This window comes from Strigops habroptila, chromosome 8 (genome assembly GCF_004027225.2).
Source record: "Strigops habroptila isolate Jane chromosome 8, bStrHab1.2.pri, whole genome shotgun sequence".
Taxonomy (NCBI): Eukaryota; Metazoa; Chordata; class Aves; order Psittaciformes; family Psittacidae; genus Strigops; species Strigops habroptila.
The window spans coordinates 56,111,952-56,167,363 of NC_044284.2; the positions used below are offsets into that span (position 1 = coordinate 56,111,952).

The window sequence follows — 55,412 nt, forward strand, 5'->3', positions numbered from 1 at the left end:
ATCAAAAGAAGTTGCTTTAAGTATCATAAGGGCTGTGCAGGATGATGAAAACAGTCAGTGCAACAACATTGCTTGTGCTTTAGACCTGTAAGTGGCAAAACAACCCTGGCCCAGACCCAGCAATAGGATCAATCTTCTGCAACTCCAGGCAAGGACGCAGGAGACATGGAGTGTGAAAGTCCACACATCCCTCCCTAGACATTGCCAGACACTGCAGCCTCTCATAGCAGCTTGCTCTGCTGTTTAAAGGCAAAAAGCTGCCACAGAAACAGAGCAGGTAGGGACCAGGGGCACCATCAAGACCTGAGATGCTTGCACAGTGGGGAAACTGTTTGTTAGGTTACAATTGCAGAGTAGAGTAGGTAATGGATTTTGTCTCATACAACAGAAGAAAACAGAATTCTCACAAATCCAGGGCAGGAGAGATGCAATGACAAGTAACGAATACTCAATTTTACAAAAGACCTTTATGCTTAGAAATTGTCGCATGCTACGGGAATTACCACTTCAATCATTTTACATCTAAGGCTGATAATCCTTATTACTTGTTGCCAGTTCATTATGTAAATCTGGGAGGGAATCATAAAATCTGTATGTAAACAAGAAAAAGCCCAGAGAATTTCTTTGTGAGGAGCTGTGGCGTAGAAGTGCTCTAACCACTGCAGGTTTTAAAAGTTCCTGCTGTTGTGCAGCTTCCCAGGGCTGAAAGCAGTTCTGTGGTTGGAAGGCTGACAGGCTGGGCGGTGCAGTGGTGGAAGCATATGTTTCTAGGCTGAGGGATTATGAAATACCTGAACTGAAGTTGCCACAGCTTCAAGACTTTGACATTTCCTGTCCTTGTGCAACCGTGGTAAAGATGAACATTCTTCCGAGTCAGACTGGCAGTTAAATCAATAACAAGATGGCTGAAAGCAAACATACAAGGCCTCTCCTCAGTTAAATCCTGGATTAAAATGGATTTAGAAATGAAGGGGATGCTAGCTGATTACAAATGCAGTTTATTACAGGCACCATGTTTTCATTAAAAACATATATACTAGTTGATAAACCCATAGAAAACATGAATAAAAATCTGTTCAGAAGAATCCTTCTTGCCTTAATACCCAGAATAAAAATTAGCTTCAAGGATTAACTTTCCTTTTATATAGTTTTAGCTTTGAAGAATTTATGCTAACTACCCTTTGCAGATTATCTTGCGTTTAAACCTGTGCTGGGGTAAGAGTTAGGGGCTTTAGAATTCTTGGTATGAAATGCAAAGTTAATGCCTTTTGATAAAAAGAATGGTCTAAACATACCCTGCAAAAGGATCTTTTTGATTTAAGCAGAAGAAATAACTTTAGTTGCATGCAAGCAACTGATTTATTCCAACATCCACTCTGCAGTAGAATCATAGAATCATAGAATCATAAGGGTTGGAAAGGACCTTAAGATCATCTAGTTCCAACCCCCCTGCCATGGGCAGGGACACCTTGCCCTAAACCATGTGGCTCAAGGCTCTGTCCAACCTGGCCTTGAACACCGCCAGGGATGGAGCATCCACAACCTCCCTGGGCAACCCATTCCAGTGCTTCACCACCCTCACTGTAAAGAACTTCTTCCTTATATCTAATCTAAACTTCCTCTGTTTAAGTTTGAACCCATTACCCCTTGTCCTACCACTACAGTCCCTAAGGAAGAGTCCCTCCCCAGCATCCTTGTAGACCCCCTTCAGATACTGGAAGGCTGCTATGAGGTCACCACGCAGCCTTCTCTTCTCCAGGCTGAACAGCCCCAACTTTCTCAGCCTGTCTTCATATGGGAGGTGCTCCAGCCCTCTTATCATCCTCGTGGCCCTCCTCTGGACTCGCTCCAACAGCTCCATGTCCTTTTTATGTTGAGGACACCAGAACTGTATGCAGTACTCCAAGTGGGGTCTCACAAGAGCAGAGTAGAGGGGCAGGATCACCTCCTTCGACCTGCTGGCCACGCTTCCTTTGATGCAGCCCAGGATACGGTTGGCTTTCTGGGCTGCAAGCGCACACTGCCGGCTCATGTTAAGCTTCTCGTCAACCAACACCCCCAAGTCCTTTTCTGCAGGGCTGCTCTGAATCTCTTCTCTGCCCAACCTGTAGCAGTGCCTGGGGTTGCCCCGACCCAGATGTAGGACCTTGCACTTGCCTTGGTTAAACTTCATAAGGTTGGCATCGGCCCACCTCACAAGCGTGTCAAGGTCCTTCTGGATGGCATCCCTTCCCTCCAGCGTATCAACCGAACCACACAGCTTGGTGTCGTCGGCAAACTTGCTGAGGGCGCACTCAATCCCACTGTCCATGTCACCGACAAAGATGTTGAACAGGACCGGTCCCAACACCGATCCCTGAGGGACACCACTCGTTACAGGTTTCCAACTGGACATCGAGCCATTTACCACAACTCTTTGCGTGCGGCCATCGAGCCAGTTTTTTATCCACCGAGTGGTCCATCTATCAAATTGATGTCTCTCCAATTTAGAGACAAGGATGTCATGTGGGACAGTGTCGAATGCTTTGCACAAGTCCAGGTAGATGACATCAACTGCTCTGCCGCTGTCCATCAGTTCCGTGGCTCCATCATAGAAGGCCACCAAATTGGTCAGGCAGGATTTCCCCTTAACACTTTTGCTATGCAAAAGCTGCAGAGAGGAATCTAGAATGAAAAAAGGCTTTGTGAAAATGCCTGTACATGTTTCTAACAGCATAGTCCTTACTCAGCAAGAGGGAACCAGCCCTACTACAAACACCACGAGTAGCAGAAACTTCATAAACCTATTCTTTGCAGCACCAGACCCCTAGAAAATACTTCATTTTAAATAAGGCATTTCAACAACTCTGCACGCAACACTAAATGTTCAGTTCGCTGCAATATTACACACACCCTGGCTGTATTCTTCCTGGAGGCACAGGCTCTGCTTTTGCTCCTTAGGGGCACTTCTGCCATGGTTCTCGCTCCTGAAGGACAGACAAACTTCTACCTTTTTAGCATCTTCCCCCTACCCTTCTGCCACATCAGTGGTAGCTGCCTGTCTAATCAAGACTTCACAGTGAGTGAGCAGATTGAGGGAGACAGACAAGGCCAAAATTCAAGGGGGGAAGAATGAATCAGTCCAAACCTGTGTTCCATCAGCAGGATGGAGCCATCCCAGGCACTGTCCCTCTGAGACACAGCTCGGCTATTCCATGGTAAAAGCTGTCCAATGCTCCTGAATTCTCTAGCCCAAGCCTGCTTTTTGGTGAGCTGACCTTGCTGAAGGGCTCTGCGAGATTGCCTGTTTGTTTGGGGATTTCGCTTTGCAGAAGGCTGTATCCTGCACACTGTTTCCTTTATGATCCATGCAGCAAACCAGCAGTGAAGGCTGCTCCCTCAGGAGCCTCCCCACAGTTCCCTCAGGCAGCAGCTGAAAAAGTGTCAAAGCTTTGGGTTATTTTAAATAAAGTATCTCGCTTTTTTTTTCTTTAAAGTGCTGAATTTAATAGTTCAAACAGTTCTGGTAACTCTTCAAAAAGCTTTGGCTACAGAGCCTGTTATTGGTGTGGGTGAGTATACATACATAGGCTTTTTTGTGTATATACACTTCTATATGTATGTGTGTGTGTGACAGATCACTCGCTTTCAGTAGACATGTAGCAAAGGCACTATGTGTAAGATCCCTACTCTTTCTTAGTAATACAAAGAATTACTTGCATCAGTGATGAGGCCAGCATCACAGAACCTAGGAAACCTGACCTGCACCCTGGAATCCAGAGCTGGAAGAATGAAAGCCAAAGCAAACCTTTCACAGTGAGAACAATCAGCCACTGGAGTAATCTCCACAGGGAAGCGGTGGATTCCCCAACGTTGGAGACTTTTAAGAATCAGCTGGACAGTGAGCTGGACCATCTTGTCTCCATCGGACCTGGAAATCTATGCTACTATTACATACCAAAACTGTAACTGGCTGCTTCTAAAAAAACCTTGCAGCTGCCCAGCAGAGGCTGTGTGACCTTGATAGTGATGACAGCAGCACTGGGTACTGCACCCAAGTGAAGATGACCTTGAACACGACCCATATATTGTATCTTCTGAAGTCAACATTGCTTCACCTCCCTAGAATGATCTACTGAACTCTGCCAACTGTTGGAGATGACATTCCTGTCTGCACCTATGGACAGCAGAGGTAGTCTTCAGCCATCTCACACCACCACCTTTACCAAAGCGCCCAGAAAAGCACCACAGTCACAAATGAAACACCAGCTCATCCTAAAGCAGCCCATAAAGAGAGCATGGGGTGTGTGTTACTGCTGTTTTGTATTCTTCCTGTAAAATAGTCGAGAAGAGGTAAAGCAAGTAGAAGTCAATGCAATGCACAATTCTGAATAAACATTTTGCCTATGTTTAGCCAGCAATAAAAGTAAGTAGGTCCAAAGATCTAAAAAAACCCCAAAATTATGGAACACAGCCCAGTCCTGCAAAAACATTGCTGAATTTGGAGCAAATACCATGCAGGATTTTACCACAGAGCAATGCAGGTATTTATTAGCTCCCTTGCTGTTCATAAATCCTGGAGACAGGGATTGACTGGGCATGTTTTTGAAATAAAGTATTTGTATTCTTTTTCAGACACCCAAAGCAAGCCTAGATAGCATCTGCAAAAAATACTCTTATGATGACAAATCATTCCATTAAAATACTTGCCAATACACGCTTTGCACAGGATCCATCACAAAAAGGTATTTGCAGAACATAATGAGAAAAGCAGCAAGTTCGTTTCTAGGCTGTTCGGGTTTTCCAATCGCCATCATCAGTGACGTTTCCAACCATTAACCATTTTCCTGCATAGCAGTAAACAGCATGACTCACCTCCTTATCTTCTCCTCTTCCTCCCAGAGGAGGAACCGCGTGGAACGCATTGTTTCGGTCATTTCATATACATTGGCTTTGCTGCTGTGTTCTTATGCTTGAGAGGGCAAAGAAATGGATCTTGCAGGTGGAACCGAAGGCTGAGGGTGTTGTATTTAAACTCCTGGGAGTGTTTTTGCATTCTGGGACTGACCTCTAGGAAAGCCTTGTTTCACACAGAGGAGCATGACTTGATGCTTCTGCTGGGCCAGAGGCATGCAAGCTGTCAAAGCTATCACCCCAGTACTCTTGGACACAGGCCACAAATCAAGTGAAAATACTAAGGCACTCAATGCAGAATTTAATGCCAAAACCAGCGTGAAATGGAAGGAAATTATTGATATGATCCTATTCTATGCTACTGGATTTTATAAAAGGCAAAGCTTCCTAAGGCAAGTTTTGAATGTTGTCTCACTGCAGTATAAACAACCTGAGGCACTGTCAGAACAGGACAGTCTTTAAACTAACTATCCATGACAGAAGGCATTAATTGTAGATCGCAACAGAACTGCCTATCAGTAACAAATCAAGCATGCTCCTATGCCACTGGTTTAGTTGAGCAATCCGAAGTGGGTGTTTCCCACTTACTATCATGTTTGTGACTTCATCAAAATCTCTTCTGACCATCAAGACCTGTGACCAGGTTCAGCTTCAGCCCACTGTTCTTCATCCAATGTGTTATCTCATCTAGTGTTATTTACAGGAGCTAAGTGTTGATGTAGTTACATCTCATTAGACCTCAGCATAAGCCACTGGCTTTTCAACCCATATCCTCCCTCCAGTTTAATGAGACACCATACATACATGGATTCCATGTATCAGATCTGATGATAAAAGTGATGCTCATTTTAGTGCTTTTCCCTTCCTGGCCAATACCACTTCCAGATGATGTGATACCACATGGGGCACAATGGCAATTGCTGCAGACATACAGGAAACAGGGATAAAGAATTACAGTTTATAAGTTTTACAATAAAGGTCCTACCAAGTGCAGAAACCTATTTTCTGCTGTATAAGTTAGTAGTTTGCCTTTGGTTAATTTCTCTGGCTTTGCTGAGGACTGAAAGAGTTGATATCAGTAATTGTTGGCCAATGCTTCATATACACAGTGGGTTTCTCTAGCATTAGTCAGACAATTCAATGTTTGAAAGCAGAAGGAAGTGCTCCTTCTGCAAATGAGGTGTTGACTATACCCATCTGAAGTAGTACTTATGTTTCCTGAATCATAGGCCATGCTGAAAATCCTTGATTTGTGATTCCATCAGAGTATCTGCTATTTTCTGGTAGGTGAATATACTGAATTGCTGAAGCTGTTTGAGAACATGCACCAACTGGGCTTCCCTTAATTGACTGTATTTGGGACTCAGACTGATGAAGCAATTTACCATTCTTGAGAGCTGCTTCAGGCAGAATGCTGAAGCTTTAGGAGAAGCTATGGAAAAACAATGCCAGTATGGAAAAACAAGCCCAGACTGACACCGAGGTTTTGATCCCTGCCATGGAAGAGCATCAAAATGAAGTACGTTGATGAACAAAGTGCAATGGTGGGCAATTCAAAATGTAACATAGAAAACCAGATACAGCAACAATGTACCAGACCTTCCATTCATCCTTTAGCAAGCAAGGTGTTATTTTCCTTTCATGACTTCAGAATAGGACAGTCCATAAATCTTTGTTGTTGCATAACGAATGTGAATATTTCCTATTGTTTGGGAGCTAAAAAGAATGAAAGCATGGACTGCTTGATCATGGCTGATTACAGAGTCCTCAGCTGAAGCTGGAGATCAGGTCCACGATATGACTGGTGTTTGTGCTTGACCAAAGATGACCACGAAAATCTTAGCATTTTCATTGCTGCGAAGAACCAGGGAAGTTGGCTGCAATATTGCACAGTATGTCCTTTGTGCAGTGTATCTAACATCAGGCAAAACTTGGTTGTGGGTGAAATTTCAAAGAGCATTTCAGTGGCCTTGAGGGATGAATCTACAGTCAGAGGGATTGTTCACTTTCTGCAAAGCACAATTTATGCTGATTTTCATAGCATTGCTTGCTTAAAAGATGCTAAGACTGCCCAAACAGTTGAAAAGGACACAACTGGAAGAAGAGGCGTTGTATGCATGAACTAGAACAAGAATCTTTTTTATTCTATACAAAGAATGACTGAATTTTTACATTCGAGTTTAGATGTGCAGTATGTAAATAGCGTAACTGTTTATACTGAACTTTACCTGCATTGAGAAATTTATCTGAACTGAATTTCTCTGAGAAAGTCACTTTAAAAAAATGCATTCTTCATCTATAATTTTTAACTTGGGAAGACTTTTATAAAGGGTGTCTATTTTTAAGACAATGTAAGTTCTCCATGTTGAGGAATAGGTGGTTCTCTCTCCTTGCATATTAATTTGCAATTATAAAACAATATCATTTCCCCAGAGGAGGTAAAAGCAGAGCTATAAACTGTCAATTTTCTGCTGGGAACAATCACTTTAGAAAGAATATTCACTGTGAGGTACATAGATAGGAATCTTCCTGACAAACATCTCCATTGGAGAAAAAGGGCTGTCAGAAGACCTCCCATCTCCACATATCAGAATGGGTCACGGGGAAGAAGCTCTTTCAAAAGGGAGGTAGAAGTGTGCCCCCAAAACCCACAGGCATACAAACATGGAACTAGCCTGGAGAACAGTAAATATGAGTCAAATGTGTGTTACCTCTGACTTCACCAGTTTTGCAGTAAAGCAGCAGTTCTACAGCAGTGAGCACTGGGAAGCAGACCCAGCTCACTGCTCTATTCTCAAAGCCCCTTACACAGAAATTCCCCCAAAAGATCAATAAAGAGCAAAAAGATAAAGGGCTCTCCTTTGTGGAAAGTAGAGCACTGTGCCAAGGGAGCCTGCTCCAACCCCAGCTTCTTACCACAGGAAACATGGCCATGCAATCTCTTTAAGCATGGACAGCTCAAATTGGGCAAACCTCAGAGCTATCATTTTCAGAAGGAATCGGCTGCCACAGTAACTCCTGTTGCTGTGCAGCCAGTGCAACATTGCTGTTTCTTAAATGATCTTCAAAGACTTGTGCTTTAAACTCGATATAAACCTCAGATCATGTTCTTTCTGATGAAAAAACTGCTTCCTAAGGACCTCCCATTTTTTACCTTGTCAAAGAAGTGATGCAGTTTTATACTGCCATCACCTTCCCCCCCAAATCCTCAGTAAATCATTCAGCCGCCACAAGAAGCAGACTTGACATGAAAACCAAATTAAAGAGAAAGTCAAGATACTTGCAAAAGGGAGACCATTTTTTCACTAACAAGTTTCCTACAGAAGCAAAAATATGACTAGTAAAAGCTGATAGAGAAGCTTTCCACGCACAAGTAGAAATGCCCTGGATTCAGAGCTCCTCCGTGCTGTGTTTCTTGTGCACTGAGATTTTCTCACACCATTTCAACTAAGTAGGTACTTGGAAAACGTGATGCTTCCTTCTCAATTGTGAGCAGTGTGAACTCAAACAAACATTTATAGATAACTGAACCTGTGATTTTTTAATGTTTGGTTGTTTGCTTTTGTCCAATTGTTGCCCTTTAGGTAGTAGCTTGCTTAGTAAATGCTGTGAAAGCAAGAAAAAGGCACACATGATTGAAAAATGAACTCCACAGATGTAAGTATTCGAAAAGCCACTGTTGGAAAACCACTATTTTTCAGGCTTATGGTTGGTTTGAGAAGGTTTTTTGCCATGTTATTACACTAGATCAATGTTCTATGCATCACCTTGGAAATTTTAAATGATTTGGTTTCTCACTGACTTGAAAGAGAAGGAAAAAATAATTCTAAAGTGTCAGTAATTTTCTGCACCAAAGTTTGCAACAAACAGGACATCAAAGAAGAAAAAGTTACGACACTGCCGAGGCTGCAGAGTGCATTCCATTTTCTGGGGCGGATTTGGCTTGGTGCAGGGCAGCTTGAATTCTGAAATGTGTTCTTGTTTCCATGGAGTAATTCTTGTAGTTTTGTCTAAAACAAAAGCAGATCCACTCTGATGAATATATATTTTTAAAACATTTTTAAGTTATCTTTTTATTATTGTTCTAAGCAAAGCAACTGCAGACAGCAAAAAAAGCTGTTCTTCACAAGCTCCTTTGTTGCCTACTCTAAAATACAAGGCATGTGTTCCTAGCCAAACAATGCAGCTCTTTGTTCTTTATTTGTAGTTTCACTGTCTGGCAATTACCAGAGAAATATAGCTTAATAAGAAATTGAATCTGGTCCACTCAATCAAAATATTGAGTCCTTAGTAAATATCTATAACATCCACTTAGTTTACATTCAGAAATTAGATTTCTTTTCCCTGTCATCTCAAAGTATAACTGACAAATTTAAATACAAACATTTTCAGGGTTTTAAAGATCACATTAATAAGACTTATCTTAATTCAGCACACACATTGCAAGGAAATAGAGAAGGGGGGGTGAAGGGAATGGAGAGAGAGAGAGAGAGAAGCCATCCTGAACCAGAAGATGGAAAAATCCCATCTCCATCCTATGGTTATCAATGATGTGTGTAAGAAATAAGGCCAGACAATTTGCTGCCCTAGAAGCTTGGAAAGAGAAAGTAGGCACACATAAGATGCCGTATCAGCTTTTGAGGAGCAATTCACCAGCCCAGGGGAAGACTGGCAGGACTTCCCCCAACAAACATCTAGCAGCTGACTCAGCACTGTCACCTGCCCACAGCCTCCAGTAGCTATGTCATGATCTAAAGAGTTACAGAAGCATTAAAATACTGTATTTTCATGGAAAAAACTTATATAAAGAAAGAAAATTTGCCCCTGGGATCACATAGAAAGTGCAGATCCTACTTAATAGGAATTAACATGTCAGCTCCTGCAGGATGGATACAGAATCCAAATACCAAAGAGGATTAGACGATGCTAATTTTCTTTTAGAAGATATTTGTCATCTTCCCAGAAACATAACATGAAGTATTGAACAGTCTGTATACTTTAAAAGCGTTTCAGTTCAGAATTTGTAATTCAAATCAAGCATGGAAGCACGGTATCTGTCACTACAGCAGTTGCTTTGTGAAAACAAGGAGTTCCACTCCCATCCTACACCAGCTTATAATGTTCATGTATGCAACACCCAAGAGGCTGACTGAAAGACGGAGGTGACCGGGTTCTGCTCTATGCTGATAGAAACTCTCTGGAGTTTTTTTCTTTAAATTAAGCAGAATCTGTCACTCAGATACTGTATTTCTCATCAGTAGGCTGATATTCTTGCTTGTAGCTTACATTTATACAAATAGAAATACTTCCATCCACGCCCAAGCCAAAACTGTTTATCATCTCATTCCACTCTTTCTCCCAGAGCTGAAACATTCGAGCCAGCAGCAGTATGTGGATTTAGGTCAAGCAAATCAAGCGTCATGCACAAGCCAAGTGTTTGCCTGCACTCCTGCCAATTGCAAACCTAATTCTGCAGGCCCGAAACCCACCACAGACAACGCGTTCTCCCTCTAGTGGCTTCCAAGACATTGAGCATTTGTAGCTGGAAGCTCGTAAAACCTGAGCATTTCCATGCAGTGTAACAGCTACAGGTGGAGATGCGAGGGCTGCGCTTCTGTGTATGACTGACTGAAACAAGGATGTGTCTGTAGTGGTTTGGTTTTCTTCTTTTTTTTCTGCATATCATTATATTTTCCAGGAGTTCTTTGAGCACAGCATCATATATAGCTTTTCATAGCTTTTCATATACTGGCCAACAAATGTTTAAGAGCTGCTGCCTGCTGGTGCTTTTTAAGCCAAATGCCTTGCCTTGAGGGGGCCTGTGGCCTGAGCCACACGGAGCTGTCAGGGGAAAGGTGCAATGGATGAGCAGCAAGTGACACAAGTAGCAGATGGAACAAGCAGCTCTGAATCATTAGTTTCTAGATCTCTTCTTAAGAGAGACTCAACGAACGGAAGTGAGGATGGGAGGAGAGGCATGCTTTGAGGAATGTGAAACCAACTGAAACACACTGCGTTCTGCTAATGCAATTTTTGCTGTTCTGAATATCTTCCAGGAGCCTACAGAGAAGCAGGCTCACAAGGGGGAGATTAGGAATTGTAGTATTTTAATTTTTGTGTTGACAGGCTTTTGGCATAATCTTTGGTAGGCTGACTTCCCCACTCTGTCTTGCAATAGTGGATTGACTTGGACAAAAGCTCAACACAAAAACTCAATGTGAGCTCTTTGAAACCTGGGGCCAGACATCAGTTTTGTAGCTGCTCACACCTGCAGCAGTGACTGATGTGAGACTCTGCACTTAGAAAGATGCAGACATCTGGACTCATTCAGACTCCAGGCAGAGGTGAACTGCCCTGGTGCAGAATGATTGAAGAGGGAGAGCGTTGTTTGGTTTGGATTCCCTCCTCCTTTTCCTCCTCTCCTCCCCAAAATTTTGGCTCAGCAGAGAAGCAGACACTCAGACAGAGGCAAACTCCATATTTTGTAATTTTCTAACAAAGAACACACATGATCAAGTCCAACCACTCCTGATAAACCCACTTTGATAGAAAAATCAATCACACAAAGCAGTAAAGCAGGTGTTTCAGTTGCCTTTCAGAGGCAGATGAAAGAATACACAGATACTAAATGCAACCTGAAGCATTATCTTAAATGTATTTCATCAAGAATGAAAACAGCACTGCTAGCCTTCAATTTGATGCTATTTTTGCCAGAACGTAGAGCTTTGATGTAATTTAACACATCTTTTATGAATAAGTAAATAGACTACAAGTATTATTATATTGTTACACATGAATTACTTCTTATGGAAGCCTTTGACATTCTTAGTAGCATCTTTGTAAGTATTTTTTGCTCTTATCAAAATGGATAAGTCACAGACTGAGCAATCAGATAATGTCTACCACTAGAAAGGTCCAAAGCAAACCTAAGGCATGCATCCTTCCATTGAAAAAATGAAACAATGAGTTTACAGTGAAATGTTCCTCCTTCCCACTAACCAGTAAAATACCATACCGACCCATCAGATATCAGCACAGGCTTTTCACTTGCTTACTTTGCTCTTTCCAGTAGTTTTATTGCTTCTTCTCTTCTATCCTGGTCTAGATACAGTATCGCCAGCTCCAGCAAGGCATTTGGAATTAGATAATGGTCATATTTTATCTTCTTCTCACTGCATTGGAAAAGAAATAGCCTCAAGATTTTGAACTGATAAATTGTTTCCCTCATTTAACAGCTCCAAACACAAATAAATAGGAGATTAGCTAAGATCAGAAAGAGCAGTTAATCTCTATTACGACAACACTTATCATGTTTTCTATCCAGAGCTACCTTCCAGGTGATTAAACGTGTATCTTGCATAACCATCCTACACAGTACGTTATTTCTCAGGATTACAAAATATTGCCTTCGTTATCAGGGAAGTATTAGAAAGGATGACAATGTCCATGTGAACTGACAAAAAGAGATGCCATTGATACATAGACATTTCAAGTACAACCATGCTGCCACCTGTCTCTGCAGACTTCATTTGGCTTTTTGGATACAGCTTCTTCATTACTAGTAAGAGGAAGGGGGCGAAAAAAGAAAGTGTTATCTCAAACATTTTATGCACCTATAGCCTTCCAAAAGAGGAGAAAATATCTCAGTAAAGAGTGCAGATTTGCAATTCTTCTTCCATACTTGGCTAAAAACTTGGCTGGCAATTGAAATTGTGACTCCTTGATATCCAAGCGACTAAAATAAATACTAAAGGTAGTGCAGTCCTTTCCTTTCTAGTCATCTCACAGTTGCATCTCCTCTTATTTGAAATGAATAGTTACTGAGAAATTCAAGAGCCCTCCCATATGCCAGGTATGAAAACTTACTTTAAATAGATGTAATTAAAATGGTCTTCTGCTTCTGAGATCTTGCCCAAATGCTTGAAGCATAAGCCCTTTAACAGTTTTATCACACACTGGTCATCTGCTAGTAATTCTGTTGCTGCAAGATGAAGTAAATGGCATATTTTAGAAAACCCCAGAGCAGCAAAGACTTTCCTACCTGTACGGAAACTTTTACACAGGTAGGTATGAGCACAATCCACTTATTGGAACACAGGACAGAAGGAACTAACTGGTCAATTTAGTCCATTTAATGCAGACACAAACACACATCAACCTTTTCATACATTGATCAAACTGTCTAAAAATTCTTGGGCTTGTTCTTCCCCTCCCTATTCCCACTGAAAGGCTTTTCCACAATCTTATTGTTCTGACACCTAAAACCTAATTTAAGGTGTCCATTTTGGAAATATTGAGGTTCAATTTATAATCTCTTAACCTTATGCCTTTATTGCCCTTTAGTATCTATGGCTCTTCTTCATCCTTGACTTCTAGTCACATGGCCTATTCATATGGAAGTGTTTTATCAATTCTCCACCTTTGTTTGGCTAAACAAAAATATGCCAAACTTTGCTACTGGCACCTCACATCCCTGTATCTTCTTACCATACTTTTTTTCACCTCTTTTCACATTTATACTCCTAATTAGGAGTGCTCAGGGTCTAACCAGCCTTACCAGTGCCTAGTTCAAAGTCATTACTATCAACACCTTTTCTCCATCAGAAAATTTTTGCATAATACTTTTCAAAGAAAACATCTGGCTTTTCTGTAGCTGTTCCCTATAGGCAACTGTAAAGTTTACAAGCAAAATCTTCAGCTTGCTTGCTCATTTCCAATTCATGAAACACAAACTGAAAAGAATTTCTGCAAAATGTATGATACTGCATCTCGTGCTATTGAATGTCATCCTGTTTGCACTACTTTAAAAACCTTACCTGGTTCTTTCTCTATTACTGCAGCTGATTAAATGCTGACACATACTGCATGAAACAGCTGTTTCCCTTTGGACTACACAGTTGGAAGCCTTGGTCATACAACCAGAGTCACTTCTGTTGCTAAATTCCACAGAGGCCCCTACATGTGTATGTCATCAAAGCAAATCCCAGGGAAGATGCCCAAAGACTATGCAGCAAACTAACTTAGAAGGAGCAGGGAAGAAGGCAAAGGTTGGCACACTAATTATGAGCACAGTGAGAGACTCAGAGCCACAGAAGAGTTATTTCGTAAGAATAAAATAAAAGCAGATCAATTGTCTCTTCTGGATATCTGTCCCAAGGACATACTCATACGCATGTATTTATTTTACTTACAACATAAACTGCCCTGGATTGTTTAAGCAAACATTTAGGGACCTATCCTAGATGCAAATCTGATATGCATAATTGTATTTCTAGACGTTACTTCCATGAACAGACTTCCTTTTACATCTTATATGGTATAACACTGCTAGGAGCACATCCTCAGATTCATAACTTTATAGTGCTAGATTCTTGCATCTAACAGTAATGCAGAGAAAATACTTGAAAATACAGTAGTTTAGCTCCAAACACTGTCAAGAAAGCTCAAGGAAAGCATGACACCTGGAAACAGCAAGTCACAATTTGGAACAGGTAATACTTTAAATTGTTGGCATGTTTAAGAAATACCCCACTTTGATTACATAGAGTTTTATAAACATGAATCAGCTTCTACAAATCCCTGCAAAAAGGCAGCCTTATCCACAATTTACCAACTGGGAAAAAAAGGGAACAGAGAAATAATTATTCAAAATACTGTAATAAAATGGGTGACAAAGAAGGTGAAAGGGTCAAAAAGCCTTCTTCTAAGATGCCACCTTCATTGAAAATACTTCTCTGTTCTCTTCTTCAATTAATTAAAAATGAGATAGCTTTAGCTGATCTTTCAAGCAACTCTTGAAAATGTTGTGTAACACAATGTACACAGGAAGACCAAGGTCCTAGAAAAGGACTGCAATGCAGTGATTTAGCCCATATTCCTTTGTCAACAGGGGCTTGATCCTTTTGCAGGAAGGTAGTATAGAATAATAAGATCAAGTATTTAGTAAGGGAAAACTTTGTGAGAAAAGCTGTGCAGACTGCTTGCTTTCCCACAGGAGTTGGGAAAGACTGGCAAGAAATAAACATCAATTCAACTTTCTCATGGATGCCTAATTAACAGACTGACAGAAGATGTGGTAGCAGAGCCTGTTCCAGTTCAATACTATCTTACGCTCATTCACAGTGCAAAGGAAGCTCAACCCTGATGTGCCAGGTTTCTATAGCATACTGTTGATACACAAATACCACTCAGCCCAAGGTCACATCATAAATCAACAGCACTTTTAAAACAGAAGACTAACTCATCTCCTATTCATCCTTAATAACTGTATAATAATAATAGAGTATCTAAGGATAACAAAGCTTCACGATCGTAATCAAGTCAATGCATATGCTGATTTTGATCTAGCAAAATAAACAGTCCTTTTATACATGTCAAACTATTCCTAATACACATCTGTGGATGGAAAAACACTTGCTACTATTGTAAGTTATTGCTACATTAAAAAGGAAAATTATTACTATCTGCATAAACAGTTTATGGTTTCTTTATCTATGTTCCTCCTATGATCAAATTAACTACTACTGAGTATGTCTCTATTTACAGATAATATCTTTAGCTATTGCACTGCAAAATACCTGCTTAAGCCCTACCACTGATTACCTGAACTTCTTGCCAATGCTTCTTCTGCTTCAATTAAAGTCCCTAACATGCCTTCTGTTAAGTTGGGACATTTTCCAATTACAGCATAGCCATTCCAGATATACATAATTTCCTAGGGACAGGGAGAAATGACAGCATCATTAGTTACAGTACTGGATAAATGCAGTTTTCAAATACTTTAGTTTATCCCTGTATGAAGAAAAAGTTACAGATTCCTTAAATAAAGAGTCAATTTGTCAAAACATGTTTTCACTGCAATTGAAAGCTTGTTACATTGGATTTCAGAACAAATTAGCCCTCGAAGACAACTGAAGAACAATTTCCTACAAACAATGCAAGAAGGATTGCTTGAACAGAATACAAACACAATGACACTTCTAAATGAAGACAAGTACCAACAAGACACACTTAAAACATTCATGGCACATAGCTAACTGTCCCTCGATAAAGGTCGCCTCTTGGTTTTCAGTTCTATCCTAACCAGACCAGTAATAACTAACTACAATGTATTGCTTTGATAGAAAATATCTGAAATCTCAGGACAACAAAGCAAAACAGAACAAAAAGAAAACCAAGCCCCCGAACCTTTAAGCCAAGCTTCAAAGAAACCAACAGAATTGCAGAGCTGAACTGTAAATCCCTTAAATTCCTCAGATTTGTTTGATGTTCCCACAGAAAGTAACTCTTTTCTTATTCATCTGTTCTTAGAGTAAATGTTATTAAAAACTTAGGTTTTAACAAATAGGTTTAATTCCTATTTGTTACTGGGGTTCTCTCTTAGATTACATCACCAGCCCAAATGTGCACGTTGCCGCTAGCATTCACGGAGTTAAAGATGGAAACAGACCGGTCCTCAGGACAAGTTATTTATTCTATTTATTTATATGACCTCATCTGTATTTGATAATTTAAACCTTTCCAATAAAAATTTCTGCACAGAATAACTGAATTCTGGAACTACAGTACAAAAAGCTGTCAGACTAGAACAGATGAAACAGCATGTTAACCCCAGTCATTGTTGCTTTCACCATCTGGTCTCTATCAATTAGAAAAGCTGTGCTGAACCTGCTATACCTAGTGCAGACTTGTTAACATGGTTTTGAAATGGAAGTATTCAAACTACATTTACTGTAGGCTAAATCTCCGAGCTAAGACTTGCTTGAGCACTTGCTCCTCTCAGCGAATCCTTTCACAGTGAAAAGAAAAAAGCTAGAGATGAGATTCTGCGCCCAACACCACATCTTCTGAGTGCTTTTAACTGTTCGGCTGCGGCATCTGCTGCCTCAGAAATGCAACTGCAGCAGAAGCAAGGAACGCAGTGCCTGGCTGCTCCAAAGAGAGCTTAGTACAGACACCTGTTCTGCTAAAATCCCATTGGAATAGCCCAGCCAAACCTCAGGTGTGCACGCTTTTGACTCTGCAATCTCTGAAACCTGAAAGGCAAATCAAGGTAACTTAATTATTTCTCTCATTTCAGTCTCAAGACTTAGTGAGAAGTGGCCCCTAGTGAACACCCACGCCTTGCAGTAACAACTCTGTTTCTTCAAGCAGCACCCTGTCACATTCCCAGCTGGTGGGCTGAGAAATGACTACTCACTGGTGTCTCCAAGAGACTCTTTCTTGTTCAGGCATTTTCTTAAGGAGTATTTACTAATCACCCATCTGTTTCTCAAACACAACAGCTCAAAGCACTGCAATGTTAACACCACTGCACTTGGCAAACCTCCTTTTATGTTCTTTTATGTGTTCTTTGCAGACAGATTTTTTAAGTCATTAGAAGTGAAACAATGGGTGCCTTAATGCAGCTGTTCTCATCTGGTCACAGGTAAAAAAAAAAGGCAGAAAACCATTGCAAACTGCTGGAGTGGATGAAGGATTTGGTTGTTTCATTCTGGCACCCGTGAGTTGCTCTGGAAAGCACCAAATTGCAAGCATTCAGGGGCGCATTAAATAGATGCTTATATGCAGTGCCCAATTCTTGCATTGTTTCCTTGACTCCCCCTCCTCCCCCTGTAACTTGTACCTTAAAGTCTTCTTTTAGCAGCCTCAGTAACTGACACGTGACAGAAGAGACCCAGGGCAAAGTTCCTCAAAAGGGAATCAAAAGAAAGCTGCTAGGAGCATGCTAGTCTATGGCTGGAATAATGAGTTACACATGCAACACATTTACGTGTCACAAACAACTGGCTTAGTTCCCTGTGGCTGGTGCATGCCCCAGTTTTACAGCATTCCTTGCATTCATTTGGCTTTGCTTTGGGAACATTCCAGTCTCCTGCAGAGGCTTTACCTTAGAAACATGGAAAGATACTATTCTAATTACCTTGGGTTTATTTCCATAAATTAAAAAGATGTTAATAAGGCTGGAGGGAGGGAGGATATGTCTAACTTACCAATGGTGGAACAGGCAGAGGAATGGGGTTTGAAGAAAGATATCGTCGAGCTTTCCGAATTGCAAACTTTTCTGTAGGCAGAGATTTCCCTGCAATTTTCAGTTTCAAACTGGGAACAATCCTGAAAGTTTAAAGGAAAACGTAAGGAATTTTTCCTCTGAGAACCTCTGGGAAAAAAACATTCAAACTTAAATAAAAAAATCAAACCAAAAGAAACTAAAAATAAGCTCCTGCTACCTCTGGGGAAGCTGAGCAATACATATTCACAAAAGCTGTCTTTATGCAGGGCACGAATATCTCTAGGCTTCCTCTTTAATCAAACAGGAGGAAGAGGGACTCTTCTCCACCCAAAGAATAAATTAGATGGTGCACCTAACTAATAAAGGGCCTATCTCTCTTCAGAGACTAAGAAAGAAGCAAGTTAGCTTTTGTCAGTGTTCCTCCCATGCTTCCAACGAGCAAACCTATTCACTTTGTAATGGTTCCAAAATCCAGTGAAACCTGCTTGTAATGATTATATATGGAAAACCTGAAAAAATATCAGCATATTACAAGCACAAAAAAAAAAAAGTGATATTCAGATTTTACAGAAAAATTGTAAACCCCAAAGTAATCAATTTTCTTTGCCCCAGCAAGGTTTAGGCAATTTTGACCTTAAGTTACAATCAGGTTAACTCATTGTGTTTATGCTTATGCTCGCTTGCACATTTAACTACTTCATATTCCTCTCAGACTCAAAACCCAAGAATCAAGTTCTACTGTTGTTTCCATTAAGGAGGCACAGATCTTGTAGCATAATCCATTGAAACCTTTCATATCTTACATGCCATTTTGATTAAAGGAAACAACTGAGAATGTGAATATTACTTGCAACAGCAGCAGCCACTGTATGGCTGACGAACCTAATTTCTACCACTAAAGCTTTTCCAGGTGAGGAGAAAGCTGTTGTCTGAACTCAAAGTCCACCTCAGTCTAAGGGCATGTTTACTGCTGTGATTCCTTACCAATCCAATGCTATTTGGCAGATCTTTCAAACTACACGATGAATAATTTTGCCTCTCTTGCCCCACCAATGTGACATGAAGAGATAGGAAACTTCTGTAACTGGGAGTTAAACAAATTTTACCTAAATAATTCAACTTCGCTGTCTCCAAAAGGGCTGCAATCATCTGGACCAAACATACTGAGATAAGCAGCTTTCATGTAAATATAAGTAGCCTGCAAATGCAATCAAGAATATACAGAAAAATGAATTTACAGCATCACCATTATTAATATAAAGCACAAAACAGCAACAAAGAGGAAGAAGTTGCTGTTTCTGCTCACAGATGAGATCTTACAAAATTTTAAGCAGATAAGTATTTTAGAAAGTGGAGTATAGGGTTGTTGTTTTTTATCATATACATGTTTACTTTGTATCAGCTTATAGTTTATGTCCACATTCCAAGAACAAATGTCACGCTTGTAAAAAGTGAATTTTTGTTATTCTCAGGAATATATGCTAGAAAACTTCAGAAAAGGTCATGCTCAGACTAAAAAATAATAGTATATAGTTTATGTGTCCAATCACAACTTGGTAGCATACCTCGAATATTAGGTTCTAGAAAACAGTCACTACTCTGGACTTTGGGAGAGCAGACTGGCCCCTTGAGGGATCTGCCTAATAGGGTACCATGGGATAAAGCCCTGGAGGTAAGAGGGGCCCAAGCAAGCTGGCTAATATTCAAGGATCACCTCCTCCAAGCTCAGGAGTAAGGCATCCCAGCAAAGACGAAGTTGGGCAAAAATGCCATGAGGCCTTCGTGGATGAACAAGTTGCTCCTGAACAAACTCAGCACAAACAGGAAGCCTACAGAGGGTGGAAGCAAGGATGCGTAGCTTGGGATGAACACAGAGAAATTGTCCAAGCAGCCAGGGATCAGGTTAGGAAAGCTAAAGCCCTGATAGAATTAAATCTGGTCAGGGATGTCAAGGGCAACATTCATAGAATGATTCTATGAAGGGTTTCATGATTTCATTACTTGTGAAAAGTACTGACTTCATAGGGATTCCTGAGCAATCATATATTCAGCAACCAAGGAAAACAAAGCAGCAGAAAATGTTACAATTCTCACAACAGTAGAGAATAACGGTGAGTTCTTGATGACTGTTTAAGGAGTATACAGTAAAATTCAGGAGTTTTCTGGAATATTCTAAGATGTGACTATTTATTTACACTGGAATCTAACAGTGTATATACATGACCATCTTTCATTTAGCTCACGTAGTTACTACTTTGCTACTATCATGTTGCACTGTTGATTACATACGAACAGGAAGCATCTTCTCTAAGGCCCCTGCAATACAGGATAAAACTTTACATGCAGTTTAAAAGGACACGTGCTAATATTAATCCCACAGCATTTCAGGATGTTAACACTTTTAAGCCAGGTGGTGCACCTCTGGCTGTGGGAGTTCTGTGGCAGCTATTCAGACTAATGCACCCAGCTGAGTGTGTTGTTGGAATCCCCAGGGGCACAGAGAGTCCATACTACACTTTTCACCCAAGTGGGAGTACCAAGAGAGTTGCTCTCACCTGTCTACTTGGACCTTATGTTGATTTTGGTTCCACTTAGCCAATACATACAATGTATAGTAGAAAAAAATAGAGATACCCTCCCTACACACAGTCTGACCACATTAAGAAGAAACAAACAGCCAATCAACCACATAGAACTCCAGCCAGACTTGATCCCTTCTGACAGATTTCCCTAGGGCTCAGGGGAAGCCAAAGGAGGATGGAAGGTTCTGGATGGAATTGCTTCTCTCTTTCAGACACACAAGGCAAGGCGCCTCTTCTAATTACATTTATTATCCTGGAGGCACCATCATGGCTAGTCTTGCTCATCACCTAAAGAGCTTATTTCCATAATGTAGTGAAAGAAATGGCAACTTGTACCACTAATTTCAATGTGTTGATGACACACTCAATACACAGCAGAACATTTTTAACAAGCTGCTCTTCATCTACAAGTCACACACAAAAGATTTCTGTTTGCCCACAATCTGGTCAGATTTGAATGGTTTCAACTCACATTGTTCTGTAAGAGCCACAGCAGACCGGGTTTTGTTTTACAATCTTTACTTTCAAAGCTATAAAAGCTTCAAAGCTACAAAAACTCAACTCAACCTGATTGAAAGCTAATAGATACTACAGGGCCTTTCATCCTCCTGTTTCACTTAATTTACCTTTGACCAAGTGTTTTCTTTGCTCAGCAGATCTGCATAGAAGAAAGCCATCTTCCACTGGCGCTTGTAGGTGAAGCACCACATGAGCTCCCAGTAACACATGTGATGAAACTGCTTCCAGTATTGCTGAGCCTCACAACATTCTTCATACCTGTTTACTGCCTGAACAGAGAGATTTCCAAACACTGCTTTAATCATGTGTAAATGCACATACAGCAAGGCTGTAACAGACATTGGGGCTCCGCAATCTGCCAGCACGGCTCTTGCAACTTCCAAATTACTAGAAGTCCAGTATTGCCCAAAATCACATCTGTTGGCTTCACACAAGAGATTCTTGCCTCTACAGTCATCCTGGTGTTAGCAAGTCTATCCCTGGCACAAAGCTCCCCATTCCTGGAAGTTGTATTAAGTTTTAAGCATAGGCAAAATGAATGTTTGTGTGTAGGGAAATTAGGAAACTAAAGTCAGAGGGCAGATTCTCAGCTGACATTTACTGCTGCAGCTCCAGAGAACTCAAGGGAGCTACCACACTGCATACCAGCTGATACTCTATCTCAGAATTTTTTGGACATGCCTTCTTCATCTCCCTAATTCTTTCAAGGCTTGTATGACTCTCCAATCAGACTGAAGGCAAAGGATTACTGCTGGATGTTATTAATGGCACAACTTGATTCAGAATAGGAAAGACAGTGAGAAAACTGTGCCATTAATACTGGTGGACTAGATTATCACTTGAAACTGAGAAGGGTAGCAAAACCAGCTGGTCAAACAAGGTAGTCAAAATAGTTGTAAGTCATAGTCTATAAACTATCTATAGACAAAAGCCACAGGAAGCATGAGCCAAAAAGGAAACACTGTTCCTGGAGGAGTTTTTCTAAAGCTTTTAAAACTTACTTTCCCAAGAGCAAAAGGATTACTTACCGCGTCAATATTACCCTTCAGCGTTTCTATCCTGCCTGCAAAAAACAGGAATATGGCTCCCTGTAATAAATAATAATAAAAATACAAGTATTCTACAACAGTTTTGAAGCTGACCATACAGTCTAGATCTTTGTTGTTTGGCAAAAACACATTAAACGATCATACCAAATTAAATGATGATTCATTTTACCTTTGGATAGCGTGCCAAGTAAGGCTTAAGCAGTCTTTCTGCCTCCTCTACATTTCCTTTTCCTGTCCCTAGAATGCATAAAAATGCAAGTGATAAAAAATAGTAAGGAAAACAAACAAACAAGAATGCAGGGTACTGATTAGCCATCCTCATCTGGCCAATATGTAAGTCCTCTCTCGATAAGTAAGGCACAAATACAGGTTGGTGTTGCACTGAAGCCAGCAAGCAGAAAGACCTGAACAACATTGTGCTTAATGACTTGAAAACTCACTTATGTGTAGATGAACACATTTTGTAGAATCCTTTAGCGGGAGATAACAGGGAGATATGTCTCAGTGGGAAGTTATCACCTCCCCAAAAAGTTAGGGACAACATAAACATGAACAAAGTATCCGGGAAGTTATCACTTACAGCCATTATTTTAACCTCCCCAATAAAGCACCTGACTACTGAAGACAGATTTAATGTTCTCAACTTCTTTTGCTATCCCCATTGTCTCCTTCTTATGTGTTAAACAAACCTCCATCTTTAAGATTAAGACACTCTCTTCAATTATAATCACTATTGTAAAATTACCCACAAATGAATTATATTTAATCTGGTCATGAACAATTCACCACCAAAGAGGTGATGGAATCACTTTTTTCCCCTTTCTGTCCTACAAGAACTAATCAAATCCAAGAGTTATTATAAACAATCTTACCTAACACAAAGGTCATGAAAGTATGATAGCAAAGCAACAGCATGGTACACAGCACCGACCTAAAGCTGTATGATGATGCTCCTTCTTGAAGCTGCAGCAGACCATGCTCCTGTGCAAACAGAGGTGAGGAGACAAAGTATTGGAAAAGAACCAAAGCTGTGTTTTGCTAATTTAACTTCTGCAACGTCAACTAGAAATCGCTCACTCAACAAAATCCCCAAATGCACTGACATACATTGCTTTCACAATGATCAAAGATAAAAATACATATATGAAGTTATCTAACAGTTTTTTTACAAAGTTACTGCTTAGCATGGAAAACATGCGATGACAGAGCAGCAACTTGGGATGTACTACATGGTTAATGTAAGAGAATGTGAGACAACTATCACCACCACCCAGTGCTGCAAAACAGCATTCCAGAAACAAAAACCACAGAGTTTTGAAATGCAAGGCAAATAACACATATCACCATTGTGCAGCCTATCCATGTTTGTTGTTGTTCACTGCAGAAGCAAGTTATAGATATCAAGAAAAGAAATAAAATCTGCAACTAGCAGGACAAAAGATGACAGAGCAAAAGGAGGTTTTTAAGTAGGCCAAGAACAAAAGGAGCTTTGCAATGATTTTGGCCCACTACTACCAGTGGAAAAATATGATGAAAAGAAGAATATTCTGTTCCCTTTGGGAAGAACTAGAACAATCAAGTATACTGTGTATTCATGTTCAATGAGAGTATGATGGTTAACCAACTTTAAGGATCCAAGCTCCTGAGGCCACAGCATTTAGCAGCCCATTCTAGAACTGGTTCCATGATACCAACAGCAAGAATATATTTATTCAAATGTATTAAACATGAGATCTGCCTACTAGTAAATATGTACAGTGAGACATCCCCTCTGTGCTGGAGAAAATTTTGTTTCACATTTACACTATGACTGCAATGGAAAGTTACTGGAACACGATGTATGTGTCTATAAGGACATCCTTTCAAACCAGCTACACTATAAATAGGGACCCTGAGGGATGCCTATCGGAGCCACTGGAGAAGGTATCAGAGACAGCACTCAGAGCATCATCTCAACACAGATTTTCATCTTTTGTTTGTCCTTGACAACAGAGGGGTGTTACACTACCTCACATTTATTCTAATTCTCACCATACATGTACTTTTTCACTTAACTAGTGTGGTTCAGTGTTTTCACATACATACAGTTATTTGGTGGAGTTTTTTTTTAAGCCTCAGTTTATTACGTTAATTACTGTTACAGGGAAAGGTACCATTAACACACGTATTTGCAGGTCAATTAATGTAACATCTAGTCAAGACAAAAATAATGAAAGTACTGACTTGCATGTCACATCAGAAGAAATCAGAAGCTAGTAAAATCACTACTGAAAATCAATGACGTAATGGAAATCAAGCCCTCAGCAAAATAAAGCCAACTGCAGTTTCTGCTGAGAGCAAAAGTTTGACTGGTACAGATAAGTAACAAAATATGATATATTCAGCTTCTTTAAACTGCCCAGATGGAAACCACAAATATGTGGATTTTTAAACCCAGCACTATAGCCCTGCAAGGTAGATGACAAAACATTCTGTGGAATGAATTTTGGCAGAAAAAAATTCCAAAGTAGATTTCCAAAGTACATTTTTTTGAAGTGAAAAATCTTCAGGCTGGATATTTCACTGAGCCTTTACTGACGTCGCTACTAATCTTTACAGTGTTTACAGTCATTATCTTCTATATAATATAAAAACACATATAAAAAGAATGCTGATCACGGCTGTGAATAGCACTAAGAATGATACAGAAACAAATTTTATTACTCATATGGAATAACTTAATTTGTCGAGTTGATCGCATGTATTTTAGTCTCAAAAATGTATTTTAATACAGGTAAACACAAAGTTATCATCTGTATGAACAAGGAGTGCAACCCACACCCCTCCTTGCATGGGACTGCATCCTGGAAAGCACTAACTGTGAAGTAACTGGGTTAAGAACATTGCCCATTCATCAGAAGAAGGATGCAAATCTGGCATACTTGACCCTAAATTCTTAAGCTGAGTAGCTGCACAGGTATGGGAAACTCACCGAGCAAGTTAGTTCACTCTGTGGTATGTCCATAATCCTGTTTTGTCCAGTACAGGTATTAAAGAACGCTTACTTTTCACTACACATTTGTGTGTAGAAAAGGTTGCAAAAAAGCTGCTTTTCCTCAAAAAAAGCTCTTGCAAACTGGTTCTGTTACGATGAGATCCCCAGGAAAGTGAGATGATGGTGTTGCTGGTTGAAATGTTTTAGATACCATGCTCAGCCAGCCAGCCTCCCTAGGCTCCCTCTGTGGCTGTGGACTCAGAGGTACTCCTCCAAGGAACAACTCAGCACAGAAGCCTAAGGTCAGGCATGAACCACCTTTTCAAGCACTTACTCTTTCTCCATAGGGAGCCTAAGGAGATTAGCCAGCAAACCTAATCAGCTCAGAGAGGTGTCATGAGTTGGGCAATACCCCCATGTAATACCCACTGGGGATCAAACGAGGATCTCGGAAACAAATCACAGGTAGCTACTACTTGAGCCTAAGGAGGAACTCCATAAGCAAACTACGCTCACTGGTGCCAGTCACTAGGTGAGTACATTATATTTAATTGTTAGGACACACCTTCTAACCATAAATAACCCATAAATATCTCCCACACCTATGCCACAGGTGATATGAGCAACCCCAGAACACCAGGAAGGAGCTTCCAAACAAAGTCTATTACAGGGCATATTGCTGCAATATAAAACAGATGTCAAGGCAGTAAGTTCTCGTAATTTCTCCAAAATACTTAAATGACATTAACACACTTAAGTTTTGTTTTCGCAGAAAACATAAGTTACTCTGAAGGGCATAAGGTTTAATGCAGAGCAGGAAGCAATGATGCTTTTTAAGAGATGAAAGTGATCCAATATGCTAACTCTCACCTTTCTTTGCAAGTTGCTCATCACGTCTCACAATCTCTTAATTCCCAAGACTGCCACTACTCTGTATTACATTGGTATCTCACCAATTTGATCCTTGTTCCAAGACATCCAATGCCCTGTCATTCAGGACTCCCCATATGAGCAGTGGGGATTCCCCACAGTGAATGCAGGACAAACAAGGACAATGCTTAAAACCACATTATCAGACAATGCCAGTACTGGTTCATATTTATTTCAGCCATCACTGACTAAAATCCATCTACTTTTCTGAAGTGAATGCTCTTTAATGACATTTTGAAATCACTTTCTTTTAATTAGGCATCCTGACAAAGAATGCAAAGCAAGGTCATCATTCATGTCCCATGACCTGATCATTTTACTGCAGGCTTAGCAAAGACAATGGATACTACTAATTAAACTGGTAGACAGGGCATTTGAACATATCATTTTAGAATCATAGAATAGTTAGGGATTGGAAAGGACCTTAAGATCATCCTGTTCCAACTCCCCTGCCATGGGCACCTCACTCTAGACCATGTCACCCAAGGCTCTGTCCAACCTGGTCTTGAACACTGCCAGGGATGGAGCATTTACCACTTCTTTGGGCAACCTGTTCCAGCGCCTCATCACCCTTACAGTAAAGAATTTCTTCCGTATATCCAACCTGAACTTCCCGTCTAAGTTCGAACCCAGATTTAATCTTCATTTAAAAATTGGAGAAGAGACCAAAACGCAATTAAAAAAGATGCTTAGTGGGAAAATGGAATTCATGTATTACAAATTGACATATCAAAAATATTCTTCAGCTCAGCTGCTTTGGGAAAAGTGTCCTCCCACATCAAACAGCATGATTTGAAAGACACTGGTTCTATCTGAAAGCTTTCCTGCCTTCACCTGAGATCATGCTGTCATCTGACCCCCTGATAAATTGCTCATGTCAAACTTTCTCACAGTTCAGCAGCACAGTATTTGTAACTGTCTATAAAGTAAGAACACGAGTAAATATTTAGCCTGAGACCTGGCAGAAGAGTCAGTAAGAACAGTTCAGTACTTAAATGGAAGATAGTGCAAGGACTCTTCTGATCCCACGTCAGAAGTTAGTTATTATAAAACACAGATGGAACACGTGCCCCACTTACTGCCCAGTGAGTGAGGAAGGCCAGCCTCCCCAGCACAACATACCTGATGGTGTGTAAGACAAACCTCTGCCCACGAAAGATTTCTCACAAAATTGGGCAAAACTGCATTGAACCTAAAAGTCCAAACGCAGGTCCTATGCCATTAAACACAAATAAGCCCATATTTTGACTAATGATACATGGGAAAGGAGCTTGAACAGAGAGACAGGTACAACTGGCACTTGTTGGACTGGAAGGGAACAATCATCACCTCAGGCTACTTTTATACTTCCTTGATCTTATCCCTACCTACTATTTTGAGACTCCAGACTGCTGTTAAGTTGATCATGTTGTCCACACTGCCTACAAATGGCTTTGGGAGTAATGAAGTTTTGGGCATGTCCTCATTTACTATCAGACACGACATGTCTGAGAGACAAGAAGAGTCCCTAAGGGCAAATCTGCTGGCTCCAAGGCAGACTGGTATTGTGGAAGATATCACAATGCAATTTTAAATCCAGTTTTGATAAACACATGACCCACACCAAAAGCAAGCTGTCTTCCAGTGCTCTGCAGCTCTCTCAGGTAAACTGTAAACAGCTCAAGGCACTAACCATGGCTCTTTTGTCTCTTGCACAATCTGATGCTCACCATGAGCATTTAATGCAAAAGACTGAAAGATCAAATACTGACATATTCTAAACTCCTTTCTTCTGGATGGGGTGCAGCACATGACACAAAACCTTTCCTTCTCCTTCTCTGTCACTGTTTCTTTCACCTTCTAGACTCCTGTCTGTACTGCAGGGGACAGCTTCCGGCAAGCTTTGGAAAATCACCACTGGAAAGGATTGCAAATGCATCTGCGATTCTACTTTTGGCTTTAGGCATTTGGCTCACCAATGGTAAATGCAGAAAGACCTTTTTTAGGATGTTAAAATAAATGACCATCAATGAACTTCGATCAACATGTTTAAAATACTCCTTTTTTTACGGTGTGCAGGCAGCAGGGTTTTGCTTAAATTTATGATAATGTAGGTCATGCTTCAGTGAGTTATTAAAAAATTGGAACAGGAGCTGACTCATCAACACAAATATCAGCCCACTCATAGCTATACAAGAAATCTCAGGGCCAAAAGAAAATAACACAAATTCAATTAGAGGGACAATTTTCATCTGCAGTAATAAGATGAGTGTTCAGCAAAGTATTCTCAGAACTCTGCTGGTACATGAACTGCTCTTATATTTCTAGGAGAGTATTTTGCTTTAGTTGGTTTGTTTTCGTAACTGACATAGAACTATTTGATTTTTTCCTCCACTGAGCTAATATGAGGAAGAAGAGAGAAGCTCCTGTCTCAGTTTCTAAATTAAGAGTGAGAGGAACGTACTGACATTTAGTTCACATTTACCTTGTTCCCAGAAAACCCAACAAACTCCAGCAACCTCAGAATCCGTGCGGGAAACATGGACAATGTCTATAGAAAGAAATGCAACAGTTATGCAGTAATAGACTTTCTGCCTCTCAGCTACCAGCTGCCTCCTACAACTTTTCCAAACACTGAAATTACCAAAAACATCTTTGTATGTCTGACAATTTTCTAGGTAAATGTGTACACCTAATATATTTTACATACAACTGAAAGAAAAATACTTGTTTAATATAGGAATCCTGTGTCTCCAAGACTGCTTGCACAGCAATACGTTTGCACACCACATGCTTAGTAACTCTAGCACTTGGATGTTTCGGAAATACTGCCCCACCAAGTGCCCTGCTAACAGCCAAGTCCCTGGTTGCTTCCCAAGTGCCAGTTAAGCAGTCAGAAAACACAGGCAACTGCCGCTTCTGAACAAGGCTTCTCCTAGACCCATCCCAGTGTGTCCCTTCTCATGAGACTATAACACCTTCCCCTCTAAGCACCTCCCAAGCATTGGTCACTTGGCTAATGAACACCCTTACTGGAAAGCTGGGCTCAGGCACTCAGCTATGTTCTCAAAGAACATGCCCTTAGCCCCTGTTAGATACGATAATTTCTCACTTGATCATCTCCCCATGAGTGAGTGGGTCTGCACACATAAAGCAGTGTTGCCTACACTGCAGGTAGCAATCTATTTCTAAAGTGCACTACTGTCTGACATTCTTAGACCAGAGACTAGGATCCTGTGTCAGAACACATACCTAATTTAACCATATAATTAGTAACATTAATGTTCCTGAAGCTTCTTAGGTGTTCAGGATCATTTTCAGGAGGTTGCAGGACTTCAGCTCAAAAGAAGAACTCTTGGTACGTACCAGATTAAATGCTCCAACTCCAAGTTTTACACCTCCCTCAAAATGAAGATGGTTTTCTCCTTTGACATAATGTGGAGACTGTATGAGACTGTCCAGCTCCCTGCAAATGCATAAGATTCTGTTACACTGTTAGTAAATAAAATGCTGGATTACAATTCAGAAAGAAAGTAACCCAGTTACCTTGAACTACTGTGTAGTCCTAAAAAGGTCAATCTGCCATCTCACCCAGGTGAACAAACATTTTGTTGGATCTATCAACAAATAATTTCTGTCACATTACTACCAATTCAAAAATATGAAGTCCTGGAGATTAATCTCTGTCAAACAGACATAGCCAATTTGCAATCACATTTCTGTCTGAAAATGTGCCAAGAATGGCTGTTGGGAGCAACACAAACCTTTACTAATATGAAAAGAGATGATGGGGCAGTGCAGGAGAGCTAAATTTAAATTAGCCAATTTAATCTGAATTTCACTAATCCCTGAAGGTATTCCCCTTTTCTGCATGTTCTTTGAAAAGAACATTTTATTATGTATAGGAAAATACGATTGTAAGAAATATTTTTAAATAAGCAGGTATATTGGAAATTACTTTTCACTTATTTTTCTAACTTTTCTAGATCTCAACTTTGTAGTGTCCCTTTATTTCCCTGTGTAATCCAGCTGGATTTGAACCTGTTTTGTCTCCAAGCTTTCTATAGCTATGTGTTTTTCACACTATTGCTTTAGTTTATTTTGTTAATTACTAGGAGAAGGAAAAAAAAACCTTTTTTAATGGCAGCCACATATTTGTGTTCAGGCTGCTGTGTTTTTATCTATTGGTTGTTGCCAGCAGATAAAGCACTATTCATTGTAATTGCAGTCTTTACAATGGACCTGCATTTAGAGTTGCCTTCAACCCACACAAATATGGACACTGTCATCTCCCTCCCTTTCAGCATACTTCTGGAGAACCTAGACCGGATGCTCCTTTGTATCTGCTAGACATGTGACTTTTTGTGGCTGAGTCTAAATTTCAAGCCCTAAAATACAACAAAATATGATGCATATTTAGCCTTCACTTCTTTATATTATTCATATAAGTCTGTACTACTGTGAAAGTTTTCTTATACTTTGTATTCACTGACAAGCAAATGTTTTAATCTGAATTATTGTTCTATCTCATTCTGTCTTTTTTACAGTGCATGGTAACCTTTCCTCCCTGAAAAGGGGTTTTAAAGTGTTAAAAATTGTGTCTTTGCAACATTTACTCCTCCTGTCTTTTCAGCGTTCTTGTTGCAGATTATGAAGCAGCAACTGCTGACAGTGGGGAAAGGAAAGATGGCTTTTTATATAAAAGCTATGTTGCAAAAAATACTGATCAATCAAAGCAAATAAAGTCTCATTTCCATATTCCAGTGTTTTCTCTGTAACCTGTTGCACACGCTCTCTCCAATACTGCAAACAATTCTTTCTTCCCACATGAAAGGTACAGTCCAACAATTGTCACTGCCAACCTCACATACAAACTTCCCCTTTGTTTAAATACATGTTTTAGTACAAAGCAAGTTGCTATTAGCATTCTTTTGAAGAAGACCACCTAAGAACTACTAGATTTATAACACTTTGTTTTTACATATACTAGAGCTGGTCTTAATTTACTGAGGCACAACTGGGTGTGCTTCCCAGTTTAATGTAATTTTTAGGATTTACTACTGCACTTCAAAACCTTTTGCACATGTTGAAAGTAGCTCTCTCCAATTTCCTGGATGAAAAGAAATCTGCTTAAGTACATGTTTTTGGCTTGTAGACACTGAATAATAGGCATGTTGTGAGTTCAGATAAGCAACCCTGCTTATCATTTTCAATAGCATGCACCTTTAGAGTAGAACAACTGCCATACTTAACCACATTAAAAGTCCAGTTAAGCAAATAATTCACTCAGTGGCATGGCATATGTTTGGAAAAACATCATCTAGGAATTGACTGTTCAGGGACTTCATGACCCAGAGAGACTGCATCTGTTTTAGTATGGTAACTAGCCGCCATAAACCCATCTCCTGTAAATTTGTTTAATCTTTGTTTGAAGCCATTTATACTTCAGTTTATTGTCTCTTCATTTTGTTTTAGTTTCATGCATTTATTATGGAATTACTTGTGCTTCAGCTACTGGTTTTGAATGTTCCAAAAAGCTGTAGCTAGAACTATAAAGAAATGCCATTTCATATGCATAATGACTGCAAGACCTCAAAATTGTGCTATGCTGACACACATCACTACAACATTCAGAACAGTCATTTTTTGACATAATTTCAAGGATATAGTACTTGAAGTAGGCAAAGCTTGGGAGTTAACAGGGTTAGGGTCCACTATCTTTACAATCCAAATCGACCATAGTATCAATGTCCTTTGTTATGCTAAGGAGGAATTTGGGCAGAGAAACTCTATGGACATGAGGCCCATAATACAGGCTGCCATAAATACAACAGTAATCATTTGTGAATTGGACAATTTGACCAGCAACACTTCATACTGAAAGAGTACATTTCATCACATTGTCACTCTGACTTACCTGTATGTTTGGTAACTGTTTCGGACTTTGATGCCTCCTTTTATGAAGCTAACCATATTTTCATCCTGTTAGAATGGAAACACATTAGCAACATGAATTTGTAAGCATTATAAAGGGCTTTTGTCTTCTTTAGATGAGCACATGCCTTGAACACAACCATCATGACACAGACCATGCAAGTCTCTGAGAAACAATACAGGGATTTAGGATTTCCTTTCTGTATTAAAATATTTTTATGCCGTTCAGACATACACAATTTATTTTGATGCCTTCTGTGATTAGTTTAGCCCCTTGTGACATTTGGACCATCAACAGACGCAGGGACTAAGCTAATGAATGGCACCCAAGGCACATGAATTTGCGGTTCTTTCAAAAAATAGCTTTCTCTCATTTGTCCTTCAGCACAGTTAAGATTTGAACATTTCCTGGCTCAACACCAGATACAAATAACAGCCTGTCCTCAGGAGTCTAGAGAATATAGTTTTACATCCTGAAAAGGAAGCAGGGTAAGTAAAGTTATGCTGGATATGCTCTTTCTGGGCTGAATATTCAGGTATCTATGAGATCCACACTAGCATGGTAACATGTTAATTACAAACTATAATGAACTAAGAACTTACAGCAAAGCATGTCTGGTGGACCATTAGTTTACAGTTGTACTCCAAAGAGAGAACTCTTTAGTCTTGAAACTGTTTGGTGGCAGTTTCTTGCCTCACTCATCGAATATAACCTGTCATTCTGGTTTGTTTTGATATCTGCTATTGCTTTGGGACAGGAAGACTACATATGTTCTAGCAGATGGTTTTTGTGATGGCATTTTAAGAGGCTGTATGAAGCATTGTGGACAAAATAGCATCGATTATATGAACATTTGGTTGTTTTACTGTTATAGTTAAAGAAGCAGGGCCCAATTGTACTCATTGACATGTAAACAAAGAGAAAGAACCTGCCTCAAAGTGCTTTCCATCTGCCAGTAAGGAAGATAACTCGATTCAACCAAAGTCACAACTTCTTCCAGACTTTGCTTTTTATGAACTACCATAGGAAGCCTGATGGCCTGAACTGAAGGGCAGGGGCTTGCTCCTAGAGCATGCAACACTACCTGTGTCCCTTACGGACATACTTAAGCAACGTTATTGAGAGTGATAGTTGAGGACAGAAACTATGCAGCATAAAAGAACATGTAATTCCTGATGATATATCCCTAGAGACTTGAATCCCAATCACAAGCAAAAGTCAGTTTTTAATTAGCAACTGGGGGGGGGAGTGGGGTGTACAGCATATGAACAATATGTAAAGGTTCAGTTATATTTTCCTTTGAATGGAAAATGGAAAGAGAAAACAAGATGGCTTTAAAATGTTTAAATACAGAATACTCATTATACCAACAACAGAGAGAACCAATGTGAGAATAGTTCAGCCCTTGAAAAATCCTGAGACTATTTTTTCTGTGTTTTCAACTGGATTTGGTCATTTTTGTTAAGCATAAAAACTAACCACTTCAATAGCTGTTGGAACCAAGTGCCTTTGTTTAATTTTTAAAACCTGTTCATGAAAAATTAAACACAGAATAGAAGAGGAAGCAAACAGACAGACATTCTTTATGCAGAAAAGGACAAAAAACTATTTTCTTACTCTTAAACCTCTCATGCATCTATAAACATTTTAAAAAGCAGATACCTGTGAAAACAGTGCTTAAAACCAAGAGATACTGCATTAGAGCACTCCTTTCTTTACTGGCACAATGGAGAAGTTCTGAAAAACCTTGCTTCCATAGCTGTCCTAAACTGTCCCCAGTGCTAAAGGCTACTTAAAACAAAGGAATATGGAAATAGGTAGCTACACTTTGGCCATTTCAAAGTCCAGCATCTTACCATAAAGTCACCATCGTCAGCACTCTAAAAATCTTCAGGAGAAGCTACTCTGATTACTGGTTTTGCTATGAAGCAATAGTTTCTAGCGGAGGGACACGGCAGGTCGCTGAAAAAGGTTACATGGTTCATAAGCAACCTCAATCAGAGCCCATCTGGCAGCTCCCAAACACTACAAAATCACCACCTGGATTTCATTCTCTATCAGCATCTTTGAGCCAAGAAGCAGAAGCCCTTTGTGAATATGACCTTTGTGAATACGACCTCTGCACAGATGAAGAGATCCACTGTCACATAGCAAGTACAGTCACATCAAGAAGAAAAATCAGTTACTCCAACTATGATTAACAATTTAAATTGCAAGCTGGAGCCCATGTAAGTACTGCTAATGTTGAACCAGCAAATAAATCAAGCTTCATTTGTTCAGACAGATGAAATTCGAAGAAGAGGTAGAGCTCCCTTTCTTTCAAAGACAGGCAGCACTGTTTAACAAAAGCATTCTAATATCTCATCACCAGATAAATTCCAGATTTAATCCTGTTGAAAGAGTCTTACACCATTAGGTCAAACTATGGTCTTCTACCATTTCCTTCATTTTAAGAAAAGAAACCTGTATGGTGTGTACTTTCTTTTTCCCCCAAAGAGCCATGCAGGAATCCATACCTGGAGGAATGTGAGTGCTGCTCTCTGAAGTAAACATTCAGCATAGCAAATTTCTGCATGGATTTCCTCTAGTGTCACACGGAGGGGAAAGAAAACAAACCAATCACATAAATAGTAATGAAAAACCATTTAGCCCATTAATATAGGAAGAAGATCACAAAGCTCAAACTGAGAAAAATCTTTTCCAAATTTGCTGTAGTGTTTCAGTTCTAGACTACTGAAGTAACTCCAAACAGAAACAACACACAGTTACAGAACCTTTGCAGGAATTTCTCTGGTGCTTTCCAGGAGTTCCTGGATCTAGAACCTTTCTAGGCATTTCATTTCTTCTTTCTAGGTATTTCTTTACCTAGCAATTTCTGGAAATGCCAAGGCAGCAATCAACAAAATCAGTCAGTGATTTTGGATATGGTGACACAGCAATTGTCAAACACTGATCCAGCAACTGCCAAATCAGCCATTTGTCAGTGAACTCGTAATCTGCACAAACACATTGGGTAAACGATTTTATACAATTCAAAGTGCAGAAAGAAAAGAGAAAAAGAGGTGGGGAAAAAGGAGTAAAACACGTTAGAGATAACGTTACCTTCAGTAAAGTGTTCAAGGCTTTGTTTATGCACAAGGTTGTTGATAGAATCAGCTACTGTAGATTTCTTCCTAAATCTGCAGAAAATTCAATTTGGTCATGCTGAACAGAAAGCATCAACACAGTACAGTATCTTTTAGATGGCCACCATACAGTAACTAACATACCTCTAGTGCTCACCAACCCTCTGCCATCTTACCACATACACAAACTTCAGCGCATTCCATGTAGAACATAGTCAACATGGTCGTGGGATCTGTCTTTCACCCTTCATATGTGGAAATCTGTCTTGATGAAAGAAGGGGATAAGGGGACTTTTGATTTCTTTTGTATGTGTGCATGTGTGTACAGATGTGGGAGCACACCTGACTCAGAGACAGCTAGCTACAGTACTACCATCACCAAATGGAAAGACTCTGCAGTGTATGTAAAAGGAAACAACTTCCAGACACTGGAGAATCAGGGCTACAGACAGAACAAAAATCTAATTGACAAGAAATATTGCAGTAAACTGAAGTTTTCAAGACCAGACTGCTGAAAACCCAAAGTTATGTGGTGGGATCTCATAACCGACCCTCCTTTGAGCAGGCAGCTGGACTAGATGACCTCCTGATGTCCCTTCTAACTTCAGTTTTCCTATGATTTCTATAGATTATATGTCCTTTTTTAACCTGTATGCCTTTCAAAACTTTCTCATGAAGGGCCCATTTATTGAGTGACTTGCTCCACACTTACTTTTGACAAGTAGCTTGAGCTTCCTTCATTGTGTTTCCTGCATTCAGTATGTCCTGAGGATCAAATGTCATCATAGCTTGCATTTCCAATATGGTGGCATAAGTCAGTGCATGATACATACTTTCTTTAGTTCTGAAAGAAAACATAAGATGCAAAGCACAGCTGATTTGATTATATTATTACTTTTATAAAAGAAATATAAATCCAGTTCCAGAAATGTATCAGCCTCATGGGAACAAGGTCTGTGTGAACTAGAAATCAAATACAAAGGACATATAAAATAATCAAGGAGATTGAGATTTGTACAGAAAATCATGTCTACAGCTCCAGTTTCAATAACTGTGCTAAAATGATCCAATTCTGAGCTGAGGATAGGTATTTAATATACAAAAGCATGGGAATTTACCACATGGCTAACCATTCAGGGACAACAGAATTATGTGGGTTTTGGTTTTTTAATGGAGTATCTAATTAATACTAGAACACGTGACAAAACCCCAGATATTCTTCTTCTAATTTGGGATGTTTACCCAGGACAGACTAAAGGAGATAAGTAACACAGTACTATAACATGGCCAAAATAGAATCTTCTTCAAACATCTCTTCCCACCAGAAGCATTCCAGTCCATGTCAAACATTACAGCTTTTTCTTCCTCTCCCCTTCCGCCAACCTTCACCCCAATCCATTCAACTGAAATATTATCCTGTGGGATTTCAGATGGTGCCTCTTTTGCAGAAAGCCAAAAACTTTGGCATTAGTGCAAGAAAAGCAATTAACTCCTACAGGCAGGAAGATGCGGTCTTCGTCTGGCAGGAAGAAGGGTTTATATATTGCACACATTTACAGCATTCAGAGAGTACCTATGTTTAGTATAATTCTCTGCAAATGAATCAAACTACCTTCAGGTGTAGAGGTCCAACATAGACAAGTCGGGAAATATGTTGCAGGGCAAGCTCAGATGAGTTCCTGCCATAGAAACTCTTTGTAGACCATGCTAATCCACTCCTGACAAATAGGATGACTTAAACGAATACTGCTGAAGAGCAACAATTGCCATTTCAATCGTTTACACTTTTAGAATGGACCAGATAGATCCCCATCTATATAGAAGGAAATATTCATGAATTCTTGCAGTCACACAAGGATATCCTTTCAATGTATCTCCATGCTCAGTACACCTATTCTCAATAAGTGTACTTCAGGTATTTGTTTCTAAAAACAAGCCCATTCATTTTCTTTTACTTTCAAGGAGAAAAATCCAGTGAAGTCAGGACAGCTCTGTCCTGGCCTCCTAGATCATGATTCCTTCAGCAGAATGATAACGTAAGGCAGAAATAAAATGAACATACTATAAAATGCCAGCCTGATGAAGTGCTCCTTCATTTGATTACTCATCAGCCTCAGAGGGTGCAGAGAAACACACTTCATCTCGCATTTATTAAAATAAATCCCTTCCAAAGGTTCAAATTCAAAGCACTGGGAAGGCACTAAAATAGTTCTCTTTCAAAATGTTAGAAATTTCCTTTCAAAATCAAAGCAGATAAATATTAAATTCACTGCACTAAAAAGAAAATTGGTACTTTTCACATATACATGGTGAACAAGGATTTCCCTCTCTAATAATTTGCTTCTGATACCAAATCACCCCTGCCCTAACCAATGGTTTAATCTATTTTGTCTCTAGTATTTAAAGCAAATAATAATTACTGTTTATCGTTAGTCAACTGGTATTTATCAACACTCAAATTTACTCTTATTTTCTCCAGGGGCTGCAACTGTATTGCAAGTAGCAATACAACCAAATATAAAAGAGTTATCTATGCTATTTATACTAACCCTAGAATTAAAGTTGCCAGTTACATCCTGGCATACTGCCTCGAGTTTTAAGGCCTGCATTTTATACAGATGGATACAGAATGAAACTTGATAGCTTTTTTTATTCCTTCTTTTGATTCCTCAGCAGCACTTTCCCCAAGACATTGCTGGAGTTAACAAGTCTTTATGACATAAATGAAACTAATATTCTGATTAATGACTTATCCCAGTAGTTGGTATCACATGGCTGAGTAAGAGGATTATAACTAATATCTTTAGGCACTTAGGGAGTTATGCCACATGCCTGTTCTCCAGCTACGGTGCAATCATTATCTTGTAGCACTATCCCTTCTTGTGAGCTGTTGGAGAACACTTTTATTCCTGCTTGAAAACAAGTACCTAAGTGAGGACAGTGACAGCTCCAGCTGGAGTATGAGAAACAAAAGGCTTGATTTGACCTTAAAATTAACCCAGAGACTGGAATTTTTGTGCAAACGCAGTGCCCAAAATCTTTTTGTGGATCCTTTCACAGTAATCCAGCAGGCAGGACAGGTTACAGAAACCCCATGTTCAAATCCATGCCCTGATTTAGTATCAAGATGCCTCAAACAAGTAAAACAAATCCAACAGCACAGTGTGAGAAAGACTCTCCACCAGAACACAGTCTGTTCAGTGTAACCCAAGAGTTATCAAAAGAAATCAAGGCCCAAATTAAAACTGCATCAGGAGAATGTGGTCACACAAGGCCTGAAGGCTTTCCTCATCTTTGATCAGAAGTTCCACCCAGATCCAACCAACCTGCTAGACCTACTGCCTGGGCTTCCACAGAAACAAAAACCAAGAGAACCCCTGAGCCTCTTTGATCTAAGCCATTCTCCAAACTTTGGAATCCGGTAAGTTCTTCCAGCTAGGAGGTGAAACCAACAACAAGGTCAGGTTTTGGCAGCAATGTATTTATTTACAATGACTATAGAAGTTGTCTTCTTCCAGACTCCAGGCATAAAAAGAGGAAAAAATCCTAGAAATTATGACCTTCTTCATGTTCTTGACATTCTCTATAATAAAGCTACAGTAAAGGCTGAGCTAACTCAACCTTTCTTCAGAGCTGTGTGCCGCCTTTATCCAAACACTGTCTAGAGCTTCATTCTACCTTCATGTGCTCCCCCTTACACTTTCACCGCTCTCAGTCTGACAGTCACACACTATCTTTGCCAGACCAGTTCTCAGAGAGAGCTCCTCCACCCTCATGTTTGCTTTTGTTCTACAAGGGCAAAAACATTTCACCACACCATGGAAACAGTCATTATAAAAGGCTTCCATTCTTTAGTAACCTCTTTAAACTTTTTAAAGATCAGAATATACAAGATATTTAATATTGTAAATTTGGCTTATATTAAAAATTCCATTGACAGTAAATAGGTACCACAGAACTACACTATTCTAGTAAGAGTTTCACAAGTAACTAGCAGATTAGTAACACCATTTCTTCAGACCTACCCAAGATACTCCCACATGAAAGCACTGAATTTACCTTTCAAACACAGTCATTCTAGAATTAACATTCCACGAGAAAACACCAAATACTTTTTGAAGACTATTTTCAGAATAAAGCTGCCTGGAATGAATCATTCTCGTATTGTTCTTACCATACTGAAAGCAGCAATACAGATGTGTCACAGCTCACGCAATGATCACTTCGTGTCATGAATTTATCTTTCCTATATATCTTTCTCCCAAGTGATTTGACATCAGCAAACTATGATGCTGATGTCAAATCACTTGGCACGTCAAAGCATGACAAATATCAGGTGATTATGTCATGCCTTCCTTCAGGATAAACATTTAAAATGTTTAAAATATTAAACATTTATCTTGGGGAAGTGAACAGGACATCTCACCAGGATCAACTCTTTGATTTATGATTATCTGTTTGCAATTATATGAGGGCTAAAACCTAGTCAGCTTTTAATCGATTTACTGTAAGTATCTCAGGGTTGAGAAGGAAGATGATATTTTTTCCCCACTCCAGTGACTAGACAGTTTCAGTGTTACACATTGTCACAGTTAACAGGTTACATATTGAAAATCACTGCTGTGTTTGGTGACTGAATTTAACTCTTAAGAGTTCTTAGACTTCGTGTGATGACTCTATACGAAAGGTTAATTTAAACTTGCTGCAGAAACTACAAGATATTTGGAACCCACTATTGTAAAAGGATTGTTAATGATAATAAAGAAAACTGAAAGCTAAAAGGTAGCAGAGGAAACAAGAAAAGTTAGGCAACATGAAGCAAAAATACCAGATTACTTTTTTATGAAATTAGATCTCTTCTTTGCAATGGATTTGCTTTTCTAACGGGGAAAAAAAGAAGAGCTTTACCTCAACAAAAGTCTAGACATCATCCTCAGATATTTATTTCTAAGCTGCTAGGAAAGATCTTCCAGTTTTAACTCTCATACATTGCCAAATCTGCTCTTAGTTACACATGGTACACATCAGTTGCAAATACACTTATTGTGGAAGCCAAATGTGAGTAATTTAGTGAATCTGCAATAATGTAATACAGAGCAGAGTATGTCCTACAACATAAGTGGTAAAGCTGCAAAATCTATGATACAAAATTCTTTACAAGCATGTAAAAACTGAAAAGTTTTTCTTTAAACAAAGATAGTATGTTTATGGACTGTGAAAACCAATTTCAAATCTCAGCATGCTAAAAGGCAACAGTGAGGAACTGATGACTCCTAAAGAAAATCCTCAGTACTACCACATGTGCCCACTCTACAGCTCTTGTCATTCCCTAACAAGATGGAGTATGTCCATAATGGATATCATCTGTGGTGAAATTTAGCATCCTGTTTCTGCATTACACTTGCAAAGATCATAAGCCTATTTTCCTCACTGCCAAAGGCAATAAGAATAACATGAAAAATCAGTTTCAGAATGGTTTCGCACTGCGGAATACAGTCAGGTACAAAACCAGAGGATTAGCTCATGAAATATGTTCCGCAGAGCACAACAAAAGCTGAATAAAAACCATATGCAACAGAAGACAAATGGATTTACGGAAAAAGAACCCCACAGCCTCACTAGCTTCTGCAGTGTTTTGGAAACCCCCTTCAATAAAATATCTCCCTATTTTATGCTAAGCACTGACTAAGCATTTCCAGATGGGCACAGGGGCTTGACTGTCAGAATTTAATGAACACACAGTTATTCTTACCATTTTTATTATACTTTCTGATGATACATAAACACAAAACAACACTGCTGTGAATAAAACCATACATCTGAGCCTACAATTTATCACGAGTGTCTTTCACAGAGTGTACTTTCAAGCTTAAGCTACAGATTCTGGCATCAAAGACTGAGGCTGATACCGCAACAAAGCAGGTATATGCAGTATTTACTATAGTTACTGCAGATGCATATCAAACACACACTACTGCATTACCTACGAATTTTACTTGTTTCATATTCCAGTGGCCTGAAAAAAGGCATGATATAAATTTGCTGATGGCTCAAAAATAAATGGAGCAAATCAAGGGGAAAAAATCTGATTTAACCACAGACTTCACCAAGCCAAGGGCACAGGTAACTTCAGGACAGGGTACAAAAATTCACAGACATTGTAAAGATGCAACAACTTTTTAGAAGCTATTTTATTACCTCACTCACTGCTTGCAGCTGGGCCACTCATTACATGTTGGGCTGCAATGTAATTAGGAAACAGAGTGCATGACCACAACACTGAATTGCAAATAAGCTGTGAGAAAGTTTCTGCAAGTGGTTATTAAAAAGACAATAAAACAAGAATTTATTCCTAAGGTGTCTGAAACCTGGCAATTCATGGACAATTGCTCATTTAGACACAAAACTCTAGGTTCTCAAATTCTTCACGGTAAGCAGAAAAATATGGGTAAAGGAGGGGGGAAGAAAAGAAAAGAAAGTGTCAAAACATGGTTTTTATTCTTCAAGGAGCAAGAATCCCACATACCGTAACTGCAGCCGAGGAGTTACCTCTTTGGACACCAATTCTATGCTTTCTGTAGTTACCTTCGATCAACCTATTTACTCATCCAAGTGTAAAGCACTTCGGTCTTCCCCAACTTAACATATTAACTTACCACCCCCTTCTAAAACAGAACCATGCAGTCTTATCAACTATTAACAGAGAATTGGCTGTCTAGTCAATCCTCCTCAGAGATGGTGCAGCAAATTAAACTAAATGGAGAAAAACTAGGAAAAGTAATCAACTTACTTTGCTTGTAAAGAAGCCAAAGCATCTGAGAACTTGTTGTTAAGAAACAAATCCAGAGCTGCCATACACTCACGCAATGCCACGTTGAGGTCTGATGGAGGTGACCTGACAGAAGAAGAAAGAACAAAGTCAGCACATCTACTGGTACATTACTGCTACATTTGAACTCCCTTTCTTCAGTTCTAGCCTTATTCCCATGTATAACCTGCTATTCCATTTCTAGTGATTGCAAAAGATGAAAGTGACTTCCATTATGTTGGTGGGTGGTTTTCCTAAACTATGCTCTTACCTTGTGACATGTGGAAAGCTGTTTAAGTTTTGTACTTCCTGAAAACAAGACAAACTGCATGTACTGTAGGAACCTGGACATGCAGAAGTTACCATGTGGGAGTGTGGCAATCTGATGAGCTCAGGTATCAGGAACACAGAAGCACTGGGTGACAATGCACATCTGAGTGTACGTAAAGCTGACAGAGACCACAAGCTGGTGACATTATGACCATGCTGCCACTTTAAGGATAAGACATTGCCAAACTGCATCAGATTATTCTATTGACTACTGCTGGAACACCTGCTTTAGTTCAGCTCACATTCTGAATGGTTTCTGACCAGTAGACCACTACACACATGCAGGTTGGTTGAAATTCACATTGCGCCTGGTCCTGGGAACTTCATCTGTAAGAAATGCTGCTGCACTCAAACAAAAAACCCTGCTGCTGCATCTCAAAGTCAGAAGATTTTCAGCAGCTTACTCTGGCTGTACTTTTCTCCCTTACAACATTCAGATGTCAGCCTGACCCATCACAAGGGTTCTCAGCTGGTCTTTGGGTTACTGGCAGCAAGATAATACAAACCAGCTGAACAAGTTTGGCCCAAGTTCATAACCATCAGAACTGCTGGACAAAAAAATTCACAGAAGAAACAATAAAGCCTTGTACTAACAAAGTTAAGGTCACCTGGCCAATGTTAGGACATTGAAACATCTGCATCTAATGATCAAAGACCTATACTGCATTACTATGTCATATACAAGTCTGTACAAAGAAAACTCCTCAACAAAACACAAACAAATCCTCACCATGTTCCTGACTCCAACCAGCAATAACTAATGTGAGTTGTCTTGTGACTTAGAAACTATGTTAGTTCCTTTAAAAATGGCACAGCACATAGCCTGCTGAAGGAAAAACAGAAAGCAAAGTCCTGGTATCATCTTACGGAAAAGACAGGGGAGCACAGAACAAAGATAGCATCAGTAATAACCACTGACTGCAGCAGCAGCTTGGGTTTGTTTTTAAGGATAATGACTGCAAAGAAAAAGAGAGCATAATTATAGATATGAAAAACAGGATTATAAATTTGAGAGAAACATTATATGACACTGTTCACAGTGGCTGTTGTCATCACACTTCAGATACACTGTGAATCCTCCCGCGCCCAATACTTCCTCCAAGTGCTTTGCAAACATTGATTAACCAAGTCTTGGCACCCATCTCATACAATATGCAATATCATGTCCGTGTAACCATTCTGAGCCTTACTTACTATAATAACTAAAACTCTGCCAATTGTTGTTTATATGAATTACAATTCTTATCTGCCCTTTCTAAAATCTGCATCCCTGAAGCAAATAGCATATTTAAGACTATATAAAACATATTTCATCTGATTTAATATATTTAGAGTGGTAACATTTTACGTGTTTTTAATGTTTGCTTGTTTCCTGCCAATGCAGGAGCATTACCCCGTTCAATACAAATAAATCTTTTCAAAATATTACTTTGAAATAGAAAGATGACAAAGAAAAAAACACTTGAATCTCAAAGCACAAATAAGACATATTCATTACTTGGTATCTTTTCTGGAATAAAAGTTAACACAGTGCCACCCCCAACAGCACCAAAATACAAGTTGCACCCTTCCATCCTGCTCCATGGAATCCTGACATTTCATGTAGCTCCCAAGTAAAGGGTTTAAGACCTGAACTGAATACACACCTTACATAAATGCTACAAATCATCATTTGTTGCTGTTAACAACAGGGAAGAAATACATTAAACTAGAGAGTGCTAAGCATTTTAGCAAACTGATTAGTCATGCTTCAGAGGGCTGCAGATTCTCTCCTTCTTTCAACAGCAAGATCAGAACTGCCTCTAAGCCAAATGGAAAATGCTGTGTACTGCTACTTACCTTTCTGCTAAATGTCTTGTGTTTTCTGACATAGTCATTTGTATGATGATGTATGATTTGTATGATGCCCACTCAGCAGCCAGGCACAAGCATCGAGCAGCAGCAGCACTCGGTGCTACTTACCCAGCTCCGAGTGACAGTCACAGCGTGAGCAGCGGGCAGGGCAGTGCCCACTGCCTGCCACACCGTACTCTGATTGGCCATTAGGGATGATATGAGAAGAGTTATGAGCATCACTACTTCACTTACAACACACTACAAATGAGCGATTTGGAAGCCAGTCCACGACACATGAAGTTCTTCTATTCACTGGATGCTACTAATGCAAAAGGTGCTGGCATTTGCCAGCATATCTTTGATCTACAGACCTGCCTGAAATTACGTGGCAGCATCGGCTATCTTTCATTCGGTACAAGCTAGGCAGAAGTCAGGTATCCCTGTAATTACAGATCTGAAACAATAAAAATTACTGCATGTAGCAATGGACCACATTAGAAACCTATGAACCCCCAAACAGAGACACAAATGAGGCCAGCTGACCTGCAAGAGAATTGAGGCATTAATTGTTGCAAATGTGAGGAACAGACATGCCAGAGAGATGAGAAAGTACTTCTTTCCCAGCAATGATCCCCTGCTGAACAGACTTCATTCCACCACCCGAACCGTTGCTTTTTGCTGCCTCCTGTAAGTTTGGGAAGTAGTGAGACTTTACACGCTCTTTGTAAAAGTCTCTCCTTAATGCCATGCAAATTGAGGCTAGTTGGCATAAATAATTTAATTAGCGGAGTGAGCTCATTTAGCTGATTTTGCCCAAAATGAAGTCAGCATATGCTCCCAAATACTTTGCTGGCACATCACCAGTACTGGTCCTATACATAAGAAGGACAGCTACAAGCAGCTAAAGCTTGTACTGTATTCCTAGTAAATAGTAGCTTGTACTATACTACTAATCTTCCTCATTACAACACCTGGACTGTAGAAGTTGATCAGCTATGTCATACTTAGATGAGTTAGTTTCTCCAAGACCATCTAATGTTAAAAATTATACATGTCCTTTCTCCTATATATGGCCTTATTTGTTAGATTATACAAAGCAGTGCTAATAATGAAGACATCAACTGCAGAAGGAAGGCCCAAAAATGGTAAACAAGTGGAGGATAATTTCAGGAAGATGCTCATTAACATACCTGATTAAATCCCTTAAATGCTGGTTTTATGACATCCTGTACAGGAAAAGCCTGTGCTGTATTTGGTATATAAATTACTGTAATTGATCCACAGGCTGCCCCATTAATGACTCCATTACATGTTCATAACAGCACTCTGTAACCGGGCCACAGCAGGACATACAAGATAATACCATTTTCTTTTTCCCCCAGTTGAGAATAACTACTGGTTATAACCTAAAATTAACCAGGGTGCTTCCAGGGCAGGATCATGAGCTATTCCAAAAAGATTATTCCTGATTTTCACCAGCTGTTTATACAGTTTCTAACTGATACTGTATTTCTCTAAATGGTCATTAAAGTTCTGTATGGTGAAGGCTCTGGCTGTTTCTGCCAAGTTTTCAGGACTTGAGTTGGCAGGTTTTTGAGTACCACTTCTCTGGAAACTATTACACGCTCAGACAACCTTCAGCATGCAACCTCTCTCTCCCCATGCGTATCAATGTTTTCTTTTAACTTAAGAAAACAAATCTAAAAAGATCTGCAGTATTTCCAAAGTTAGGCTATCCCCCCCTTTGTTTTAGAAGCTTCTTTCCATGTTTTTTGTATTCTGGCAGCAGGTCTTGCAAGGACAGTCATATGGTTCTCATTGTGGTTTTATTATTTATGAAATCATCATTCTCTGCCCCAGGGACCACGACTGGGGGTGCTTCACAAATCATAATTATAGCCTACTCTGTGACTTACGATAAGAACTGATCTCCTTACTCCACTGCATTCCCATTGTCTCTAGTTGGAAGCACAATTACTCAGGACATCCTAGGCAATGCCTTTTTTCCTTGAACATCACATCCTTTTTATGCCAACAGCAATATCAAACAAAATGAATAAGCAGAACTAAGCAAAATTAAGTTTCTGAATATTAATGAAACGTAAAGCATTTCCACAAGGAAAGAATCACGATGTTTTCCATGGTCAAAATGAAGGCGAGGGAAGGCTTTTTTTGAGCGTGGGAGTTACCATATTTCTGCTTAATTGTATTTCACTGCGTGCATGATGATGTCTGGTTTCTTATTATAAGTTTGCAGCACATATGCTTTATGATTTCTCATTGAATTTTATGCATTTCTTCAATAAAAAAGATACTGAACCTTGTATCCTGAAAAATGCTGAACTACTGAACTCCTTTGACCTCACAGTAGTTATCAGAACTTTGCAAAAAAGGTAAGTCTGAAGTCTGTGCCTTATAGTAAAGCTTTCAACAGTAATTCAAGAGCTCTCTCAGTATTGTGAAACAGTGAAAGCAAGTTAAATTAGTCACACCCTAAAATATGTATGCATTTCTCTGCCAAATCTACATTATATGCCTAAATCAGCTGAGGTAGTGTGCATGGGTAAGTTCACTCGGAGGAAGAGAACAAAATAGAGAGTCAAGCACAACTGAGCTAAACCAGTACTTGATAAGAAACCATGACACAGAAGACCAAGTGCTGGCGACTCAGTGGCTGACCCTCTGCTCTCCATTATCAGGAGACTCTTGTAGGGGGGAGCAGTGGAAGCACACCCTGTTTTCCCAAATACAGGGAAAATATATTCCCAAATATAGGCTAGTTCCAAACAGGTAAAGCAAGTGAGATGCAAAATCAGAGAAAACATCTAATGGAAAGACTATATTCCCATCCAAAGTTGGATGTGATGATCTTAAAGGTCTTTTCCAACCTAATTGATTCTATGATTCACAGTAAAATCTCTCTAACCACACTGGAGACCTATTTCAGGGGCTTGAACAACATCAGCACAATTGGGCTATGTAATGACTGATGCTGCTTTCATTTCATTCAAAACCATCAACAAAGCTACTCCAGTGAATACCAACCCAGGTTCTGGGTTGACTGCTGCAATAGCTCTACCTGTACTGCTCAGCTGGCTTCTGCTCCTGCTCTCCTGCTTCAGCAACACAATCGGAACCATTCAGCACGCAGCATTACTACATGGAAGGCAAGGGGAACACAGCTGTTTATCTGAAGGGTTACAGTTTCAGCTCTAAAGTTTCCTGTTAAGTGACTTTGAAGTATTTACTCTTGATTTTATTTTATATTTAACAATCTGGACAATACTGTGTTTTGGCCTCCTTTACTCTCTTTATATCAAGAGCTCTCTAACACACAGTCTCAATTTTTGCATGATAATGCTAATCTTATGCCATTAAAAAGAAGCACAAACTTTCATAGCACTGGTACAAAGGACTGCGTTGCACCAGCATAGGTCTTTTAAACTACCTGCATCAATACTGAATATACTTGGCAGTGCATCTCACTACTACGATGGTGGAGAGCTCACTACATACAGAGAAACAACAACCAGCACTACATTTTGTCTTTACAAAGAGATTTAGAGAGGTTTGCTTCTAGCCACGTAGTCAGAGACAACATAATAAATCCTTCAACAACCTCTTTACAATATGAGTATGAAATGGAGCTGAAAAGAGATTAGACTCACATGCCCAAAATGGCTTCATTTTTCCCAAAGAGGAAGTAGTAAAACCATATTGCTCCTACAAACACTGTGCCGCTCAGGCTACCAAAGCTTCATCAGTGCTAACACCAACCACTCACACACGTGAGGAGCATCCCAAAGCACATTTCTAAGGTATGAATTTCAGTTCTCAATGCAAAAAACACCACCATCTAAAGGCAGCTCCAACATGAACACAACCTGACTTGCTGATACACCAGGCCACCATGTGCGGTAAGTACCATCACAGACGCCAAGGTGGCCTTCCCACTTCATGTTCCCCAAAATATCACCACTGACTATAGAAATTCTTGCCATGGCACCACTTTCTATTCTCATAATGCTGGATAACCACAGAGATGTTAGGAATACCAGGATACACTTGGGTTATTTTCATTAGCCTTTTCAAGTTTGTCATCCTAAATCCATGACTACTACCTTTCTAAATAGATGACTGCTTTGAGCAGCACCATGTTACAAATGTTCTGTGCCTGAGACTGAAGAAATCTCTATAATCAAGGAAAACAAAAAGCACATCACTTGGGAAGAATTCTTTTCTTCTTTTGCAAACATTTCCAAAATCACGAGAGATCAGAAATAATCTTGGATGAGCAGCTCTCTCATTACCATGAAAAGGAGAATCAGTAAGCCCTTCTCACAATAATTTGTTACTATTCAGTTTTCAGACAATACAGAAATATCTCCATAATTCAAAGGCAAATAAGTTAATGCAAGAAAATGAGTTCTACCATATCCCTTCTTGTTCTATGTGCCAAGCTAGTAATACCTCAGCATTTATCTTTTTGTGTTCTTGAACACATTTCTGACCTGTGACTAAGAATCCTTGGTGCTGCAGAAATGCCATTATTTTTAACAACAAAGCAATTGGGAAGGCTTCAATATTCTCCAAATATCCTTCATAAAGAGAAACAACAGTGATGCAATTCTGGAATTCAGGATATCTTAGTATTTCAAGTTGGACATGGAGTATGATGCAGTTAATTTTTGAGTTTAACTTAGCTCTCAAATCACCAAGTTACTGAGGCGTCAGCAATGTCAAAGGTCTTTTGTTAAAAAGATACTCAAGCTTTCAGCACTCCTGTTCCAGGGAAGGCTCACAGAACAAAGGGATGTGGCAAAGCAGTCGAGCCAGCAGAACAAAGACCAGGTAATCAGTGGTGCTCTGCCCTTGGTCCCACTGCTGTTTAAATTGCACCAAGCAGGATGTAGGCTGCATTACATTCACTGTTCTCATCCTGTATTTGAAAGGGCAAACAATGCAATAAATTCATTAAGATAGGTTTGTTCAGATAAAGTATTGGTGTCATTTCTGCAGTTCCCTTTCCGTGTTGTACTGCTCTGGTTGCTGACAGAGGGCTAAACACACAATTGTGGGTGATTATTCCCAGTTAGAACTGCCTGCATCAAACTATATATATACACACACACACAATATATATACATTCCAGCAAATTACGAATTACCAACCCAAGCATCCTGGAACTGCACTAACATATTGGAATGCATGAAGAAAATTAGCTCACACAGGGTCAAAATTACAGGATTGCTGCAAATGAGAGTAAATTTTCGTCATAAATCATAAAAGTCAGCAAGTTTGGACAGCTCTTCTTTTTCAATTCAAATACTCTACAATCTTTGTCACTTATGAAGGAAAGATGTGATTCTTATCATGCCTTTTTGGTTTTTTTAAGCATCTTAAGGTCTTTAGACCCACTTACAATACCCACTTGCTCTATTAAAACTAATGAGAAGTAACAAGAGCTGCACTAGTCCATTGTCTTGCAATGGTGCTGAGCATATTTAGGTACCCAACAAACAAACAAAAAAGCAGTAAGCATAACGCAAGCTCAGGTCTGCCATGTTCATGGTAAAGAGCCAGACAAAATCTGTGAGATTTGGTTTTATAAGGACTGCAAGACCAGGGTAGAGTCTGCGTTATTACTAAAATAAGATTCAGTGAGAATTTAGGGAGTATTTATTCAGTTTTCCCTCTTGGTTGGATTCTGCATTACCTAGCAGTAATAAAGACTGACTGGTAGGTAACAAAATAGTTATCTAGATTTAGATATAAAGAAGTTGTTCTTCCCTGTGAGGGTGCTGAGGCGCTGGCACAGGGTGCCCAGAGAAGCTGTGGCTGCCCCATCCCTGGCAGTGTTCAAGGCCAGGTTGGACACAGGGGCTTGGAGCAACCTGCTCCAGTGGAAGGTGTCCCTGCCCGTGGCAGGGGCTTGGAACTGGATGAGTTTTAAGGTCCCTTCCAACCCAAACCAGTCTGGGATTCTATGATCTTACTCCAGCATTTTGGAAAGTCTGGTTTGTACTTTCTTACACTGACTTACACTTCGCTTCTTTCAGATTTCAGTGTAGTGATGAACATGGAAGGGATGAAATACACATTTTGGCTTAAAAGGCATCTTCCTGCAGTACTTAATCTGGGCTGAAATGCTTCTTGGTTTGGTTTTTGGTTTTGTTTGGTTTGGGGGTCTTTTTTGCATGAAATCCATGCAAAGCTTTTCAAAATAAATTACTCTGTAATATCTTTTACTGTGACTTAAAAAAATCGTGCTTTTGTTTCAATCCCATTGCTGAACAGTACTTTAGGCTCTCATAGAAAATACACAGGAATGACACAAAATGCTTGAACAGGATTGTTGCTTTGCCTTTAATCATTGCTTTACATGAAATTTCAGATTTTATTTCCCTGAGAGCTTCCAACAAACTGACTTTATATCTTAGAAGTCATCTGCAAAGCGTATTTCACAGAACCTTGACCAATAACAACGCCACTTTCTCCACAGTTAAGTAAAAATTAAAGCATAGCACTTCAATACACCTTTATAACTCTCCTGAGCCTGCCTATTGAATCAATACTCAGGAACAGAAAAAAAGTACTTTCCTTGGCACTCAGTATTTCTAAAGCCATTTTGAAGTTATTCTTAGGCACAACGGCTTCAGGAAGCAGACAGTTATTATTCTCTCCATTTCAGAGTGCGAAACCAACTAAGCAAGCTACCTGAGGATAAAAAAGGCAAAAAAAGCAAGTTTGATTTTGAACTCAGAACAGTGGGATCTTTCTGGCATTTCTTCCCATTTCTGACAGGAAACATGGATTGGTCAAAATTAAAACCTTTTATGCAGATGTAGGGAAAAGATTTCAGCAGCTCAGGGTGATAATTTTAGTTAGAGCCAAAGAGAAAGATAAAATAACATGCAATTTCAGTACTGCATTCTGTTTGATTTGCATTTGAGATTCAAACCATTAAGGAAAATATATCTGAACGACCACTCGAACATTCAGACTCTCTTCTGCTGTTTTTCCACAGAAGATGACTGAAAGTTCTACTGCCAAAGTGAAGGTGAAAGTTGAACACCTGCAAAATGGGAGGTCACTTTTCACCCCCCTACTCAAAGAATCTGGCATTTACTTTCCCGTTCCAACCAGTGCACTAATCCATCGTGTCCTCCAGCTATGAGCTAATAATTTCAATCTATTCCCAAAACATATCTGAAACCTAAGAAACCACAAGCTCGGGCCTCTGACAACACTGTCTAGGAGCTTCATCAGGGTTTTAAAGGAGCATTTAAAGTAAATGTGAATGACAATAAGGAAATAGTGATTTTTTTTCAAATTAAAAAATAATCAAAATTCCTGATATTTATGTTTTCAATTTTTTGCAGGGCAGTAACTGAAACGCCTGAAGCACTTCCCATCCTGGTGCAGAGTCAAGCTGGAAGCTGGTTCCAGTAGATGGAGCTGCAGAAAGGTGATGGGGATCCAGCACCAGCATCTCCAGTAACACATCCTGATGCCTGGGACAACCTGCCCAATCCATCAGAGCTCACGCAAACTCCTTCCTGCTCCTGAAATGTTTTGCAAATGCTCTTCTGCACGTTCAGAACTTCAGAAGCACAACACAACCACGATCTCTCAGCCTTCGCAGCTGTGATTGTCAGTGCAAACACAAGACCTGGAAGTCATTTAACGATGCGATTTAAAATCATTATTGCAAACACATGGGCCACCTTCCCACCCTGGAGAGTAAAACTAACGAAAAGCTTAAAAAAAAAAAGAATTGTTCGCCCATTAAAGGATTATCAAGACAGAACATGGAAACAATACTGTATAAAACTATTCAAATACTAATACACATCATTTTGGATCATTAGCAGGTCTAACACTGAGTATTTTCTAATCCTACAGGACTTTGCTGCTTTAAATTCCACTAGCCCACCTACCACTCTCTGTAATAACTCTAACCTTAACATAGATGCCACCAAAAAATGAGCTCTATTGCGTAGCTTACAGAATCTGAAGTTCAAGAAACATTTTCCAACATGGTTTCTGAGAATGAATTAAAGTCTTGGGGTGATGTTTGCTGGTTTCAACTTTAAGATATAGGGAAAACAGGCAAAGAGAGAGCAGAACGCCTCTCCCAACACTTCATGAAGAGCCACGAACAGAACCTTTACCACCTCTTCCAAACTGAGAAATAGTTTGCTGACCTCTCAAACGTTTCTACTCCTGCATAGGTTATAAAGCAGGTTATTTCAAAAGTCTTACGTCAAACAGGGAAGCCACAAACAGCCTTTTAATGCAGACACATCTAAAATGTAACACGCCATCATCACCAGGGAAGAATGTTATTTGCACACTGATTCAGCTGGAAGGAACAGCTCCATCACACGCACACAAGGTAAGTTTGTGTGTTTTAGGGGCTGTGGGAGTGCACACGTGGAAAGGAGAAAGTTATCCACCCGCAGCCAGGGTGAGCAAGAAGGTGTTGAGTTACAGAGCAATCACCACCAGCGTTCCACTGTCAAGGTGTGCTGCAAGTTGTGCAAACAGGAGCTCAAGGACAAGGTTTTCCGTGCTCTTCCACAGATTTCAGAGACACGCCACTGCTCTTGAACAACACTTTGAGCATTAGAGTTAATTTGCATGTAGCTATGTGATGGACTGCAGTACAGGCACGTAATTAGCTTAAGCTAATGCTTTTGTCTAAGAGAAAATGAGTAAGTAGATAGATAAAGCCCTCAAAGTGCAGAAAGCAGTTTGTGCCCCTCCAGTGGCCGCGCTCAGGTCGGTAGCGGGCGGACAGCGCCGTTCGCCCGCACCCCTGAGCGGTCTGCGAGTAGAACCGGGCCAAGCGCGGCTCGGTCCCCACCGCACCTGGGCAGCCCCGGCCCCTCCGGACAGACGGGGCTACGGAGGCACCGACTCCCCGCAGCCAGCCGGAGCCCTTCGGAGAGGCACCAAACTCGATTTACAGGCTCCAGACCCAGACGGGCGGCTTAACCCGGGCGACGAGCCGCCCTCACCCTCCCCTCCACACCGGCGCCTCCGGAGACCAGACCCCCAGCTCCGGCCGGCACCGGACCGGCGCTCCCGCCCGGGACAGAGCGCTCCGCAAGGCCGGGGGGAGGCAGCGCAGCCCCCGGGGACTCCCCACAGCCGGCCCCGCTGCAGGCGCTGCCCGTGGCGGCAGAGCCCCCGCTGCCCGAGGTAAGGGCCACGGCCCCCCCCCCGCCCGCCGCAGCCCCGTACCGCGCGTCGCCGCCGCTGGCTGCGCGGGGGTCCATGGAGGCGTCGCGAAGGGCTCCCGCAGCCGGAGGGAGGGAGGCCGGAGCGGGCGGGCGGCGCTGCTGCTCCCCGGCGCGGGCGGCAGCCGCAGCCACCTCGCATGGTGTGGAGCGGCGGCGGCAGCAGCGAGCCTCGGCGCATGATCGGGCAGGGCCGGGCCGAGGGGCCACCCCCACAGGTGAGCGGCGGCGACTGCCCCAGCCCCTGCGGCTGCCCCGGGCGCGGTAATAACGGGGCGAGGGCTGGTCCGCCCCGGTGCGGGACTCGGTGTGAGGGGAAGGGTCCGGCCCGCTCTGGAACTGAGGGGAAGGAAGGCCTGCGGTGAGCCCGCCCCGAGGGAAACGTGCATTATGTGCTGGAATTAGAGTCCTTAATTCCTATTGAGAAAACACAGGTGGAAAATATAACTTATATTACCCAAGTTTTAAATTACTGCACTCTGTGAGCCTGTTCCCAATAGAGTGTTCGCCTGAGTGGAGCCTCTGCCCCAAAACACCATGGTCAGGTAATGGTACAAAAGGAGTAACAACCAACAGCGCTTACGTTTCACATTTATCAGCTTATGAACAAATTATTTTAAGTAGTTAAACCACAGCTAAACCAATTGTAAATACAATAGATATGCAATACTGAAAAGAAAGTTTTATAATACACGTAATAAAAGATTGTTTTATAATATATATAATAGCCAAATTAATCATGTCAACCATTCAGCTTCAGAGGATAACAGAAGAGATTGCCAAAAGAAAGGAGGTTGTGGAAGGAAATGAACAGGGGAAAGAAGGCAAAGGTATACATGGCCAAGGGAGTGGCAGGACAAACAGAAGGACTTGGTTGACATAAAAGAACAATGGGCACATTAATGAGAACAGTGGGTGTATAAGGTTAAAGAAAGAATTTATTAGCTGAACTCGGACAATGTGGTTCGTGATGTGTGGGCAGTCCTGCCACCTACCTCTCGCTCCAGTGCTTGGGTGCTGCTGTGAGAGACAGAACCTGAGGCAACTGGGGACAACAATTGGGATTCTTTAGTCTGGCAACAGGCAAAATTCATGACTGTCCAGGCTAAATCAAGTGTTTTAGATGAGTGAGGGATATCAATGACAAGCACCTTCACGGAGCTATTACTTTAGTACAGATGCAAACCCCCATTTTTCAGCATGAAATACCTATTTATGTTCATTTCTTCTTTCGAATGGTGAAGCTCGTACGTTCCAGCTCACAGCTTTCATAAGGAAAAGAATTCCTGTGTAGTTCTGCACTTTAGACGCAGTCCATTTTCAACAGCCAGTCACATTTAACCTAAAGAACATTTGTATTAATAAATATATACCCTACAGAATAAACTCTAAATTGCTTTTTATAACTTTTAGAAATACTGTGTATAGGGACTAAGTAGAAAAAGCTAAACCAGGGCAAATTTGCATCATTAGCTTAATTGCAGTTCAAATTAGTCTCCTGAGCATGTTCATGAACAGTTGTGCTTTTAGTATCTGACGGTAGAATAAATAGTTTAAGATAAATTGATAGCACATTAAGGAAAAATCAGAGAATTTATGACCCCAACATTCAACTAGCACTTTTACATACAGTTCTCAGGATTCTGGGTCACTGCTTTGAACCTCATCTTGAGTTATTTATCCAGTAAAAGTTATTACTGGATGTAGGCCCAAAAAGGGATTTTGGCCCAAAATCCTCAGAACTATTTGGAACTCATACACCCTAGTCTATATTACTGAAGAGCATTTAAGATTAAAGAGGTATTAATACAGGTTGAGACAAGTATTTTAAAAAAGAAATTCTACAGGAAGGATTTTACCTAAAAATCTATTGAGCCTTTCAAAATTTGTGGTTTTTCTCTGTGTAACTGACCACAGCTGTTCATGTAACATCTCAAGAGAGACTGCATTCTGTGGAAAACAATCCTAAAGGCCTTACCGCTTTGAATACAAGAAGTTCAATGTTACATAGTCTCCACAGAGTAAGTAATGAATCTGTCCACACAGGAAAATCAGTCTGAGTGAGTGGCTCAGGATGAATCCTTTTATTGACTTGGGCACTGTCAGATACAAAACCAAGACAGCCGACAGGATCTCTTGCTGGCCAGTGCCAGCTGGGACACACCTCTGAAGTCAAAGGTAAGAATTTCACCCTG

The 55,412-nt window shown here is 40.3% G+C and overlaps 1 protein-coding gene across 2 annotated transcripts; it reads right to left on the bottom strand.

Annotated features, from left to right (window-relative positions):
- Nucleotides 1-7,007: 7,007 nt before the first annotated feature.
- On the bottom strand, nucleotides 7,008-53,388 carry TTC39A (tetratricopeptide repeat domain 39A). Of its 2 annotated transcripts, XM_030495398.1 has the most exons (18): nucleotides 53,222-53,388; nucleotides 41,789-41,893; nucleotides 35,711-35,842; nucleotides 34,976-35,052; nucleotides 34,390-34,457; nucleotides 31,856-31,920; nucleotides 29,305-29,404; nucleotides 28,424-28,489; nucleotides 22,928-23,036; nucleotides 22,225-22,292; nucleotides 22,035-22,094; nucleotides 21,114-21,275; nucleotides 19,012-19,103; nucleotides 17,886-18,006; nucleotides 15,496-15,607; nucleotides 12,760-12,874; nucleotides 11,949-12,065; nucleotides 7,008-8,903 (listed from the first exon to the last, which is right to left on the bottom strand). In XM_030495398.1, the coding sequence occupies exons 1-18, from the start codon at nucleotides 53,254-53,256 to the stop codon at nucleotides 8,783-8,785; spliced, it is 1,725 nt and encodes a 574-aa protein (XP_030351258.1). In that variant the 5' UTR covers nucleotides 53,257-53,388; the 3' UTR covers nucleotides 7,008-8,782. The 2 variants fall into 2 exon arrangements, with proteins under 2 accessions (XP_030351258.1, XP_030351259.1); XM_030495399.1 differs by lacking the exons at nucleotides 41,789-41,893; nucleotides 53,222-53,388 and adding an exon at nucleotides 41,525-41,573.
- Between the last annotated feature and the right edge of the window lie 2,024 nt (nucleotides 53,389-55,412).

Bases quoted from the DNA above. Each gene is read 5' to 3' on its own strand.
- TTC39A (XM_030495398.1), bottom strand. From the start codon at position 53,256: ATGGACCCCCGCGCAGCCAGCGGCGGCGACGCGCG. The intron at 35,053-35,710 runs GTAAGTGTGGAG...AATTTTCTGCAG, and splicing joins GCTCAAGCTACTTGTCAAAA to ATTTAGGAAGAAATCTACAG. The intron at 23,037-28,423 runs GTAAATGTGAAC...CTGTTTGCACAG, and splicing joins TTGGGTTTTCTGGGAACAAG to GAGCATGGTCTGCTGCAGCT.